Source organism: Blennius ocellaris (genome assembly GCF_963422515.1).
Source record: "Blennius ocellaris genome assembly, chromosome: 8".
NCBI lineage: Eukaryota > Metazoa > Chordata > Actinopteri > Blenniiformes > Blenniidae > Blennius > Blennius ocellaris.
The window spans coordinates 12,589,904-12,659,453 of NC_137657.1; the positions used below are offsets into that span (position 1 = coordinate 12,589,904).

Sequence of the window (69,550 nt, forward strand, 5' to 3'; positions counted from 1 at the left end):
TTTATTCAGGTTGATGCATGTATTTTTCTAGTCATAACATACTTTGTGAAAGGAAAAGATCCATCCCCTCATAGAGGAAACCAGTAGAAGTGGAGACATTTTATTGAAGTTTTGCTTCCTTATGTAAATTGAAGTAATTTGGGTTTTTTTTGAAGTTAAGTAATCTCCATCACACATTCACGTATTGGAAAATCAGTTTTAAATGCAGGCTAACCAACTAACACTTATTTCACAATCTATTGCTTAAGATGTAAATGAGATGTGTGGCTGGATTTTCTTTTTATAGGGTAGAAAAACTACTATAAAATGATACTAAAATAGTTTTACATGCACAGCACATGGGGTCAGACAGTACTAAAGAGCCAAGTTGGTGTGAAAGTTTAAAGTGGCAGAGTCATAAAGAGTCATCATTATCACAAGTTCTACATAATCTGCCGAAGCAAGACATACTCCAATGAATGACAGTGTATTTTTTTGGTGTTTTATTGTTATTGCCGTCATCTTACTATTGTTGAGTTGGAAGAAATGTGAGAAAAGTTACTTATTGTGGTCACACACCTGATAAAGGTGAACAACAAAACTTTTCCTCAGACTCCACTGTCACACTTAAATTCTTAAAACACCATCTGATTTTACACATTATATGTCGTATATGATAGAACATATTCTAGTTTATGGCATTAGAGGTTTCATTCTTGACGTTATTAGGGGCTTTGAGCGCAGCATGACTAGGGCTACAGAGGAAATTAGCTGAGAAAAAGCCGGATGGAACAGATATTTAGATTTATAGCCGATAATGGATGTCATATGGAGTGACAGTGATAGCTGCAAAAATCAGATACTGACACAAGAGACAGATTGATGGCCAGACTGTTGCATATAAAGAATTCATAGAGCCAAAAGAATGAAATGCATCCTTGTATTGAAGCCAAACACGGGGGTCATCGTGGCCTAGTATTTCTTGCGCCTGCCTCTTTCTCTGTCACCTGCCTACTTGTTAAGGTTTACTGACTTTAATTACCTTCGCAGTATTCAGAGTAATGATACTGGCTGGCTGGATACTAAATTATCACGTTTACACAGCAGGAAGCACTGACGAGCAACACTGGATCTACTCTATAATGTGTCATGAAGAGCAGTGAGCAAATGGAGAAGTCCAGTCGCTATCCAGTTGTTTTTCAATGCATTGCAAGTGGAAGGAGCCATGAAATAAGTCGGCAGACGGCTGAAATGCAGAGGGAAGTGCGCGCGAGGGAGGAGTAGCGCCGAGTTGAACAGGAGGTCAGTCGAGAGGGTATGCATTGCAGAGCTGACATGCCTCGCGCAATGCCATTTAACTAATAAACAAGTGGAGAGATTATCATGTGTTTACTATCTGGCATGCTTTCCTTAACCGTCCCGGTGGCTTCCTGGCCGTCTCGCCACCCGACTCGATCGCTCCCGGTCTCTGTCTTCCTCCTCCGCCGCCGTTTACCGTCCCTCTGAGCTGGGCCTTCCCCTCGCCGCCGGAGCAGCGTGAGCAGAGTGGCACGTCAATGTGTTCACACAGGATTGATAGTCTTTCTTGGCTACTCTGCTCCTCCATTTTGCTTACACTGCCGCCATCTGTCAAACTGTCAGCGGCCTCGCCCCGTCGACCTTGTTAGGGCCGCCCCACACGCACCCGCCCCAAGAGCCCACGTAGCCCCGATATGTCAAGGGGATGATGAGTGTCTCCCTCTTGAACGGGCCGGGCCCGCCATTGGGTGAGAGCCAGTGAGAGTTTTGTTGTTTGGATCAACATGGGTATGCGCAGCAATATTTATATTAGTCCGTGGAAGCCGAATGCAGGGTCAAGTTTCCATCCCAAAGCAGCCGTGACAGTCCCAATGAAGAGCTCGCTTTCAACTCAAAGAGCCTGCGAGACAAAAAGACAAGAAGTGCAGCCTCAATAAGCCCACTTTTTCATCTTTGCACAGATACTTGGAGATTTCAAAGCTCATCATAAAAAGGGTTGCAGACAGTATATGCCATATAATTAATTGAATATATAACAAATGAATGAGGCAAAAAACCTTCCTACTTCTGTAAATAAAACCTTAATTGCCTTTACCAGAAGTGTTAGACTAAGTTCCAGTTTTGCAAGTAATTGTGCCAAATCTATTTTGATATTATACCATAAATAGTCAGGAGACATCAAAGGTGAACGGGCTGGGCGACGACAGAGAGCACGTACCTGGGGTTTATCGAGGATCCGATGCCTTCCCAGGATCTGCATTCAGCAGTTTTTATTGAGAGAATATGAATGTAGCAATGGTGCAAAACTGGTCACAGACATAAACGAAGACATAAACACTTTTATAAATAATCACATGGCTGTGACAGGATCTCCTCCTTTATATCAGCGGATGCAGACGGGGTCTATCTTCTCTTCTTAAATGGGTGTTTGAGCCTTTTAGAAGAGAAGTGCACAGTTTGCAAAATGCAAACCGGCATTGCGAGATTTCTCTGCAGCATTAAATTACAACCTGAGCTACAGCATGCAGTTGAGGATTACATTGAATTAGATTAAAAATGTATCTATTGCAATTTACTGCACTCCAACATTCAATCAAATATACTCAGTGGAGGAGCATGGTGGCAACAATCTATTAGTGTTTCATTTTAAGACTTTTTTTTTTAAATAAACGAAGAAATGCTCAATCCTCTTTTGCTCAGATAGCAGGTGAAACCAACAAACAAACAAACACGTGATGTCCTAAAGGATTTGAATTGTCCTGGCTGTGAGAGACACATAAATACTTCTTTCTTTACTGCCTGGCCAAGTGAACATTTTCAGGTTCTGAAATAATGACATCGTTTGAACTCACATGAGACTTGAGTAAGTGCAAAGCAAAGCAAGGCCAGACCTTAATTCAACTCCACTGGTTTATGACCTCAGTATCTCCCGCTGATCCCCCCTAAACAGCAGGAGGCCGCGTGACAGCCAACCATGATCTCCTATGAAGCTCGCGCCACCTGCCGGTCGGTCAGGATGATGCAGTGTCCGAACCAGCTGGCAGTCAAATTGTCTTGCAAATATATTGGCCCAGTTCAGAAGTACTTATTTCAGCATATACGTTTACATGTTAACTTTGTACATAATAAATATGGGCAAAGGTAGTTCATTATACTCACTAACTGAATAGTATTTTGAAGTACTTTGCAATTTCACTCGCACTCATACAAATCCCACCTACTTGCATCTCAGTAGTATTTATTTCCTGCTTCACATCATTTGTTTGAGAAACAAATTGCTATAATGTAATGCTTTTTTTCCTTTTGATAAGGAATGAGCTTTGAACCTTACGTTGTACAATGTAATGAAATGTACTTAATGTGCAACTTTGGACAGTTTTCCATGAGAGTACTTTTACTTTAAAACAACATTAAAAAATGTAAAATTAGATATTAAACCAAAGCATTCTCTCATTTGAAAAGCATTTAGTTGCTGTCTGTACTGGCTGTGTTTAAAGGCATTCTATATATTTCTAGAGATTGTCATACCAGAGAACCATCACAAATGTGTTTGTGTGTATTATTATTATTATTATTATTATTATTATTATTATTATTATTATTATTATTATTATTATTATTGTTATTATTATTATTATTATTATTATTATTATTCAGGAGCGATTAAAGTGGTCACAGCAAATGATATGTGATTCAGGTTTTCTCGTTTTTGCAACCTTTCTGACACTTGGAGGGTGAAGCAAATACAGATTCACATAGAAAAAAGAAAAGCAAGGAAACTGTGATGAAAAGGAGAACATGAAGGAGGAGGAGGAGGAGGAGGAGGAGGAGGAGGAGGAGGAAGGTGGAGGAGACGGAAGGAGCGGAAAGAAGAGAGGACACAAGATTCATAAAACTAAAGCAGTTGTGGACGACAGCAAAAGTTGTGAGTACGAGTTAATTATGTTTCTTTTATACCTGATTTTCATACATCTCATTGGAAATCTCATTCACACATCTCACGAACATCTGCAGATGCAAGATAACTCATATCGAAAGACAGCAATGGAAGGACGTGTCCTAAAGACGAGCCATAAACATTAGATATGGGAGATTACATAGCTGGTTGATCGATTCACTTTTACCTGTAAAGCTGTGCGACGTGCGGTTGATCGTAGAAATCAGCAAGTACAAGCAGTGAAACACATTTGCACACTGACGAGCAAAACCTTCCAGCTGAATCAGGACAATGTAGAGTTTTTAAACCCAGTAATTGCAAACGTATGCTTCTGGGAATATCTCTGCAGAAAAACTTGTGACAAAAGACGCCATGCTTAGATTTGGCTGGTGATGATTGTACAGTTGGGAAGCAGTGATTTGTCCTCTGAAAAGAAAAGAGGGAAAGAATGTGCGACTGTAACAGAGGAGGGGTGGAGGGCTGCTCAGAAAAGGGCACAAAAAAACACATTCTTTGGAGAGAACTCACATCTTGGACTCCAAAGTTGCACTGACACATCACAAGAGGAATGATGCAGGGCGGGAGAGGAGGGAGGGAAGAGGGAGAGGAAGAGGAGGGAGGGAAGGGGGAGAGGAAGAGGAGGGGGGGGGGATCAAGGAGTCAGGCAAGGAAGAAAAACAAATGGTCAGAGGTGAGGTGTTTTCTTTAGTTGCTTCACTGCTACTTTATCTAGGTGTTTACAAGCAGTCCAATAAATACTAGAGTAAATAAATGTCGGAAAAATGACATCAGGCCCTCTTTTATAACGATGACAGCTCTCCAGGTCCACGCACTGCGCTGCACATGTGTGTTTTTAGCCGAAGCAAAACTGGAAGGAAAACATTACAGTGACCTGGAAGGTTGGGAGCATTTATATGCATGGGGATTAGAGGAAACATAAACAAGCATTAAAAAAATCATAGTGAGGATATTGAGCAGTTCCACTCTGTGAAATCATCCTGACTCTTTTCCTCTTCGGTTTCCTCCAGCTCGTAAAGCTTACCTCTTACAAGTTGAAGCAATGGGCAGCCTCCCAGTGGTCCTGCTCCTCTGCAGTTTCCACGGTAACGCTGCCAAACAGAACACACAAATCATCCTGTTTAATTACGGTTGAGTCGCCGTGTGTTTGTTTTTTATGCTGTGAAACACTCCCCTCATGTGGTTTCTGTTCCACAGCGCTCACAGCTGTAGCCCAAACCCAGCAGACTGGTAAAGCCTCTTCTCCTCATAAGTCACACTTTTTGATCAGGACGAGTGACATTTGTCAGTCCGTGAGTCACTGACACGGGTCAAAAAAAATGTCTCTCCAGTCACGATCGTGTTTTCTTTCCTTGTTTCCAGAGACCACTGTGCCACCTGGGGTCGCCTTACCAGCTGGTGAGTGACTGCAGATTGGAAATTGCTTTAAAAAAAAAAAAGCTTTGAAAGTTTGACATGTGCGTCTGGTTTGTGTAGACTGCAGGGAGGATATGTATCCTTGCACCAGGATGTACTCGGTTCACAGGCCCACGAAGAGATGCATTGGTGGTCTTTGTCTCTACAGGTGATCTCACAGAGGGTGGGGGGGGGGGGGGGGGGGGGGGGGTCAGAATCTGGCACTCTGCACTTACATAACAGGCAGAGCAGCTTCTTGATGAGCACAAAAATCGTCGGAGAAAAGAAAACTCAGAATCACTGTGTAAACAAAGCAAAATAGTAACACCCATCTTCTACACTGCATTGTCCAACAGGGGGGAGGAAGTTGTTGCCCTGATATGAGAAAAACAAAAAAAAGAAAGCCGGATAGACTTTTGAAAGGTCAATTCGCACACAAACAGAATCACAATATAACCACAAATGCACAATTTGAACTGTGGGAGGCGAGCGGAGTAGCCAAAGAGTGCCGACCCCTTCGCCACAGCGCCGCACGATTCGACCGACAAAAGTAAAACCGCGCATCGTGTGTCAGTGAACTTTTGCTTCAGTCCTTCTCAAGCCCCTGCAAAACTCAAAAACTTGGACGAAGCAGTTAAACCCACATCCCACTGGGCTTTTGACAAATTACAAACTCGGTTTATGAAGGAGTTTCCAAAATATCTGGAAACATTTACAAGAGTTTGCAATTTCCTTGCGTGAGTGGCAAGGCCTTTCAATAGTGTCACTTGAACTTCAAACTTGGGGGGGGGGGGGATAACAACTGGCCACATCTGTTAAATACTGACTTTGAGTGATTTAATCAGACCCCTTTTCCTATTTGTATAAAGTCAAGCACGTAGCAAGACATTTTGGACAATGCCAGGGTTCCAACTTCGTGGCAGCAGTTTTGGCGAAGGACTTATTTTTCATTCCAATGTGACAGTGCACCAGCACACAAAGGCTCAAAATCCCTTGTGGAAAACCTTCAAAGAAGGATGAAGATTGTTAAAGAGCTGCAAAAGGGGCTGGGTGGGGGGGAATAAAATCCATTTTAAAGATTATATATTTGAATACAGTAGAATACAACAGAAACTTTTCTCAATTTAATTTGCATGAATTAGGAAGTGATTGACAAAAACCTCCAGCGTGTCAGTGTGGTCTTCATCCAGCAGCTTCTTTCACAAGCTCTGTTTGGCTTTAGGAATGATTACAAAATTATTGTTTTACTAAGGAGCACAGACTCCACATTTACATGTTCAAGAACAAACCGTGTCCCCGTCTCACACCAAACATGTGTAATTTCCCTTCCAGACTAATTTACGTCAAATTTGTGCAACGTATGCAAGGTACCAGTTCAGTGTAATGCCATGTGAAAACTGTTAAATCACATTTTTGTGTTCTCCAACTAGTGACAAGTTGTCTCAGCCCCAGTGAGAAACAGGCTTTAATAGATGGATGATTCTCCACTCTCATGACAGCTCTTTTAATGTTGAAATATATCCTGTTGCTAATGCAGCCTCCTCCGTGTCTATGTGATCAACAATGAGATCTGTGTGAGGACTGTCTGCCAACAGGACGAGTATCTGAAAGGTGGGAAGGCCTGCGTTCGTGACAAGTCAGCCGTGGACGTGTTGCGTCGACGCACATTTGAAGGAAATCTTTGTCTTTGTGCACGTAACAGCCGAACAGTGCAGGGAGTTGTCCGGGTGGCCGAGACGCCTCGAGAGGTCAACGTATAGGAAACGCTGTCGCAGTCGCCGTGGTAACCCCACAACCTGGCAAAACAAGGCCTGATGTTGCCCGGTGCGACGACGTGACCACCTGTGAGGATGGTGCCCCCGAAGGGACGCAACCCGGGGGCGGCGTCATAAAAAACAAGCCCATAACGCCATAAATCCAGTGCTCTACACCTGGAGACACACACACACACACACACACACACACACACACACACACACACACACACACACACTAAAACACACACACACACACAGGGTGCTGAGTCATATCTATGTTTATGTATTAGTATTTTAATTGTGTGTGAATATCGAATGTTCGCTCATGTTATTGGACACAGATCATGACCTCCATGGTTTATGATCTGTTTAAGGTACTGTAGTAATAATGGGCCTATAGCAGCACTGAGTCATTTCATTGTAAAAGAAAGACAAGAAAGAACCACTCTGTTGTGGGTTGTAGAGAAGCCCCTGACAATCCAGTATTATGTGCACTATTGTATTCAATAAAATGAAACTGACTTTGTTTGTGGGGTTCATTTATTGTTTTTCTTGCATTTCGAGAGAGAGAGAGGGGGAAAAAAAGACGACAGCAAATGAAACTTCAAGTGTTTGATCATTTTCTTTGTATTTTTCTTTGCATATTTGCTTCCATACACATTTACAGTTTGAATAACGTGTAACATTTGGGAGAAATGTATATAATTTGGACAATGAACAAATACTGACAAATACTGTTAGGGGTTTACACTAAACACAGTCTTTGTGCGCTCCAGTCAAACCCCCCCCCCCCGTCAGGAAACGTCTTGTGAGTGCACATGTGCATTTGATACCAGCACAACGTCGTCCATCGCCCGGTACAAGACAATATCACAGCTAAACATTGCGTCAAACACAAGTTCCGCTCACGCCACGTCCGTCTGCGTCCAAACACCATGAATAACATCACATCAAGTTCACAGTAAAACTCAATCGTACAGTGCAACATGCTGTGTTTGATCACCGCTCTCACAAAGAATGAAGGAGATTACGCTTTTCTCCAGACTGACCGTACAATGGAGAAACACAGGCCTGTTCATTGAGGAGGAGGAAGATCGCGACCTTAATGACTCACCAGTCGCGGCTTTAACAGCTGCGTTGAGTGGAGATGACATAACGCGGGACTAAATCATCCGTTTTCCCTTGAGGCAAAGATAAAAGCACTTGCTGCCTCTTTTCCTCCCGCTCACACCCTCTCCATTGCAACATTCCTCCCTCCATGTGTCTTGACATACAGTCACAGCGATGCACACGGCTCCCGTGACCCGTCCCCGGCGGGATATGAGCTGGACAGCGGCGGAGTCACGGAGAGCGCCTCGGGTCTGAGAAACGATATATTTTTTTTCAAGTAAAAGCGTTCTGTGGTAAACTCTGCGATCCTTTGAATCTCATATTAAACAAGCCCCCCCCCCCCCCACACACACACACACAGACTTCAGTACTAACTACATTGACAGACTCGACTGTCAAGTCAGTGCATATAGTCAGTCCCACGTCTAGAGACTTTCAGAAAAATAAGCTACGGTACATAAAGATAACGACAACAATGACAATAATTACAAACCACTGACAATATATATGTGTACACATTTTAAATAAATATTCTCTGTACATAAACTTCATTCATTTATATATTACGATTAGATTTGACCTTTAGTTGTTGATTAGACCCCCCCCCCCCCCCGCGCCCTCTAACTTGTATATTCTAAGAGAAGAAATAAGCTCAACTAAAGAGGAAAAGGAGGAATTGAAATGTGACTGGACCAGAGAAGCATAGAGGAGGACAGGAATGCCAAGAAGGAAGAGATAACTTGTGTTTCTGAATGTGTCATTTTTTTTCAGACCGACGTTGAGGTAGGAACAAAAATCCGGGAGGAATTCAATGCGAGTAGAACTAAACACTGGGAGGGTCACCCTGCTTGGCAGGGAAAGATACCGGACCCGCGGGCGGGGGAAAAAAACAAAGTCGTAAGAAGAGCTGCATACATTTGTAGAGCGAAAGGAGGAATGAAAACGGAATGAACTTCTCCTTCACTTCGAGGAGACAGAATCGAAGTCACCCCACAGGTCCGGGCTGGCTGTGGAGGTGGAGGTGGAGGTGGAGGTGGAGGTGGAGGTGGGGTTGGATGGGGCCACTGAGTTGGAGTTGCTGGAGTCCAGGTCGAGTAAACATCCTGGAAGGTAGGAATCAAAATGAAGAGTATTTCAATTAAGAAACAAAAACAAATGAGGGAATATTTGTCTCTAACTCGTAAACAAATGACTGTCAATTCAACAGAAGGCCTAAATGTGACAGAAACATTTGATTCCCTTTGATTTTTCACTCTTTGTTATATTGTAGCCATTTGCAAAAATAATTTAAGTAAGAAAGAACACATTGACTTCTACCAAACACTGGCCCAAGGGTCTGGAAAGTTGTGACCATGTGATAGTTCTGTAATAAATCTGCCAAAAATGTCTACAATTCTGTCCATTTTTGGTGGCGTCAATACGTTCACGTGGAAAAAAGATGAAATGGTATATAAACAGGGTGAAACATTTAAGGGGATCCGAATACTTTCCACATCCACCGTACCTGAAAGTTTTGGCACCACTTTTAACATAGTGAAAATAAGAGAAGTGCATCTCTTCACAGATGAAAGCATCATAAAGGTAAAACTCAAAGCAGTGAGTCGGCCCAGAATAGTTTGTTTTTTTCTTCTTTACGCTGGCCAAACCACACACTGCCTTAACTGTTCTTTTTTTTTTTTTTTATGGTCAGAGCACAGTTTAAATAAAAATCTGTGAATTATACGAGAGAACATAATCCCCCAAACTTTATAGAATTTCAAATATATTTAAATTATTCGAAAGCCACCAACCGAAGTCTGTGCAGCTTCACCGTATTCGGGCGACTGCAGAACCTCCGGAGAGGAAACTCCCGAGCTTAAGCGGCGTGCGCGGCGACACCCCCCGCGGGGGGAACACGTCGCTCGCCGTGGCGCTTTATGGCCAGTAGGTCAACATAACACTGCACTCACCACTTCCACTATAAAAGCCTGTGGACGCAGGAGCTCTACAGGAAGCCGACCCCGACGGGGGACGAATGAATACAAACTTTCATGTGCTTCACGCGGCAGAACACTGACATCGAGGTTGTATTTCATTGCATCTCTATCAGTGAAACAGCTGAAAAAACCCACAGAAATAAAACTAAAGAACAAGATGTTCTTACAAAAAAACCCAACAACAAACCACCTTTGATAGTTATGTGTCGTGATTATGTGTTTGGCCTCTCCTGTAGGGTTACAATTACTCACCGGTGTCATTTCCTTCCGCCGATGGCTGTGTGTTGTGATTAGTAGATCGGGATGAAGGGGGCGGAGCCAACTTGCCTCCAGGGGGAGGCGGGAGAAGGCCGAGGCCTCCTGAACTCTGCGGACGAGACCTGTCCTTCTTTTTGGATTGCTGTGCACGTTGGAGAAAGAATACCGAGGGTAAGTCCATAGATGCGGCACACTGAAGAGAGAAGGCTGTGTTCACACTTTGCTTTGATCCAGACCAACATAAAATGCAACTGCGTGCTGCTCCCGCATGCAAAAATGTGCCATTTAGTGTTCAAACGAGTCTCTTAAGGCTGCATGTGACCACATCGATTCTTCTGACGTCTTGGAAGAGGCACACGAGATCACAATTAAGGTTTTATGGAGTTTCTGGGCTGCCTTTCAGTTATACTGAGTGTGTATTACAACTGAAAAACATGTCACGCATAGTGTTTATAGCCACAGTGGGATGACTTCATACACCAACTTCTCATTTTCTAAATTACTCAAATGAGATTAGCTCCAAGCTTGTTGCTGTGCCCACGATTTCTCTGCACATAGACAAATTATATATATCAAAACACAGGCCCTTTTGCTGAGATTCCCTCACTACGAGTGAGCTCAGTTTTCATTCAAATAATCGCCAAGTACTGAGCAACATTCATATTCGCAACGACAACAAGTCAATAGCGACAGTTGGCATGATTCCGTTTGTCCTTTTTAAAAAAAAAAAAATCTGTCCTATCGTCACTCCTCCTCTACTAAAGTGGTGAGAATCACTAAGGCAACTTGGCAGCTGATTTCTGAGTCCAGCGTCCTTCCAAGAAAACATGCCAGGCAAGCAAAAAAAAAAAAAAAAAGTCACTTTCTCTTCTCCAGCTGTGTATATATGACCCTATAGAAATGTCAGAATTCAACAACCATCAAAATCAACATGAAACGGACGACGACATCAAAAGGAAACAGCCACTGAATTCTGGGAGGAAGTTTGAACATCATGGAGAATAAACAAGACGAGTACCCCAATATTAAGTGTAATAGTCTGTCCTTCTTTGAAGCCCAGGTCCAGTTTGGGAGTGGTGTCAGGAGCCTGAGCCTGCTTTCTAAATTCATTTTCCTGCTTCACCCACCTGGCAACGGAGAGAGAAAATGATCATTTCACTGCATAATTGGCAACACTTCACGACACGATATGGGAAAGCTGCATACTTGAAATGGTCCTGAAGCGCCACATTGAAGTCAAAGGCGTCGCCTCGGTCTCCGAACCCAATGCCGATGAACGCGCTGCGGCCTGGAAGACAGTCGAACACGACGAGGAGAGAAGACGGACGTGTAAATTGCAGAATCATATCACAAATAATAGGATTTGCAAAAAAAAAAAAAAAAAAGGCTTAAACACCGTTGTCATCCTGAATGCGGAGCACGAAGTAACGGCTTGAGTCGCTCACTGTTTCCACCGTAATGCCAGGGTATTCGTCCACTGGTGCCTGGGCGAACAGCTCCCCTGGAGAGCAGGACAATAAACACGACTGATTATCCGTGCGGCCAAAATGATCTGAAGGCATTCTGGATCAGGGAGAGACACTTTGTTGAAATGTCCTTTCTAAATCTAAAAAAAAAAACCCTCAACAACACACAAATACCGACGATAACAAAAAATGAAGACAATTTAAAAGGTGGGGCTTTTCACAAACCCCAACCGCTACACTCTTGTAATGCACTGCAGTGAGAAAGCTCGTCTCACATCACCTCCAAACTCGAGTCTCTTTCTTGGTTTCAGAGAGGAGAGTTAAAGTCCTCAGTCTGGCTTGCAGAGTATTACACGGCCAAACGGCTGTTTTAATTGCAGGACCCCTGGAGCGCAGTCCAATAACTTTACATTGCCATCAGTGCAGTGCTGCTCCTCATGTTAAGACCCTGTCCAGCTGTAGTTTTTTTTATTTTTTTTTATTCTATGTACAGGGAAAGGGAATGGTTGAATCTGATTTCTTGGGTGGCTTTTGTCAGTGTTTTTAGCGTGCAATATCATTGTCGATCATGTACTGTGCTTTGTCTTCAATACTGTGAGACACTTCTTTATCTCTCTCTCTCTCTCTCTCTCTGAAGCAGCCTCTCGGGGGTCAGCATCAATCTGTTCTCCGGACTGCAGGCTGGGTCACCTTGGAAGAGATGAGTAACTGGAGAGCGGCGTGGCGGACATTAGACTACACAGTGAAATCATTGGCAGCCGCGGCGGTAAACAATATCGCCCACGACCCGTCTGGGTCGGTCCCTCACCAGAGATTTTGTCTTCCAGTTTTACGAAAGCCACTTTGCCCCGGGCCGTCACGCGCATGCGTCCCGTCCAGTCGGGAGCATCCAGCTTCCAATCAGCTGCCCTGTGTGACACACGAGGAGACAGGCGGCGTGATGCGGGGGGGGGGGGGGGGGGGGATTGGTGGCAGCGGTTTATCCTGAGTGATGCTGACAGAGGAGGACAATACGCGAGAGCTGGGAAAGTTACAGTTAGGATTCGTCCACTGACACACACACCCACACACACACACTTTCTACGTCAGCAAAACGTGACTCAGGTTTCAAAGTGGAATTTCACTACCACATTAGGTTGAAACATTACATCACCAACCTGACTGACTATACAGACGGTCACTGGTTGACCAATCATGTGTCTCATGGGACTCGGGCTACTGTTTGGTTGTGGTAATGTCCAGTCACAAGGAGCTGCAGCAGGACAGGCCAATGAAATGTGAGGTAAACAATCTAATGTCAACCTTGTTTAGAACCCTCCTCAATGGTGGATACTCATGGGCTGGACTGTGTGTGTGTGTGTGGTGGGGTGGGGTGTGAATCTTTCTACATGCAGAACGCTGCTTAAGTGTCCTTGAGCAAGACACTGCCTGCATCACAACTGCAGGACGTTTTCTGCTGCACGACGTGATGCTTAAAGGCCAAACAAGGACGGAGGGAGTGATAATCTCAAGGTGGATTTCCCCCCCGTGAGATCACGTTGACTTAGAAGCAGTGTGCGCATTGTTTACGCAGCGGAGGGGTTGTTGGATGCAAGCTGGACAAACCTGCAGCCCCCCCGCTGGTGCCGTTAACCGACGTTTCTACGTGACCTTGTAAACACACGGTAAAAAAAAAAAAAACAACCAGCTCACAAACCACGTCCTCTGCGCGAGCGGCGGGGAGATGAACACGGTGGCTCGGTCGCTCAGGCAACGGCTCCTCGCGGCTGCCGCTCCCGAAAGCTTGGTCGAAACCTCCCCCCCCCTGCCGCCTCCCCCCGGCCTGCCCCCCTCCACCGCCCCCCTCACCTGATTGCCCGGTTAGATGCTCTCGGAGGGATTCGGTAAACGTTGACTTCGGGTTTGACGCAGAGGATCGATTCGTACTCGAGCTGACCCTCAGTCGCCATCTTGACTTCTACACGGTCGGAGTAACGCCGGCGGAGGCGGCGGTGACAGTGTGTGTGTCCGTGAGACGGTATAACGGGCTGCGTCACCGTAATGCCCGGTGTGTGCGCGCACCGCCGGAGCAGGTTGCGTCGCCGTAATGCCCGGTGTGCGCGCGCACTGCCAAAGCAGCCGGCGCGCACAATGCGTGATAGTACACTGATCTTACAGGCAAAAACGACATTTATCAAAGATGTGCGATACATAATACTGATTTCCTCTCTGGTTATGGTACAGGACGGTAGGCGGTGTGCAGAAACCAATTCATCACTGACATTTTGTACTCAACAGCAACAACAACAACAACAACAACAAAAAAGACTAATGTAAGTTTTGTTTGAAACTCATAAGTTTGACACAAACATGACGGTCTTACTGGTTTGACCTGAACACCTAAACACATTATACCCTTTGGCATTATGGTCATAAGTGCCAATACAAGTGGTGTTCATATATATATTAGAGTCTTTAAACACGTCAGGCCTTATGGCTTAAATAATATGAAAAAAATTTAACTACGTGTAAATATTTATATTGTAACACGAGGAGTGATGGCAAAAAACAGAAATACAAGGTATTGGAAATATCCATATCTTAGGATTAATATGCACTACAATCCTTTATCAGGCCTGCAGGTTAAAACCAACCTGAATTATGACATTGCAATGTGTGAATATTACAAATAAAACAATAAATACTTGCTTTTTTGATCCATTCAAATTGGTTTACATTGTTTTTTTGTGAGTGTAGTAAACACACAACACTATGACTAAAGATACTATTAATGCTACAGTGCAAAGCTTGCTATTTTATTTCCGCAAAGGATGTTTTAAAAAATATGCTGATTGTGGCACAAATCCTGAGGCCGGTTTTTGTCAACATTAGCCTAACGAAGAAACACTGCAGCAGGATTTCAGATTTTTTTTAACAGATTTAGCAAATAAAGCTCAAAGTCCATACATCCATCCATCTATACATATTTGATTCCAGTTGACTATTGGCATATTCAGAGCAGTAGCGTGCGGTGGTGTTTCAGTCAGGGCCAGCAGTTAAAAATGCTCCACAACTCAAAGAACAGTACCTGGGCGGGAAGGGACTATTTCTTCTTCCACTTGCAATTGTAATTAAACTCCAGCCACAAAACTCGCCGAGTCAAAGGTTAAGATCCATGTTGAGGATGCAACATCACAAAAAAGTCACGTGCAAGAGCTTTTTTCAGATCTACATGTTATTTCATTGAAATTATTTGCAGCATTTTTTCATATTGGATCAGTGTACCTGCAGGTCACTTAAAAAAATATTACACCAGAGGGAGTGCTGTTGTACTGAATATCAGCACGGCTGTGATTTGGCTGCAAGCATGGGTTCTAATGCTGAATATAATTGAATGAGGACTTCAGTTGTGATTTATACAACATTTACATTCCTGCCACTAAACCACAAAGGGAAACTTCCTGTGCAATGTGTTTTTGTTACTGTGTTTCTACCAGACCGTGATCTGCTCCTTTGAATCCTATGGATTGATTTATTGGTGTCATTACCAACAGTTGAAACAGCTACAATTCGAAGTGATACAGCTGTGAAGTGTTGAATATGAATGCTCGTAAGATTCTTGAACTCGCTGTTCAAACAGTGGATATTATTCCAGCCCTGCTTTATTTTATTCTCCTGGTAAAATGAAGGAATGTGCCTGAATGTATATTTAAAACATAATCATTCCAGTTATAGAAACAGGATAGTAGGCATTGGAAATGCTCAAAAACTATAACAGATTTGAAGCAATTACTTTTACGGTTTCAGAAGGTTGTGTCACCTCATTTTTCTCACAGTGGTTTTGTCCAGTCATCTCCGACCAGCACAGCGCTCATTTCCACTGTGCAGAGAAATCCCTGATGATATCAAAATCATGTCTCGCCTTTTGCAAATAGATGCTTTGTAGAGATTTACCACAGTCTAGCACTTGTCCTTTGTAGCCTTCTATGGCTACAATAGAGAGTTTGTATAACTATCACAGCCACAACTTGGGTGTGATTACTTGAGTCCCACTGAGAAATGTAAATGAAAAATGCTATAGGAAATCTAGTATAAGAAAGAAATGAGAAAAAAATATATTTCTGGCTGTTTTGGATCATGATAGTCTGTATCAATTAGCAAAAGAAAATGTTTGTTTTGTTATGAGCCACGTCCCACACAAGGTTTTCATTGCTTTATTCATTGCATTATTATTCTTTTTGGAATAACTGCTAAAATGATTGACATCAGCAATACCAACAAATTGCAGGCTCACCTTGACATCTGTCAAAAGAACATGTTAAAAAAAAGAAAGAAAGAACAAAAAACAGTACTTTATTGTGTTTTTTTTTTTATTTTCTTTATTTTCTCCAGCCATATTTCAATGTTTGAATATAAAAAAGCAAGCAGAAGCTACATGAAGTTAAAAGCCTTGCCATGATGTGAAAAGCATGTTTTTTTTCTCAGTTTTGGTCATTCTCAGTTTAATAGTTGTAGTGATAGACCAACACAAGTATCTCTCTCTTCTTTTTTTTTCACTTTATCTAATCTGGTAGCACCTGATTAGATTACAAGTATATGTTTCACAGTCCAAGAAGCTTGAAGGCATCCCTTAAATCTTCTGTTTCGCAGGGCTGATAAAGAAAAGGGACAGGACAAGATCATGATTGTAAACACACACTTAAAGGATTAGTTTGTATTGGGAAGCACGTGTTTGTGTCAGAATGTACCTGGAGGATGCGTTTGAGTTTTCTGCTGAGGCGGATGGAATTTCGCTGCAGCTCATCCCAAGGCTTAAACCTGCTTTGATTACTTGCCACAAAGGTTTGCCAGCAATAGAAATAATCTGAAGAGAAAGGACAAACTAATCTTTGTTGATTAACAGACGACTGCAGGGAAACGATGGCTCTTAAGGTGGAATACAATATAAGTCCTAAGTTCCTGGCTTCAGCAACAAACACGCGTCTGCTTCATTTTTTTTATGCATCTCAACGACCACATGCACGCGGATTTGTCCTCTTACCTTTGTAGCTCATGACCGTGATGTGCACGCCAGCTTCTTTCAGCAGTCGGAGACCCTCTCTCTCGCGGCTGTCCTCCAGGTCGCAGAAGTACAGGCGGGAGACAAAGATTCTGAGTCGAATATTGGGTGTCCGGCTGAGGAACTGGGTCAGCCTGTGAGAGCAGTTGGCACAGGGAGACCAGGAGCAGAACCAGGTGATGGAGTAGCTTAACCTTTTTTCTCCAGGTCCTCCGTCACCCCACAGGCCGGGGCACAAAGTCCCCAGGTAGCGCAAGAACAGCAGCTACAGAGAAAATAACAGATTATATACAGTTGAATAGCATCCATCCTTCCTGAGTTTGTCGCCTTGATTTTGAAAATGAAAGCATTTCCAATATAATCACTTGTTTTTGTTGTTTTTATATTTTTTTACTTAAATTAAGTATAATAACCAAATACTATTACTTCATTTGATACATCAATGGGACAACTCTTACAAAATAATTAAATAGTTGTCAGGGGCACTCTACACCGGCACAATAGAGATGATCAGTCATTTATATTTGAGCATGGATGTTGAACAGGCCTTTCCCATGAGTTCCACCATCTGCTTCCACCTCACCTCTACATGGCAACCATTGCGATTTCGTAGATGTCCGAAGTCAAAGGACAAAGAGTCTGGGCCCACTCGTCTCTTCACCACAAAGCAGAGGTACGTCTCGTGCCGACCCTTCGCCCAGCGCATGTTCTTGTAATGGTAGATGAACTTTTTTCTCGGCAGAAGCATACTAGGACAAAAATGAGTCGACTGAATTTCTCAAGTTTAGAACAGAAACCACAAAACGACGTGCCGATCTCAGCTCATTTAGAGATATAAATGTATTTCCACAAAAAAATAACTTGAATTACTCTTAACACTTTGCATTTTTATTAAGAGTTATTCCAAAAGTTCTTTGTTTTCAGATAGTCCCAGTAATAACTAGCGCACATTTATTTCATGGCACAAAAGTACGCAAACACATTTGGCTTTGTTGAACTCTGAAAATGAATAAATCTTTCAAGCGAACATATTTCTATTCAGATGACTCACTCGTATTTTTAGGTCTATTAATACGTTGTTAAAAAAATGCATTTAAGACCTGTGGTTCGCCAACCATAAATGGACAGTCAGAAGATAATTAGCATCCACTTATTGCTCACTCTCAGTTTCACAACTTTTAGTGAAAGCAAGACTGTTTTCATCAGTTAATAATACTGAAACCTCGGTAGTATGCAGGAGTATCAGGTCATAATTATCCAGTTCATTTCCACTCAGGCTATTTTCAAAGTACAGTACAGTTAAAGCGTAAAATAAAAAAAACAACTGTAATGTTTTCGTTGTGTTTTTTTTATTAAATAGTTGACAAATGCAATGTGAAAGAAAATGAAAAGCGCAACCTTTACAGAGTAAATGCGTTCATTTTGCTCACCTGTCGAGCTTGGTAATCATTTCAAAAGACACTTCGCTGAGTCACTTGTCGAGTGTGGGTTTAATAAATGGAGGTAAATGAGATAGAGTGAAAGTGTGTGTGTGTGTGTGTGGGGGGGGGGGGGTATAGAAAGGGAACTGAAAAACATATACAGTACCTCTAAACATAAACATCCTGCATACAACAAAGGCTGATTGGACAGAAAGATTTTTCAAAGTCAGCTCAGAGGGGCGTGATCCAGAAGAGATGGTACTGTCTTCAGGCAAAACAGCTCAATCTAAAAATGGATTACTCATTGTCCAAATGTTTTTCTTTTAAATGCTTCATGGTTTTTGTGGATTTAGAGAGATGTGACATTTCTTCACATAACGATTGAAAAGAAGGCAGTGTTTTGGTCGAATGCAATAAAGGAATTTTCTTGAGGTGACACGCTACACAACACAGGTTTTGCTAAACAGTGTGTGTGGGTGTGTGTGTGTGTGTGTGTGTGTGTGTGTGTGTGTGTGTGTGTGTGTGTGTGTGTGTGTGTGTGTGTGTGTGTGTGTGTGACCACACGCGAGAGGAGTGTTTGACGTGATTTGTAACCTTTGGAGTTTTTATGCGGACGGCAGTAAACAGCACCAACAAGCTGGAACTTTCCAAACTTTTTAAGACCCACCCAGTCCCTTTGGTTTTTCCAGATTATTGGAAAAAACAAAACAAAACTTCAAGGTAACTTCTCACCTTGATTTACAAGCGGCCTCACCACTGCTGCTTCCTGCCATGTCCATTTTTACAATCAGCTGATGTCCCACCTTCTCAGGGGTGCCGATATTTGGTGGAGCCGTAGGTGTTCCCAGACCTCGGACGCCCCGACACTTTACTTTGTCGTCTGATCTGGGTTTTCCCAAACTGTGTCAGGCTGGGAGTAGGATTGTATCTGACCTCCTTCGCCAAATGTGTCTGCCGGACTTGCCGGTCAGCTGACCGACCACAGCTTGTGGATAAATCGCACTCATAAGCCCTTTGAACAATCATATGCCGTCATGCCTCCTGTCCCAAATCAGAATGTGTATTATTTTGCTCTCGTCTTTCCTTTGCGCTGTCTGTTTTAGCGGCGGCCCAGTCTGCTCACGCGGCGGCGGCGCAGGCAGGCATCCTGCTTTCCCATGCCTCCCCTCACCCTCTCATGCACTCTGTGGTTTGGGGAATTCACCGTTTCCCAGGGTGGCTGTTTTTGGAACTCATCTGTAAGTGTGTGCGTGCATGTGTGTGTGTGTGTGTGTGTGTGTGTGTGTGTGTGTATATGTGTGCCCCAGCCATCTGTATGAGCATGTCATTAACACAGTCTATATGTTATACTTCATCTGGAACTAATTTATCTAATTTATCTGATGATTGTGTGGTGCCCCAAAATTCAGAGTGATTCATGTGTGCGAGCGTCTGCATGCTCTGAACAACCTCACATCATATTGCATTACTCTGACAGTGCACTAAGCCTAATGTCTCTGCACATTTGATCTCATGTGCATGTGTCTTTTCTGGACTTCAAGAGGCTGAGCACATGCCAAACTATATGTAACCACTTCCCACCCAGCTCTCTGGGTTTGACCACAGTTGACCAAGGTCATCTCACAGTCACACACATGAACGTTCACATGCACGGCCAACCCTGTCGTGCACTCGGTGCAAGTGTGTGTGTATGTGTGTGTGTGTGTGTGTGTGTGTGTGTTGCCGTAGTACAGTATGGCCAGACATGTGCATTTAACCCGTAGTCAGGGGCAGAAACTGGGTGTAAGAAACGCCAAGTCATATTTTCCGAAACCCACCCGCCCACACCCTGCACATGGGTGCGCATGCACGCATACACACATGCACACACACGCCCTCACACACAGCCATACCGTGCAGACGCATATGACCACAGTCACAAACAGACTTTCTTTCCAGTGTGTGAACTCACATCTGTTTCCTGACAACAATAATAGCTACAGATACAGGCGGGCCGGAGCCCAGCTTACAGGTGTCTGCTGGTTTTGAAAGTGAGCAAACAACCCGATGATGACCGAGAAGTGTCACAAGAGAAAACACGGCTTTTACGAGGCAAAAACGGGCCTGACTACACGCATACACGTGCGTGTAACAACACTGCTGTGTTACTAGGTGTTTCAGCTTTTTCATTATAGTTAATTAAAAGGACAGTGATTTTCCACTACTTGCTTGGCTTGCATGATTTCGGCAGCACAGCACAAGCCCATCTTTGTCCTCCCATCAGCTGAGATACAGTAGGTCTCCTTCCCACACCCATTAATGATGTGCAAACTTCCTGTGGTGTTGTTCTGTGTCAGATTGATACCGATATAATCTGTGGTTAGCATAGGGTTGACTCACAAGGCGAGCGTGAAAGGCTAACCATACTCAGGTTGGCCTCAAAGCGGAAGGCTGCGAACATTTCCTCTCACTCAAACAGCCATTCACCTGCAAGCCACACAGACAAATGAAGGATGGATTGAAATAAGTAATTGTTAGTCAAGTCCATACTTCAGGATTTTGGGACAGCAACTGTCAATTGTATCATGAAATAATCAAGTTTTTTGTTACACAAATTTAAATGAGCAATTAATTCTGGTAGTATTTAAAGTAAAGCTATGAAGTTGCTTACAGTGAGAAGCACATCCTTGTTTTTTTTTTAAATGATGAAAGTAGTCAGTAAATAGTTATTCTAAAAACCGTTCAGCATTATATTCAAACAATAATTAATGCAGTGCAGATCACTAATGGTTACTGACGGTTTTTAAGTATAATAAAACCAAGCAAACAAGAAAGTAACTGAACATTCAAAAAACAGGGGAGGAGAAGGGGCTTGTCATGTTTTTTTTTTTGCAGACTCACAGGCTCACTAACTCCATGTGAAGGTGTGCAGACAGGTTATACAGTTTGTTAGACCACACACACGTCCCATACTGTAACCGTGCCGACTCCTACACCTCTGCATGGTTTCACAAACACAAAATGCATTCGCTCTCTCCCACGCACACTCTGGCACGTGCAAAAACACACATGTACTTAATGGCTTCAAAAAAAAAAAAAAAAAAAAAGGAAATAGTTGAGGAAAGACATTGGACGTTATATAAATATTTTACTTCATCAGAAATTGTGATAGTTGTTTTGAGATAATTAAATAATGAACAAAGGCTTAGATGATATAAAATGAATGCCATATGTGCAGTAATAACAACACGCAAAAAACTACTTGAATAAATAACACAAATAGTCCATAAATTATGAATTCAACCAAAAAAAACACAAGCGGTTCATAGTCTTCATAGGCAGTGGTTCATAGTCTATGTTGTTACAGGACCACGCCACGACCACTCAATCACAAGTCTTTGTAAAACACCTTGGTGAGCGGGTATCCCAAAAACCCTCTCTCTGGAGCCTCCAGGTCGATCTCATCACAGTCCTCTTCGTTATCCTGCTGCCCCAGCTGCAGGTAGCCCAGTTTCTTAAAGAAGGCCTCCCCCAGCTTGGAGGGGAATGGGACGTGTGCATACACTCTGTGTGCTCCGCTCTCTCGCTCCCTCTGCTCCAGACTCTGCACGAGCAGCCGGCCGAGGCCCTCCCTGCGGTACCAGCAGCTCGTCACCACCCTGCAGATTCTCCTGATTCCGGCTCGCGTCTCGCACTCCCGGAAGATGCAGCCCGGGATCTCTCCTTCGCAGTCCGCCAGCCAGACGTGGCCCGCTGCCTGCTCCCTTTCGGGGGTGATCGTTTCTGCCGACGCCTCTTTGTCTTTCGCGCCAATTCTCCGCCTTGGCTGAAGTACAGAATACGCATTATACGGCTGCGATGATCACTCACTCGAGTTGAGTAAAAATAGTTCAGAGTGTTAACAGCGTGCATCAAACCTTTTTGGTTACTGGAGTTTTTCCACTGATCTTGCAGTAGAGATTCTGCAGTGTTTCATCCTGCGTGCCTTTGTAGCTGCTGCCCACGTAGTCCCAGTATGGTTTACTGCTACCCAAAACCCCGGTCGACCGTGGCATGGTGATCTTGAGGAAGACAATCAGGAGGAAGACGGGGATAGCGAGGGCGAGGACAAAGGAGTGGACAAGGCAGCGCAGGACTGAGGAGAAAACAGCCAGGATGAAAAGGCAGAAGGGACGAGTGAGGATGTGGAGAATGAGGCGGTTTTCTGTGCCCTCGCAGCCCTCCTGGAAAGAGATGAATCCAAGTTCAAGATATATATATATATATATATATATACATATATATATATATATATACAGTGTTTACATGCACAGGATGCACAAAACCCATAAGAATACCACACTGTCAACTTGACCAAAGCTTTACATGAGTATGTTGTACCAACCTTAATGAGGGCCTTGACCACCTCAATGTCTTCCTCCTTCATCCTCCTTATCACCACCTGCTCCAGCTCCAGCTTCACCATGATCAGGCTTTGAGCTCAGATACTGTTTCTACTCCAGCATCAACGACTTACTCTTCACTGGAGGCAGGAGGAAAGTGCACTGTTATTCACAATACCCAACGCCAACACCTCAAAGGCCGTGGGCTTGATAGTAAACTCCAGGAAATGGAAGCACACTGAACATTCTGTTGCCACGATACAGTGAAGTTGTAGAGTCGGCAGAGAGCTTCAAATTACTCTCGGTGTCAGCGTCTCCACTGGCCACACCTGGACAACAATTATTTACAGCAGAGACTGTGAGGCAAGCTTAGCTCCTTCGCCTGTCCTGATTAATTTCTATTTCAACCACGAGGACCTCTCCTGACCTACTTCTGGACCAAAGAGAGCACGGAGGACCTGCAGCTGGTGGTGAGGGTGGCAGACTATAGACACACTATAGACAGACCACTGCCACCCCTCAGACCTACAGCAGCTAGTAACTGTGCAAAGTACCAGAGACATTCACTTCTCTGCCTCCAGAAATGACACAGATTTTTTAAAACTTCAACCAAACTATGCCACCCATAAACATTGATTCTCATTTTCAATCCTGCATTTGGTTCGAGTAGGGTGTAGATCACAATAATCAACTGACAGACTTAAAGTTGTGCTGCCCTCACCAGAGTTAAGCAGTGCGGCGTTCACATCATTGCGGTATCGGTTTGATTCCCAATGAGCCAGCAGTGTAACAACACACCCACGCGTCGCTCCAAACAACAGAGACAGATGGGGATTAGGTGGATTTGTTGCATGTGTGTGTGTGTACCCGTTATTCGTCGCTGTCACGTCGCATTTAGCTCAAGCTTCACGTTTAATATAGCGATAATCGAAGGTGCAACCCCTTTGGTTCAAATCCTTATATGGTTCTATTTCTACGTGCTGCGGTCTCGAGGCAGACATAAACCGACATAGTGCTCCTCTCAGCCCTCAGCTTACCTCCTGCAACAGTGCGGCTCAATTCAAGCAGAAAGACGGCAAATAAACCTTATTCTGTGTCTCCGTTTAAACGCCGTTTGCGTTCCGCACGTTTTGCGTGCAGGAACATGAGCAGACTTTTGGCGAGAGGAGCGAAATTCTCGATTCAAAGGTACTCTGCAACCGCGTCCCGTAAATACGTCTCGAATGTCAATCTACGCCATCTGCGTACGCAAAGTCCGCACTGCGCAAGCGTTGCGTGAATAGCAAAGCCAACGTAAAAGGCGCTTTCTGCGTGCGATGACCTGATTGTACACTGTAGAAATACGGATGACAGAATATATAATAAACGTCCAAAGCATTTCACAGAATGAATAAAAAAAAAAAAAAAAAAAAACGGAATTAAAAACAACGAAGTCTTGGGACTACGTGAAATGCTTTCATGCTTTTTTTTTTTTTTTAAATAATCTACTAACATAATTATTATAACTTGGAAATCACCTGCAACATCTTCCATGGTTATTGAGGTAATTATGCAATCACCATTTGAATACTAATCACTTTGAGACATCTACTAATTGAAAGATCGGTCCCATCCATTGATTCATCTTATATACTGGTCAAACAAACACGTACTCATTCACACTTGGAACCAAATAACATGAATTCTTCATTAGCCTCATGTACATATTTCGAACTATAGAAATAAGTAGATGCTAATTACACAGAGAAAGCCCCCCTTGGATGTTGTCTCCCTCAAAAAAGAAAAAAATGCAATTGAGGTAAATTGGGCCCTGTAAATTGACCAAGAATGTGTGTATTGTAAAATAAAGACAAGAGGTTAAAGTTATTAAGAGATTTATTAATAATTAATTACTATTTACTAATAGTGTTATGAAGAAAGTAGGCCATGTACAATATTTATTCACAAAACCATATATTTACTTAATAAACAAACTGCCAATGACAGTATCATTCAAACTAATATGAATATTCTGAGGTCCATGTACAGCCTATTTGAATGTATAACATTTCTAATAAGTGGCACCATGGCATTGCAACACAGTACTCCTCTAAATACATGTTCTCTCCTTGGTTCAGGAGAACCTGATGTACTAAAGTGCTAACAAACATCCTTCAAACAGTGGAGCGTTCACTCACACCAACACTCTCCCATGGACACGACACTCAGTTGGAGAACTGCAACTCTTTAGAGCTTGATATCGCTGCATTTCTTAGGGTGTCTTCAGTTGATGGTTGTACCTCTGTATTGTCTGCAGGGTTGTTTTCCTTTCCAGACTTGTCATTGGCTTCTGCTTGTACACTTTGATATTTCACCACGCTGGTTTGTGGGACCTCTCCATCGCCTCCTCGCTCCATTTGTTCCTCCCTCAAGCTGCTGGTGCTCACCTCAATAATGACAATTTCATCACCGTTTTCCAACTGAAATATGCCTTCCATGCTTCCCCCACCTTCAGTGACTGTGTCACTCACAGCATTGCAACCTACCCCTTGTTCTTCCATCATTCCCCCTTCGCCCTCTATCAGAGCTATCATTTGCATACCTTCAGCGGTTTCCTGCTCCATCTTGGCCTCACCCCCAAGTTCAAACACCACCTCCTGCCCATCAAGTGGTACTAGTGTTTGAGTGGGTGTGCAGGAAAGCTGCAGGCTGCTGTCCTGTCCTTGGCTGAAGGTAGACCCGGATGGACCACTTTCCTGCGTTTCGGTATGGAAGTGAAGGACATACGACTCTTCCTGGCCGCCCTCCCCTCCAGCCTGTGTCTCGCCCTGCTTCCCTCTACCCCATTCATGCAGAAGTGACATCATCCTCTCCTTATCCCCCCCATTTTCTCCTTCACCTTGCCCATCTGTTTTGAACTGCAACACGAGTGACTTTCTCTCTCCGCCCAGCCCTCCATCAGCCGTCTCCCCAGATGCATTCCCTTCAAACTGCAACACATACGACTCCCCGCCCTGCTCGAGATTCATCCCCTCCTTTGTCTGTCCCTCATCATCAAAACACAACACAAACTGTTTCCCAGTCATTCCTTCCCCTGTCCTAATTTGCTCCTCGGTGGTTTGAGGGTTCCTTTCCGGAGTCGCAGGATCCGCTCCTGTGGCTCCTGTGGTCGCTGGTGTAACCATGGCAACAGGTGTTGGGGGTCCTGAGCCGTCCACGGCGGGGGCAATGGCGAAGGAGGTTGAAAGGGTCGAGACAGCGCCGCACGATGTTGTCAGAGGGCAGTTGGAAACAATGGAGACGGAAGTCGTTGACTTTGTGGTGGCGCTGGCAGCGGTGGCTGTCAGGGAGCCGCTGGTCACGCTACAGTTTGTTTCTGGAACAACTCCACCTACAGCCTGACTGACGGGAGCTGTTGCAGATTTCTGGAGAGTGACTTTAGGCTTGCGACCCCGTCTGCCCCGTGCTGTCCGTGTGCTCTTCCCTAATATGGGCTTGGTGAATAGGGAGTTGGCTGAAAGGTTTTGTGGTGGTGTGGCAACAGGAGTGTTTGAATTGTTGTTATTGTTAGTTATTATGATCCTGGTTGGCTGCTGTTGCTGTGATACGCTTGGAAACTGAGCTATCTGAGTCTGTGTTTGGTTTAGGACCGGCTGGAATCCTTGGATAGTCTGAAGCACAGGGAGGGACTGAGGCTCCGGAGCCGGAGGAGCGTTATTTCCTGTGGGGACGAGAATTAAGCTGGACTGGCTGCCATTGTTAGATGGGCACTGCAGGAGGAGGAAGTTTTGCGTCTGGGACAGAGGTGGTGGTGGTGGTGGTGGTGGAGGAGGAGGTGGAGGTGGAGGAGTGGGCGTAGGCGACGACAAAGGGATGAGCTGCAGACCGCTGGCAGTCTGAATCATGAAATAGTTCTGCGAGGAGTTTAGGGGGATATTAAGTGCCGGCTGGGAAACGATCAGGCTGCCATTGTTGCCCGAGGCTTCCAAAGTGATGGGGTTGAGCAGAGTCGTGGTGGTCATCACCCCTCCAACGTTGGCCTTCACGGCCACGCCGTCTTTACCTCCGCCGTCAGGGCAGGATAGAGAAACGCCGCTGCCGTGCGTACGAATGTGCCTCTGCAAGTACGAGTGCATGACAAACTCCTTGGCGCAGTAAGGGCATTTGTAGTCCTTGCGAGAAGAGTGTGTGCGCAGGTGAAGCTGAAGGTTCGACGAGTGCGTGAAACTTTTGCTGCAGTGGGTGCACTGGAAGGGCCTCTCGCCAGAGTGCGTACGTTCGTGCTGCTCAAAGACAAACGACAAGAAAGGAAGGCAAACTTACAACGGTTCATGAAGTGGATATTTGAAAAGTAAACGAGCGAGAAACCTCCATGAGTTCCACCTTTGCGGGTCGCACTGACCTGCTTCAGATTCGACGTCTGGGAGAAAGACTTTGAGCAAACGGAGCAGATGTGAGGCCGCAGCCCAGAGTGCATCTGGCTGTGACGACGCAGGCAGCTGGTGTTCTTGAACGACTTGCCACACTCTTTACACACGTATGGCCTCTCGCCTGTGTGCTGACGCAAATGGTACTGGTAGTGGGAGCTCCATTTGAAAGTGAGAGGGCAGTGGGGGCACTGGAATGCTCTTACACCTGTATGTACCTGAGTGAGGCAGAGATACATACAATAAAAAAAAACTTCACTTTTTTTTTTTTTTTTTTTAAGATTTTGACCTACAGCTGGTGCCTGCCTTAGTGCTTGTGATCATTACAATGTGTGATTTCAGTGCAAAAAGTTACAAGTACACTTGGAACAATTACTTGTAAACATCAACATACAGTAGAGTCAGTTATGCGAAGACTGCTATACAATTATTGCATATTATGATCACAATGCTTGTTTGTTGACAATTTGCACCTGCAAAGTATGTTATTTGCGTGGAGCAGAGGGACTTGTGTGCCTTTCCGAATTGTCTGACGTAAAAACTAAGTAGTTCAAAGCTAAGATTTGTAAATTGAAGCAACGTCGACTTTTACAGCGACCTAAATCGTGAAATTGAGCTTCTGAATGGGGATCTTCTCATTTGGGCATTAAACCTAGAAGAATTGAGTCTTACCCTCTGATGGATGGAAAGTAGAGATGATCTCTTGAAGCTCTTGCCGCACTCGGTGCAGCGGTAGGGTCTCTCTCCAGTGTGATCCCTCATGTGGTACTTTAACCCTGAAGAGCCTTTGAAAGCTTTTCCGCACTCTGAACAGCGGTATGGCCTCTCTGAAAACGTGTGGATGGTGATTTGAGGAAAAATTGCATTTCAATGGTAAAACAGAACACAATAGTGGAACGCATGGATTACATTTCCCTCGCATTCTATTATGTGCACCTGATCCATACCTCCGGCAGGAGTGCTTTTGATGGATCCCGTCTTTTTCTGGGCTTTGGTCGGTTTGGTTGGCTGCTCATCTTGCTCCTCGCCAACGGTAATGATGCTGACGTGGATCTCCCTCTGGCCATCCTGCTGCTTGTCCGCCTGGCTCGGGGAGGAGGGCAGGGGGAGAGACAGGGAAAGGGATGGAGGGCACACTATCTCAGCCTCCGCCTCGGCCAGGAGACGCTGCTCGGGAGTGTGGGAGTGTTGGTGTGTGAGGAGCGACGAGAGAAGGGGGAACGAGCGGTCGCAGGCGGAGCAGCTGAACTGGGAGCGGGACTGCGATGAAAGAGAGTGCATCTGCAGAGACGAGAGAGGCGCAATCGGAGATAGCGTTCGGATTCGACATGAATGCATGTTAGTTCTGTTTAGCCAAGGCACATTTCTGACAAGAGATGTAATGCATTGGAAGGAGAAAAGTTAAAACTTTCTCTCTCACCAGTGACACATGTCTATTGAGGCCTCCACTGGTCTTAAAGGTCTTATTGCAGTAGCCACATGACAGCCCTGCCCATGTGGTTCTGGCCTCTGGCTGAACGGTCTCTGAGCTCTGAGTCACTTCAGTGAAGCTCTGCAACAGGTCAAACTGGGCCTGGGTGGTGCTGACATTCTGCGGACAAACCAAAGAAAGCAACGCATACCATAAAATGTATACCTTCACACTGAACTCATTCACCTCATTGTTGTATAAAAAAAAAAAAAACTGTAAACCAAATAAGGTGTAGCTAAAATGACAATGTTGACCCATGACACAGGTATAGACTATACAACTCAACATGGCCAGAGTGAATTATTATTTTTGTTTCACCCTGGGGATTACCAGTAGAGGCCCATTCCACGCACTAACACTATCCTCCATTGACCCAGAGGCAGAAACATCTGTCAAAGCTGACCAATGAAATATGTCAGGCTATAATTAAAATTATAAACAATTCGGATGCAGTTGTGATTTTTTTTTCCATTTGACTTCTCTGACTGACTCACAGTAAATGTGCACTCCATTGCCTGTTATGCAATCAATGGAATACACATGCATTGAGTACATCAGGTGTTGAAAGTTATATTAGCACCTCCAGGCTGTTTGTAGGAGTCTTTCCTCTGAGTAATAGATACCTGCAAAATCAGAGAATGGCGAGATTCACATGTGCATCTTCAAGGCAAACATTGATGTATGGAAATGGAAGTGATGACATTTTTCTGTGTTACATTGATGATTTTCTTTAGCTAATTAGTATTCAACAGCAGGTAAGCTGTCCCAAAGTCACTGTTTATTTACTAAACAGCAGCTCCGAGGCGTCGCATTACAACCTTCATGCGCCAGGAAATTAAACGCCTTATTACACAAGAACCATTCAGTAGAAACGTTGCTTGTGCACATGGCGACTTTTTGATGACAATGACCATAGAGAGTAATGCGAGAAATATTGAAAATGCTGTGGTTTGTGTGCTAAACCACTAGTTGGTGGTGTGTGTTGGTCAAGGAATCACATGTGCATATACGAGGAATCCAACATGTCTCCTTTTTGAAGCGACTCGCATCAGTAGCTACTGCAGCACAACCATGGTTGTCGCTGATGTCGGGGGGAGAAGTGGGACAATGACATCGTCGTCTTCTGCAAATGTGTCTAACCAATCCACACCTCAAAACCGTGTCGGCGTTTTTACAAATTGTCCCCACTCTGGAATCCGTTTTCAAAAAATGAATAAATCTGTTTTTCGGGATCCTAAAATGCTGGCTTGTTGGGATGATCGGCCAAAAACGACGCGGTCACATGAAACAGCGTTGTCGTGTGGACAGGCCCTCGGCCTCTTCCTGCACTGGGCAAGTCTGCCGATACATGGGCAACGTGAAGAAGTCCCAGTGCTCCTGGCTCTTAAGGGGACAGGCAGATGTTGCAACCATGACACCAGGCAGTACTTTGTGATATTCCACCATAACATTGCAAACATGAACTTCAATAGGCCCAGGTGCACTTTGACTATAGAGGATTATCGATTTGTGAGAAGGAAATGGCTGAATTGACCCTAAGTTGGACAAGGTAGTACAGCAGACGGACGGAGGAAGGGACATATATGATCATATCACTTACTGTATTGCTGCCATCTGGTCCCCCTGCTAATCCAAGGAGCACTTCTGTAGTGTGTCCGCTTTCAGCCACAGTGGTCGTTTCGACGACCTCCTCAAAGTCAGCCAGCAGGTGTCCAGCTCCCACCAGCCCATCCCCGACCTCCATTCCCGACGCATGCCCCGCCTCTCCGCCGGCTCCATGCTCCCCGGGAGCCATGTGAATAGCCTGGTGCTCCTCGAGCTCGGTCCGGGTGCCAAAAGTGTGGCTGCAGCTTCCGCAGCTGTACAGCAGCACGCTGGCCCCGGTGTCGGTGCTCAGGTGAACCTCCGTCCCGATGGCCCTGGACCGGCACACGTCCTCACCAGAGGAGGTGAGGGTGAGCTGGGGGAGAAGACTTGGGTTTTGGCCAGAGGAGGTGGTTGACAGGAATACTTCTTCCATCCCCACCCCGACTCCATCAGTTCCTTCCTGGCTCACAAAACCCACCATGTCTGTCAACATTGACGATGTCACTTCCTCGGTCCCGACCACCACCTCCACTACCTCATTTCCCTTCCCCCGGTCCTCTCGCCTCTTCCCCTCCTTGCCGGTGCCACTGGGGTTGGAGTGAGAGTTCTTGTGCAGGGCCAGGTTAGACGAATGCGTGAAGCTGCGGCCGCACTCCCCGCAGACGTAAGGCCTCTCGCCTGTATGTATCCGCATGTGCTGCCTCAGGTTGGTGGACTGAGTGAAGGATTTGTTGCACACGGTGCAGGTGTAAGGCTTCAGGCCTAAATGGACATTCTTGTGTCGCCGCAGACTGCTCGAGTTCTTGAAAGCTTTGGGGCAGGTGTCACACGGGTACGGGCACTCCCCAGTGTGCTGGCGCAGGTGGTACTGGTAGTGAGAGCTCCATTTAAAGGTGAGAGGGCAATAGGGGCACAAGAAGGTACGCACTCCAGTGTGGACACTCTGGTGGACCTGGAGACGTACACAGGCATTTCATTCAGCCTCACCTGACAGCATTTTTGCACACAGAAGCTTTGATTAGAGCACAACGGGTTTCGAGAATTCACCTGGAGCAGAGACGAGCGTTTGAAAGCTTTTCCACAGTCCTGACATTTATAGGGCTTCTCCCCCGAGTGAGACCTGCAAAAAATAAAAGTAACCATTCAGAAGGACAGAAGAATTCTTGTATGTAGCTACTAAATATTAAGAGAAACAATCAGAAAGCAGACAATAATCGTTTGCAATCCAGATATTCAAAACCAACGTGGTAGGGGATTTAGAACGTTTATAAATATAGGAGATCTATTTTTGTAAAATAACACGGCACAAAAAAAGAAGTTGGAAGTTGTTGCAAGACATTTTTGTGAGGAATGGCAAATGATGCAAAGGTGTATTTATAATGGTGGATTTTTTTCTTTCTTATTTTATGCATGCTAACTTTTAAACAAACCATCAGTGGATGTGTATAGTAGAACGATGATCGTTATGACGGTGTACCGATATTAATGCAGGTTTGGAATGTCCAGTGCATGAACCGTGTTCAGGCTTTATGATTTATTAATAACTGTTGTGTACAGTGATGTGATGGGAAAACTTTTTCAAAACAACAGAAATCTTTGTGAGTACCGCTGGTGGTAGAGCAGAGCAGATGAGCCCTTGAAGGCCTTGGGGCAGAGGTTGCAGCGGTAGGGTCTTTCATTGTTGTGGCTCCGCTGGTGGTGGGTCAGCCTGGACGACCACCTGAAGCTCTTGCCGCAGTCCAGACACTGGAATGGATGGTCCGACTGCTCGGGCTGCTGTGCTGGGCCCGCCACAGAGGAAGCCACCATATCTAGAACCACTTCATCTCCGCCCTCAACCACCCCCTTGTCCCCCTCCGCCAGCTCCCCTCTGTCATTGTCGTCTTCTCCATCTTCTCCTGACCCCAGGAGGGACGGGAAGGGAGAGAGGGAGGCCGTGGACTGAGGTGGTAGGAGTTCTGCCTGGACCACCAGGGCCACCGAGTTAGCCATAACAGGATCAGCACCCGGGTTGAAGGCAACTGAGCGGTTTCCTTGGACGCGGGTGTGGATCAGTTTCGGTGCGGTGTCATGATTTTGTCTTTGAGCCTCCCTTCATTCATACTTTCTCCTTGTGGCTTTGATGAATTCCTTCCCTGTCAGCCAATGGAAACACCAGCTGTCAGAGGGCGATTAGGACAGGTGTGGCACACAAAAGTGGAAAACAAACAATGTTAGGACTTGTCAACTCCTGGTCAAGAATGCCCCCTTTAAATCCCCTCCGCCCCTCCCACAGCCCGGTGTGCGAGCAGGTCCTCCCTTCCCCTGCTGTCTCCACTCCGGCCGTCAAACTGGAGACAGTCGAGGGTTTCTGTCCGTCCCCGCAGTGCGGTGCTGACTGGCAACACACACACACACACACACACACACACACACACACACACACACACACACACACACACACACACACACACACACACACACACACACACACACACACACACACACACACACACACACACACACACAGGCGCTACAAGCTAAGCTAAGTTGCATATTACAGTACTTTATAATGTAACTGGGCATCGCTGCGAGGCAGCAGGCAGCACGCGCAAAACACAATATTTTACAGTATCAACAGAAGCAGTTGGTGGCCTGCTTTTAAAGCTAATCGTGCTCTCTTCAATGCAGAATAGCCCCGTTAGAACTGCTCGATAAAGGATCGCGGAGGGCCGGAGCAGTACTCACCACGCATCTTTAAATCATCTTACGGGGTGACAGTTTTTTTTTTATATTATGAAAAAGAAACTGGGTACCGCAGTGCTAATCCACACAACCTTAACAATAAACACAGCGCAGACTAACAGCAGCTCTCCGCCCGATGCCGCCTCCCAAGAACCGCGACGCTGATTGGCCGCCGGGTACAATAGATGAGCGACTCTCATTGGTCGCGAGCTGAAACAGACAGATTGACATTTTTATAAAGCGGGATATAAATGATAGGGAGGAAATACAAATTTAGCACGACGTTTGCATCATTTGTATGTTGCGGCCGAAGGCTTTTATAGTAATTCATAAGATTGTATTCAAAATGTATATTTAAAAGTATATTTAAAGGCTAATACTGGCACAGAAACAGGTGCACATTTGTTTAAACAAAAAAAATAAATGCTCGTTGATACTTGTCGAACTTAAAGATTCTTTTTAAACTCTCTTATACTATTTCAGGAGGTATTAAATTATTAAATGGAAATGACCTGAAACTGGAGTGAAACCAAACCACATTTTGACAGTGAGTCCATTTTTCATCTTATTCTTTCCTTTTCTTTTTTTTAAAATCATAACTGATCACAACTAGATAAAGAAAATGTTAAAACAGTTGCAGTTTAGGCATGCATGAAAATATAGTCAAATGCATCGTGTGTATTTTGTAGTATTTATTTCACTAAGGCACATATTTCACATTGAGGCCAATCAGTGTGAGAAAAAGGAAATCTTGACGTTTCAACAATAATTTAATCATGATGTTATTAAAATAATAATGAAAAAGAATAAAAACTGTATAAAAGTAGAAAAAGATGGGAGACTTGCTCCACTGCAGCACAAAATAAATAGTTCCACCAAGTTACTTAAATAAATAATCAATACTGAGACACATACTATAATAGGAATGAATAGAAATTATAGCGATACAATTGGTAAGGTAATCTACATTACATTGTAGAAACAACATAAATACACAAAAGCACTGCATACAACATTTTACATTCTTGTACATTTATGTACACCTGTACAGAACATAGTGTCACAATACATAGTATTTTAAGGCTTTGGGTGTTTAACTAAAAACAACAAACTCTTTACCCAAAGCAAAGGTTCAAAATCAGCCCAAGACGCTAATCCTAACAAGTTTGTGCAAAGAATCTAATCAGGACCATCAGTGCTCAGCAACAGGGCACATTCATTCAACTCCACCACAATGTTAAATATGCCTCCTCAAGCAGAACATGAGAAACAGGCAATGAAAACAAAAACTAACTGTGGTGCAAAAGAAAGTATCCGGTTTTCTTTGGTTACTGACCTGACATTTACGGATGAATTAAATATATTTAGTAATCAATTGCAATGTTAATATGTGTCACGTTTTCAACTGTCAAAAATAACATCTTTTAAAATGTTTATATTAAGGGCACTGCGTGTTAAAGTGAGTAAAAAGAAACTTGGCTGTCCCAAGTGTATGCTACATCTACTGAAAGAAGTCTTGGCTGAAGAAGTACACAAATACAAAGTGAATTGTATTAAACAGAAGTCATTATCAGAGCTGTAGGTTCAGGAAGTGCTACTGTGAGTTTTTCTTTTTCTTTTTCTTTTTTTTTTATGATCAGTGAGACACAAGAGGAAATAAAAATACATAGACGTGGGCAAAAAAATTCACCCTCGTACAGAAATAAAGGTGATAGTGACATTTAACAACTTCAAATAAATAAAATAAATAAATTACTAACAGTCAATAAATAAATAAATACATAAATAACACGGTCATGAACAAGGCCTTTAGGAGAGAGTTTGGGTAATCGTGACATGATCGCTGGAGTGAAACTGGCAGGTATTTGGATGGCAGTAACTGGCTGCAGTATAGTGCATCCCCATTGGCTCTGATGGAAAGACACATTCTTCAACAAATGTCACTGGCTGACAGGCAGGCGTTCTCGAGGGACGCTATTCATTACAGTGCACACTGACATGGTCCTGTTTCCACTCGGGTGGACCTCCACGTGTCCTCGCTGGCTCCGAAGCCATCCAGGTTAGAGATCATCATTGAACTGCGGAAACTTTGGGCTTGAGGCTGATGAACGCTCTGTACGCCCAATCGCAGAAGAGCTTGAAATGTTGAAGGAGCTCGTGACTTGACTGCAGCACATCAAACTGGTACGGGAGGTGCGGGGGGAGGGAGGGGGTGGCGGGAGTCAGCCTTGGTGCTTCAACTCTTAGCATCTGTGGAGGAGGAGGTAACAAACATGTCAGATAAAAAAAAACAAAAAAACACTATTACGGACAAGCATACAAATTGTTTGCAAGTAACTGTGCTGCATTATCTGCCAAATCCCATATTTGACAATCTAAGATGAAACAATGACAACACCAAACATCAGATGGAAGGTTTATTACCTGACGGTGCAGCAGAGTGATGAGAGACTTCATTTCTTTGATCATCTCCACCAGCTTGGGCAGTGCAGGGTGGTGGTGCTTCTTTGAGACCCTGTTCAGCCACTCAAAGTGGTGCTCGTACAGCTTCAGGTCAGCATGGAGCTTAGAGAGTGTGGGCTTCAGCTGGAAACAACACAGACATACTTTTGAGAATGTGCATGGGTGTGGCAACATGTAACGGGTACAAACAGGCCACCCTTTCTCGTTTCACGTGCAGGGACATACACACAAATAGTTTATCGGAGCATTACCTCAAGATTGCTGAGGTCATTGGCTGATCTGTTGCTCATTTCTGGCAGGGATGTGAACCTGTGGGGCTCCACGTCTGAGTCAAATGCATGCTCCCTCTGAAAGAAAGAAAGAAAATAATAAAAAAACAAGGCACGGAACAGCCCGTTAGTAATTTGCATCAGCGCAATTTTACTCATCCCAAGACAAGTCACGGCAACACGAGGAAAGTATTACTCTAGCACCTTGATTGGGTGGCTGTTTTCTCTGCTTAGAGACAGAAGCTCTTACTGAGGGGAGTGTGGTTGATTGGGTCAGTGTGAGTTCACCCAAATTCAGCCTCCCTGAATGTCAACAATAAGAGCAAATGACCTGAACCCACAGGATGTTTTCTGCTGGGAGTGAGGATAACAACATATGCAGTGACTAAGAAAGCTCCAAGTGGGACAGACAACACAGGGCTGTAGGGAAACTCCAGGGTCACAGCTATAAAAAGACAGAATGACGCAGTCCTGCTGCCCAACTCGAGTTGTGTTGTAAACTTCGGCCACACAAAACGTGCAGTGCTCATTATGACCAGCAGAGGGGGATAAGTAACCTGATTGCAGGTCTGTGGCACTCTGATAGGTGCAGATGTGACCGTCCATAACACAATTTAATGATAAAGATGTGGACCCAAGTTGGTAATCAGTGGGAACAAATGTCGGCGAATGATGTGGAATGCGTCATTCCCAATCAGCAGAGCAACATAAGCAACATCAGGATGATGAATGCTGGCAGATTTTTGTATAAACAGGTCGATTGCGCCTAATGCTTCCATAACCTGTCCCGCTGTTTTTTCCCCTCACCGTGTTGTTTGTCTCCAGTTGTTTGTGTTGATGTTTTTAGAGATGACTGTACTGCATTGTTTCTGATGTCTCTCCAGCTGCCTTTCATAAGAGCTCACTTATGTTTATCGGCCAATGTTTTGTCTTCTGCGCTTTTGTGCCCCTTTATCCTTTACTGCCTCCCCATCTCCTCTCCTCCATGCCCTCTCCCCCCCTCCCCTCCGGTCTCATACCAGGTGCACAAGCACATGCAACATCACATGCACATGTGCATGCATGCACACACATATACCACTGGCTTGTCATCTAGTTTGCTCTCTGATCTCTTCATCTCTTGTGGTTTTCACTCCATCTTTGTCAGCCTTTAATTCTCCTCTCTTATCCTCCTTTTTCTTGCTCCCTCCATCGCAGACCATGACCTCACTGAACAGAAGTTAACATTGAGCCATTTTCTTCCTGAATGCAAATACTGGAATGTGATAAATCTTTTTTTTTCTTTCTGATTTTTATCAAGTCGCTTGGCTGTGGTGACCAAAAGCAAAACACTAAACACCACACCTATACTACCATGGCAATTCTATTTACAGAACTATCAATGCACCGACTCACACCCACTGCCATAAAAATGCATGTGTAGAAATGCATGACAACGTACAATGGTAGCCAAAACTGTATGCATGCAAAACAGACATGGACTCACACACACACACATATACATCGTCGTGCTGGAAATCACAGGCAGACGTTTCTCTTTAAAGCATCAATTTCATTGCCTGTTCACAGGGACTTTCCATGGATTCCCATTCTATATATCTTTCCCAAGGTTGCCCTCTCTTTAGAGGAAATCCTCACAAAAATGACAAAAATGAAATGAAAATAAATCCTCCATGTTTCTGAACACTGTATGTTGCCGTTTCCGACGGCCTTTGATAATCATGGCTCGTTCACATCTGGTTTCCAGGTTATATTGCTACTACACAGCGTGGTGAACCAACACACACACACACACACACACACACACACACACACACACACACACACACACACACACACACACACACACACACACACACACACGCGCGTGCGTTATCTCCTTACCAAGACTAGAGAGAGTATGTGGCCAATTTTGATTTTATCCGATGAACAAAAGAGTTCAAGGATTTGCATGAAGCAAAAATAGAACATCAGTCATGTGTAACCAAAGATCCAGAGATATGATCCCACTTCATTTTCACCTGTTAAAACACGGTGTTGATGTACAATCTCAAGCTGGATCCATATCTTGGCTGAATCTGATTTTCCTACCCACTTGACTGTCAACAAAATAGCATATGAAGGTAGATGTGTCGGCAAATAAACATGTTATTCACGTTTCATTTTCAAAAGACTCCTCCAGCTCACTCAACGCACTTCCTCTGTCTCACCGCAGAACACAAACATGTTTCTATGTAAACAGCTATATGATACACTTTGCTTTCATTTCACAGACGGCATGTTTTGCAGCTCGATCTTGGATCGGAAGACTATTTGTTTCATTACACCTTCACTGACGCCTTCATTGCAACTTCACTGACCAGGAAACACCTGCAACCACCACCAGCAAGGTGACAAGGCACATCAGGAGGTTGCTGAGTCAGTCATCCTCCCCCTGGTGTATTTCAGTGTGGATTAAAAGTGAGATCACACAGTCAGATCTCCCCGGAGGTGTTTGCAGCCCTGATCTAAGCATGTATATGGACCCCAGCCAGCCTTCAGTCATCAACGAAAGCAGCTTAAACCAAGCCTCCAGAGCCCTGACAATACCTACTCGTTCAGCCAAATGGTATTTCAGCAACACAGAATAGAGAATAAAGTAGTTAAGAAGTAAGCCTGAAAGTCAAAGATCAATATCTGTTGCAAAGACCATCACCCTCTTCCACCCAAACACTAACAATTCAATTAGTAAAGGATGCTCAGGGTGTCATCAGCCTCGCTTCCAATCAATGGCTAACTGGCAATGATGGTGGCGACACCGTCACTTACCAACAGTTCTTGGGTGAGCTTCATTAGATTTTTGGTCTGATTGGACAGTTTATCCATGTCACTGGGCCTCCGTTGTGGCACCGGGGAGGCAGACGTGAAGACCGGCAGCTGAGCCAATAGCAGCGAGAAGAGGAGCGACGAGGAGGAGTCCAGCAGCACTGCAGGGGGAGAACCAAACGGAAGCAATTAGTGGAGAGGCGCTGTCATCTCGCCATAATGATAATGACCTCAGGCCACGACTGTCAGCTCCAAGGGAAGATATCGCACCATAATATAAACAATGGCTCCAGACTTGGCAAGAGGAATCCTGAAGAGCCTCACAGCCAGCAGTCATGTTTTCACTGGCTGAATGCAAATCAGCAAATCATTAAAAGCCCTGCTTTGACACAGAATATCTCCCATCACTTCTTTACCACAAGCAAGGCAATGAATGCTGCTGATTGTCACACCTGCAACTGGATAGGTACGTGATTTTGGTGGTATAAATTATATAGACCAAGCCAAGTGAACTCTGTAACAGTAAGCTCATTCATTCTTTTCCTTTCAAGATCAAATACAAGGTAGACTAAGTATTAAAAGGGAACCACAGTGGTGTCGAAATGATGAATGCTTGATAATTACAGGTGAACCACAAGAATTACAGCCAAAATAACACTGCAGGAGCATCTGAGCTCCCTGTCCAAGCGCAACAGTGTGGGATTCACCCAGAGGGAAAGTTTCATATGTACATCTTTTGATATGAAATTTACTTCAGAAAATAATGGTTAGACGATAAAGTGACTTCACATAGTTTAAAAAAAAAAAAAAAGCAAAATGTTAATGTCACAGCAAAAGAATAATTAAAAACAACATAAATCAAAATAACCTGCAGTCATAAAATGACTTACATTTCATATTGGATCCAAGCGACAGGTAAACCAGCGGCAAAATAAATAAATAAATAAATAAATATAAAAATTAATAAATAGATAGAATTCCGGAAATTGTCACGTGCGCCGGTTTCTTCTTCTTCTGCTTCTCCTTTTTCTTCTTCTTCTTCTTCTTCTTGTTCGCACTCTTCAGTCAGAGTGAGGAGGAAAGTTGTCAGGTCGGGATGAATGAGAGAGCAGCAGAGGGATGAGTGCAGCAACTCAGCACACAGAGTCAGAAAATACAAGGCAAAAGTCAATGTCGTCAAACTTTTCTGTCTTTGGTAAAGTTTGAGAGGAGCCCCTGCAGTCTTTATAGAGCGCTGAAGGCAGAGAGGCACTTAAACAGTTTGGAGAGAGAGAGACAGGGAGAGAGAGAGAGGCAACAGAAATGCAGAGAGAGAGAGGGAGAGAGAGAGAGAGAGAGGGATGCGAGTGTGGTAAGTCCAAATTTTGCGCGCAGTGAAGTGTTTAGGCTTGTTTAAAACTTCCTTTATAAAGACGTAGGGCCTATGACACATCGGCAGTGACTCACTTCATTCATAAAAACACACACAGACACACGCTCCCTCTCTCTCTCTCTCTCTCCCTGCCTCTCTTTCCTCCTCCCCTCCCTGTTGCCTGTCTCCCTTTGCGAAACTTAAAAAAAAAATGTTCCGTTGTTTTCTCTCTCTCTCTCTCTCTCTCCCCCCCCCTCTATCACTTTCTCCCGTCCTGTCCTGCCGCTATCTCCAGCACTTCCTCCGTCGCATCCCGCTACCTGCGCCAATCAGTCCCCATCTTCCTCCTTCTATCTCTCCATCTCCAAATCTCTTCCCCCCCTCCCATTCTCTCTATCACTGCAGACATTTAAAAAAGCCCATTGTTTTCATTTGTATCAGCACATCTCCAGTAACCACGTGTCTTCCATACCACTTGTTTTACCTGCGCTTGCAGCTGTTTTTTTTTTTTGCATTGAAGGAGCGAGAGCGTCAACAGCATTGCGCATGCGCGGAACTACACATGTCACAGTAACTAAAATGCTCAGCAAACACCTTGTCTCTCTCCAAAATTTCTCTCCCTCCTTTTCTCACCCCTCCTGAGACAGCGGCCTGTTATTTCCACTGCCCCCCCCCACCTCCTTCTCTCTCTCTCTCTCTCTCTCTCTCTCTCTCTCTCTCTCTCTCTCTCTCTCTTTTTTTTTTTTTTAACTTCTCCTCTCCCTCTCCAGGGTGAAGGAAAGAGTGAGGAGTGAGAGACGGATAGGAGCAGGGGAGAGGTGTTGTCCAGACCAGAAGGGGCCTCTGAAAGTGTTGCATAGAAACAGTGAGCGCACACACACACACACACACACACACACACACACACACACACACACACACACACACACACACACACACACACACACACACACACACACACACACACACACAGCATGGGTTAGTGGGGTCAACGTGTACATGGGTGCACTGACATGCAAAAAAACCCAAAAAACAAAACAAAAAAACCCCACACACATCTTATAAACCAAAACGTGCCCAAATAGATCATTTGAGAAACACACTAGCGTATATGTTGTTATGCACAGGCTTCAATGTTTGTCTGTCTTTTACACAAACACACACATGCAACAGCCAGGCGGTTCAGAGACAGTCAGGTGCGGTAAAGCATGACCTTCTGTTGCAAAGGGCAAAAAAAAAAAAAAGAAGGAGTTTCCAGCCAGCATCGTCGGATAGTTACCGCATCATACAGTACACAAACTGTATAGTATTCAAGAAGGGAGTGTAATGTACACATACACAAAGGGAGGGAGCGGATGACGGCGCAGGGAAAGGAAGAAAGAGTTTTTTGAGTCTGGGTGTGAGATTAGGAGACCCTCATTCACAGACATACACTCATGGTGTGGTTAGAAAATAATTAGTGGTGGGCTTTGTATGCACACACTCGCACACTCATGCACGTATACACACAGAGTTGCCAGTCCAGCGGTGGGCCTACACAGACAAACAAACACCGTCCAAACGATGAGGGCCTGGTGGCAACGAGTGGGTGGCGGAGTTGTTGTGGTAAAAAAAAAAAAAAAAAGGGTCATGCGCTGTTTTCTTGGGTCAACGGTGGAGAAGAAAAGCAGAGAGAGGAGGAGAGCGGGAGAAGAAGGAGAGGAAATAGATGAGTGCGGTTGGACGTAGGGAGATATTGACACACTCGCTCTTTTTAATTTCCCACATCAAAGGGACGTTTGAAGACACAGCTGGGGAGAGAAGAAAAGAAAGAGTGAAGTTAGTCACTCTCCCTCATTCCCTCGCAGGGCTGCCTCTCATGATGGGGGTCTCCTGGGTGGTTCTGAGGCACACAGCCTCTGTTAGGCCGTCCGCCAGCAGCGATCGCTCACACACTATGACACAGGGTGGGTGCCCTTTAAGTGTGTGTCAGGCCTGTGGCGGTGCATGCGCGCGTGCACAGACACTGATGTGCAAAAAATGAATGGTTATGTATCCTTGTTGAGAATTTTGTTTGTTTGTGTGTGCGTGTGTGTGTGTGTGTGTGTGTGTGTGTGTGTGTGTGTGTGTGTGTGTGTGTGTGTGTGTGTGTGTGTGTGTGTGTGTGTGTGAGAGAGAGAGAGAGAGCAAGCACACAGTAGTGCTTGCCTGCTGGAAAAGGGGGAATCCGGGGTTTGTGTAAATGGGTGTGCGTACAGTATACGTGTGTAATTATGGGCATGTGGTGGTATAAGTGCGGTGTCTGTGCGATGTGCATGAGCATCAGTGTTTGCGTGTGCGTCTGTGTGTGTGTGTGTGTATGTGTGTGAGAGAGTGTGTTTGTGTGTGGCCTTCATATGCTACCCATTACATCACCAATCTGTGTAAACCACCATAGGAGGAGAAACAGAGTGAGACACTCAGACTGCGACCTCAAAGACATCAGAGAGGAAGGGGAACCTGTGACAGGGCCTGCCAGCCTGCCTCATTGCCAGACAAACTTTACTCACACAAGCTTCACTCAATTCGCTCATGCTCTACACTGGGCTTCCTGTGCGCCATGGCATGTATTCACACATTATTACGCAGCTTCAAAATCACTTGAATGCCTCGCTCTCTTCATGCACCTTTTACTCGGCTGTTAATCCACACAGTTGCTCAATTCATTCGTCATTTGCCAAAGTCAAGTTGAAAAAAAAAAATAAAAATAACTGCGACTCTGATTTACGCAAATTCGAGAATATGTTTGTCCAACAAAATATATTTAAACTAACCAGGAAGTACTTGACCAAGAACTGATTTTGTTGTGTTGGGAATTTTCATTCAGTGTTTACTTAACTGTGATTATGGTTGTCGTCTTATTGTGGGAACCGAATCGGTTCATTCTGGTAATATTGGCTTTCCCATAAATGTTTATTGCCTTGGGTTAATTTCCACGTCCAGGTGGATGATAAAGAAGTCTTGTGGATTTTAGTGTTAAGTCTCATGTTCTTGCCGACCTCACAGTGTGATATGTAAACAGTGAAAATGTTGGCCGTGACGCAACACTGCCCTGATGGTAAAAAACGATTACGGGGAGAAACAATTGTAATAAATTCATCATTTTCATGTCGCAAACTCATTTCCTCCAGGGAATTCCAGCACGGCCTGAGTAAACAAACTCACAGATTACGTTCACAGGGATAACCAAAGCTCCGACCTATTACAGTTAATATTTACTCTCCTGTAACAGTAAACGTTCAAGTTTCCTTATGACCTCCTCACATCTTCCTCCCTCCTCCGTCACACTGTGTCCGATTCATTCTCTCCATCTCGCTCCAGGAGGGTATCCTATCTTGAGAATTGCCGTAGTAATAGTAATCTTTCCCTCTATCACTGGACCCCCCCCCCCCCCCACTCCCTCCGGCTGCCTCCTTCCCGAACCGTTCGATCCCCTATACCTCTACCTACGTCAGAGAGTGAGTGAGTGTGTTAATAAGTCCAGTCGGGGTGGGGGTGGAGAAATAATGACACACAGGAGGAGGCTGCAGTCATTGGGTAATAAAGTGACGTCTCTAACTCTCACTCTATTCGCCTCTGTCAAAGATAAGTCCTAATATGCCCTTGTCGTCTTTCAGACGGATGTATAACAGAAGGGCCTCCCTTTAACCGTCCTCTTCATCTTCACTCCTCTGGAGAGTCAATAGTTGGGAAAAAGTCCCCTTGGACGTGATTTACAAATTGTCCGTGTCAATTGCTCTCTTCCTCTTCCATGCGAGGGGCCCACTCTAGACAGATATGGCTGCTGTGCATCTGTTGCTTTGGCTTTTTATTAGACCATTAAAGACGGACATTAACCGGCATCATTATTGCAAGGTTTCCACCGCTGGCTGGGCTCACAGAGCCGTGCAAAAGGCAGTATACAGGGGATGAAAGAGAGAGTATGAGGCAAATGTCTCTCCCGGCTCAAACTGGGAGAGCAAAAAAAATTTTTTTTTAAATCAGCTCTCTATTAAACACACATTTACAAGGCTCATTTTGCTTGGAAACCAAACTCTATGGTATGTGACAAAACACAGTGCATGTGTGTGTGTGTGGGCATGCATTTGTAACAGTGAGCGCAGGCTGAAACTCTCTCTCCCTCTCTGACTCTGTGTTGCTCACCTGCTCACGTTTTTCTCTCCCTCACTCTCACTGCTTCCAAGCAGCTTTACGTCTGCCAGCGAGGAAATCTCTAAATGAACTATTTGAAGCAATAGGTCACAGACGGAGTGTGAGAAGGAGAAGTGGAGGGAGAGCGGGTATGGGGGGGGGGGGTTCAAGCGGGGAAGTAAGCAACCCACGCAAAAGGAACTTTTTACTGTGCAAACACTCTTTCCATCTACCCTGCTTGCTCCCTCCATCTCAGACGGGTGTTAATACACTGGAGAGCCCAAGCCTGTCTCAGAGCTCCCACTTTCTCCTCCGGTTCTCCCTCCCGCTCCTCTCACTGCCATTCTCAGTCGCCCTAAACATTCTTTCCTCCCCTGTCATTGCGTGTCCTGTCTGCATCCCTCTCTCGCTCTTCTCATCTCTTCCTCATTTCAGAGTGCTTCCCCTCAGCTCCTGCTCACTTTCTCTGTCACACGCCGTTTTTTTGCTGCCCTTCTGATCTTCTTGTTTTCCCTGATGCATTCTGGCACACAGGAGGATCAATGGAGCACAAACAGTACCCAACGTGTGTCTGTCGAAGCATGCATGGAAACCGTCATTCATGGTCATCGTCTGGCTTGAATATCTGTGCCGCGGTGACCGTGAACAGGCTTTTTTTTTTTTGAAAACATAAAGGAATGTAAAGGAATATAGAGAGAAGCGTGAAAGTGAGGGTTCTATTTTCGGTACATTCCTCAGTGCGCAGCGGAGTTACCCCAGAGATATTACTTGTGCGTTCTGTCTCTCTTTTGTCAGCCCTGCACCCTCGCTGTGGTTCCCCGTGAGCGATGTACACTGTATCAGAGCTGACCACCACTTGCCGACGCGCCATGCGTCTGCGTCAGCCGCACATTGAGCCCGTTGTCGTGTTATTCTACGGAAGCTGGGAGCTGCTGACAAACACCGGGGGGAAGCAGAGGGGGGGGGGGGGGGTGAGACGATGGGGGAAAGAGTGAGGGGAGCGGGAAGACAAAAGGAAGAGGACTTGCGTGACGTCATGGCTTGCCCTACGGAGTAACTCTGTCAACGTGACATGACCTCAGTCACGTGGGGGGCTGGGACGATGCCCTTTAGCAGACAGATGGTCACCCACATACACACAAACACACTTGCACAAATACACATATGCTTACGTCTGTTAGACCGTTCACCCCCGAGTATTTAAAACAATTTATAACCCACTACCTCCTTTAAGCTGACATGGTCTGGCTGTTTCTGTAAATGCTGACGCACTTCAGGCCCCTTCATCACAGGCCATTCATTAAATTAACGCTCATTACACATTGACAGTCATAAATCAGCCTCCTACAACAATGATAGCAGATAACACAACTTATAACACAGCGCAGGGGCAGGTCGTTCCACCGACGACTTCCTGTGCGTCAGCCATACAGTGTGTAAATTTCATCATAACAAAGAGCAAACATAGGAAAGGGAATCTCATATCCGCATGTTGCCAATGTTTATGTTTTGAAAAAGCATATGGACAGTTATCTGGAGCTCAGCAGAGGCAGAAAGCATTTGAAAATGTTTGGAAATCAAAAAAAAAAGTCTTTTCTCCACATTCAGGAGGCTGCGCTTTGACCGCACAGGGAGGGGAGGTGGACCTCAAGTTCACTGAAATGTCAACTTTGGTTTGAAGTGACTTTGACTTAAAGCCACGCAAACACAGCACAGAAGATTCACTGTCTTCCTTTTTTGGATTAAAATTGCTGTAGTTGTTGCTGTGCATTGCTTTCATTTTATTCTTTAGTTAGACCTTTAAAAAAAAAACATTTACTGTAAATACACATCCTTGGGACATCTTATCTTATCTTTAGAACACTGTGAGGAAGATACAGAAGTAATGTGTTTGTGAGCATTTTTTCCTAACCGCCATTGTCATTATCTCCAGCCAACATGTCTGACAGCCATCTTTTACTTGTAGATCTGCACATCTTTTCACAGTCCAAACGTCTCCTGAGTTTTATTTTCTTGACCTTTGTTCATTGTGGGGAAGTACAAAAGCCCTGTTCAGAAAGCAGTTAAAGAACCACCTTTATCCTTGGAGTGCTGTGACTAAGAGGAATGACATGAAGGTTATTCTAATCTCTCTATTCTTGTTCATAATGTTTATGTGCACTATGACCCCCTACTGTTCCCAATTAGCTGTAAACCACTCTGTTGAGAGACATTTGAATGCCTTGCATGTCTTCTTTTATCAATAACATTCTTTGAGTCAAAGACTTAGCAATGAAAGCTATCCAACATTTTCTATTTTTGGCACAGAGTTCACACACACATCCCATTACGCCCCCACAGTTTCTTTCTTTTTATGTCTACCGTTTTTTTTCCTCTTGGTTCCTCATCCAATGTCTGTTCATCAATCATACTGTCCAGGCTTGTAGGAAGGTCACTGTGGGATGTATGATGGTACTTGCTTGTCACATCACCTACCATGTATTACAGACACCCTACTATCTGGCAGGACCCCCTGTGGGGCCGGAAAGCAAGTCAGGAATCCAAAGAATGGCCCAGTTAGCGATAAGAAGGAAATTCCCTGCAACAAACTTCACAAAAAGCCCAGAAACAACAAGACCTTGCACATTACTGATTGAGAAATGAAAGGGCTGATGACAAAGGGTGGGATGGAACAGGAAGTCTGGACAGATGACACAATAAACACAGCAACAGTAGCTGTCTAAGGAACCTGATGCAACTAGAAAGAACTGTGAACCAAATGAGTTGGAATGACCGGGTAGACGTAAGTTACACAGAACTTCAACAGGGGTGGATCATAAAATAACAAAGTGATGCTATGGGAGAGAATGCTTCAGAAAAGATAGTGTAGAGACAAGAACAAGAGACAACTGTAGAACAGGAAGAAGGTGTAGAGATAAAGGTATGTCACACTCACAGGAAAGGTGAATCTTTTTAATCAGTCTCTGTCTGGGTGACAGTAAGCGGGAACAAGCAGGACACACACTTAACAGGCAGATTTGTGGCCTGTGAATCCTTGAGTTTGACTGACAGCATCTCTTTGTGACTCATGAACTTGGCTTTTCTATGGTCTCCCACACAGTATGCCATCTGCACAGGCTTTTAAGCTCAATTCGAAGAGTGAACACCTCATTGCGATACCCTGATCCAGATTACCTTCCTCTGGGTAGTGACCCACTAAAGCAGATTTTACATCACCGTCTGCTAACAAGCCTATGTCTTTTCTGTCTGGCTAATGTTGCTCATTTTCAGGCGGCTAGTAGGTAATTGCCTTGAGTTGCCAAATTGCAACAGGAGGGATTGGATTACCTACCACTGAGGTAGCCCCCTTAACTCCCACGCTCATTGTTTCTGTTTCCCCGGGATTACATCAGAGCAAAGGCTCATTCATCTGTGAGTGAGCACATACCTCACAGTCACATGGGAGGCCAGAAACATGTCCAGTATGTTAAAACAGAAAGGTGATAATCGGATCTATGGAGGAGGACAGGAAGTGTCAACAGTCCTTTCTGTGCATGGAATTTGCTTTTCACCTTCAGTGGAACGATAAGAGATGTAGAAGATCATGAGGCTTTCTGAGTTTGGGTCAATGTGTGTGTGTGTGTGTGTGTGTGTGTGTGTGTGTGTGTGTGTGTGTGTGTGTGCGTGTGTGCGTGTGCGCGTGTGCGTGTGCGTGCCTGCATGTTTAGATTGATAAACAAGATCCTAAAGTCCCTCAAAAGTTATGTACCTAGTTTTTTATCTACAAAAGAAAGAACGATTCTTGAGCTGACGAAGTAGGTCATGTAAGTCAGAAATCAAAGAATACTTTTTGAGGCCAAGTCAATGTTTTAAAAAAAATAAAGAAATAGATACAGGAACTCCTGAGCAATGATTCAAGGACCTATGCGTGAGACTTCCTTTGGGCTTAATGATGTGGTTGTACGGAAGAAACTGAATTTGATCCAGTGAACGTGAATATTTCTGCTTCTTTCTTGTATGCTTAGGTCAGACATTCATATAATGACTTGGTGTGGTTCCCTGGCTTTTTGACCCATGTGAAACAGCTGACACAAGGCAGATAAGTGGGTGTGTGAGTTTTGAGGTGAGGCAGTGAAAGGCCCAAGCAGAAAAGAAGGAGTTTTTTTGGTTAACTCCATTAAAAAGAACCCCTGGGAAGTTTGGACTACTGACAGCTGAGGTGGAACCTGGGGCAGCCAAGCAGGAGGGAGAATGTTTTTATGTGTTTATATGTGTGTTTTCCTTCACTACAGGGACTTATATATATGGCTGCGAGGCTGTCTCACGGGCCCTGAACCGAGTGTAACAGAGGTTCACTCGGGGTATAGGAACAGGCCTTTGGGGACAACATGTGGAACACCCTCACTATTCCCTTGGTAGCAATGCTTTTGAGGTGCAGTCCCCCTCCACCCTTCACCTCCAATATGCCGAATCAGTGGAAGGTAGAAACCCAGAGAGTATCCCTGACACTAATATGGAAAAAAGCCTGTTTGGAGTGAATATAAGGGCAAATATTATTCTTCCTGAGCGTAACCACGGCGAGCACCTCTGACCTGGCAGTGAAAGTGCTGAAACAAAAAGCCCAAAGACTTTTTCTGCTCCATCAAAGGGGAGCTACATAAAATAAACATGGCCATCAGATTACCACGCTGAACACGGGGCTGCGTTACCCTGCGCTGGGCCGCCCTGCTGCCCTGCCGCCCAACCCCATAGCTCTATGGGAGTTAAGTGTGGGGTCCGCTCAGTCAACACCATGACGCAAAATGGAACAAGCCTCTGACAGAAGCCCCAGGCTGATGGAATAAGGCCCCTACCCACAGGCCCACAGGCCCCCTGGCCCGGGAGAAACATACCGGGTAAAAATGAGAGAGAGAAAAGCAAGAAAACAAGAGAGGAAGAAGAGGAAAGGGAGAAAAAGGTAGATGAGGACATATTGGAAAAGAGAAAGAGACCACCCGTTCCAAATTCGTGCCATTGGCGCGAGCCCAAATTGAACAGCGCACGCATTAACGCTCTGCTGCCTCAGAGAACCAGAAGCAGCAGGCCAGGACAGACAGCCGCCAGTGGAGAGAAGGTCGGGGCAGGGCAGGGTAAGGTACAGTGGTTGGTGGTGGTGGATGTAGCTGCCAGTGAGACTGCGAGGCTTAGTTGGCTAGCCCTACTAACAGTGGACAGCCTCAGCTCGGTGGATCTGACCTCACAGGGGTTCTTTTATATCTCTGCGGGTGCCTGTGTACATTTGTGTGTAGGTGCATGGATCTGTGTACCCAAAAAAAGAGAAAACTTTGTGTGTTTATGTGTGCATTTCACATTTGGGTGACGTAATATGGAGAAAACAGATCTATCCCTTGAGGAAGACCAAGGCTTGTCTTTTGGCCTGCTCGTTACCTCAGTGAGGCTCTGCTGTCCATTTCATCCACGGATGTCTTGATCTCCAACCCCAGCTAACCTCAGTCGTCTGCCTGAGTCAAACAGTTTTCCCCAAGCACCTATGACCTTCTTTTCAGTCATTTCAAACCTCATGCAGATTCCTACACCCCCTGTCTGGCTTTTTGTGCGTCTGACCTGACAAAGATTCCTCTGCTTCTTTTTTTGCTTCCGGTCTTAACACAGGACTCCGCCTGGGGCCAAGCACATTATTCCTCCCGAACTTTGTTTCAGTCTGGAGTGGACTCACTGACTCCCCCGTGACTATGGCTCATACAGCCAGGCTTTGAAATATTTCGAGTATTAGAACAAAAATGAAAAACCACACTACGACTACTGCTTTGGAAGTAAGCCCTCACACTCTGTCCTCTCACACAACTGTCAGAATTTGTGTCACAACCTTCACCGACACTGGAGTCACCAAAAAGTGCTCTTTTGGCCTGACATACAGCCTGAGAAACCTTCTTATGCTGCAGCATTTAGGATGACGCAGGGTGCAGGTAAAGTGTTACCAGATCACAAATAGATACTGAGGCCGTGCCAGGTTGTAACTGTTAGTGTTAAGTGTGGGAGCCACGGGCTTTTGCTGGTTCCTGAAAATGACTCCTGTGTGCACAACAATGAACACAATCACTGTGGTCCACTGGGCCTCACACCAGCAGCATTGCATTACCAGGCTTGCCTCCCTACTGTTCTCCTTTTCTTTTCATCCTTCCCTCTCTTCTCCTCTGACTCAGCTGTTTTGTAGGAAACTCCGTCTCTTTGAAGAAGGGAAGAATCTTTCATTACTCGACAGCAGGGAGAAAGAAGGAGATGATAGGGACAGAATAACTGCCCCATTGTTTTCACCCCTCCCTCCATCCACCTATGATAATTGTGTCAAGCTAATTACAGAGAGCTGCAACAACAGGTGTGAGACTCCTGCACCTGGGTAAAGAAGTCTTCTTAGTTCATGTAAGTGTGTGTGAGGCCGAAAAAAAAGGTTTATGAGTGCGTGCGTGCGTGCGTGCGTGCGTGCGTGCGTGCGCGTGTGTTTTGTGCGAGTGACTGTAATTCTGGGTGAAAGTGTGTATGACATTTTGTATGTCCATGATTAAGCTCACAGAAAACTGTGTGTGTGTCACATGCTTACTAAACTTTTCACGTTACTTAATAGCACTCATGCATTGGTCACCATATTGTATTACAGCTACTGTAACGTCACACAATCAACTTGGACCGATACCAGTCTGAGGCCCATCTGTGTTTAATTATAAAGCTACAGACTACATCTGTATGGCATTACTGGAAAGTTGAAATTAGCACACAAACAGTCTCACTCTCACTCATACACCACATTGAATTTCAAATGAGAGTGATTACAATCACCTAATTGATAAATCTGACCACAGGGGGCCTCCTCTCGTGATTCATAATCTATAACTGGTCTTTCTCAATGGCATGTTTTTTTGATGTCAGAAATCGGGGAGACAGGATCAGAGGCAACAGTGATGATGTAAGCAGGGGTCTCTCACGGGACAGATTTTTTTTTTTGGGAGCTTTTTACCGTAAAGGAATTCATCTGGGAAGCTGACCGGAAGAAAGGAAGCTGTTTGGCTGACCGCCAGAGGAGGAACACGATAACTGGAGTTTTCTGAGACGTCATAGAGCTTCCCTATCAAAACAAAGAAAGTGGTGATCTTTTCTAAATAAGCCTGCCTGACTAGACGGCGAAATTGACTGGATATTACGAAGTTGTCCAGAAGAAACTTCAAGTTAGTCACTCCGACTGGTGATATCACCTGTCTGCCGTCTGCTCACGACAGCTACTCACTACTCTATGGCTAATAAGCTGGTCATTTTTTTATGGGACCAGTGGCTTGCACCACATGAATGAAAGTGGAAATCCTACCAATCAGTGTGTCACATCAATCAAAGGGGAAATTAAATGCTGCCTGCTTCTAAGTCAGCCCCTTTGGCCTTTACGACGGCTTACCTTGGTGAAGGTAGCCTTTGTGTGTGGTCGTCACGGTCTCATTTGGCCTACTGAGTCATGACCCTGCGTAGAATGCTACCAATTATTACAGGAAATGAGAATGCCTTTAGAGCAGACAATAATGTAGTCGTATGATCACCTCCTTAGTCAAGCAATTCTACCTGCAGACTCATCATTTAACGTCAAAGGTGGAGTGAATCCTGCATCGCCACCTTGTGGAATGCTTCTCTGTAAAAGCAGAGGGGAGTGCCAAGCCCCAGGGGCCCTGCTGTGGGAAACAAGCTTGTCAAAGACCAAACGGAAACTGTAAGTCTTTTAGACTAGAATTCAACATTTTATTAAAAACAAGTAGTTTGAAAACATACATGGCAGCCAAGTGAAACAGTCATGTAAAGCATAACACTGCATAACCCAACGGTCACAGGGTTTTTCTGCCTGATTAAAAAAAAAAAAAAAAAAAAAACTATAAAGGTATACCAAAGTACTTCTTTTTTTCAACTAGAACATGTCTAATGGAATAAATGAAATGATACAAAGATGCCATGAACAGCCAGGCAATGAAAGAAGTAAATGTGTCTGGCTTGTATCTTCTTGTTTATTTCATGTGATCTTTTTAAAAAAAAACTTCTATTCGACATTAACAGTGAGACAAATATGGGCTTCCTCAAAGCCGGGTCCTCTGGTTTGCAGGGAGCTCATCTTGGTCAAGTCCCCACAAGAAGGTGCGGAGACGTGTAACTTCCTTCTGGAGCTCAGGGCTTGGGATTGGCTTTGAGAGGTCAAGGCGTGGAGTCTCATTCGGCAGAATTAAAGGAGGGTGGTCCAGAAAGCTCTCAAATATATCTTGGGGATAAGGGGAAGAAAACACACATACAATTTCAGTCACATTTACTTCGCTGAATATTGGGATAATGATCCCGCTTTGTTTTATTCGTTACCTCCACTCAGCTCAGTGCCAGGCGGAGGAGCCCATGAACCTGGTGGGGCTCTGGTTGGTCCGAGCTTGTAGTGGGTGAGCAAGTGGTGCAGCTGGGAAGGACTTAACAGGGCATGGTCCTCCTGGAGGCTGATCCAGGATGACTGGAAAAAGCAGGAGTTAATGAGGGAAATGTTCGCTTTTTAACAAGGGGGTGAAATGATGAAACGCACATGTAGGCAAGTTACCTGAATGAGTCGAGTTTTGGGAATACACAAGAAGTTGACTGTGATTGACAGTTTCTTCATAAACTCAGAGGCTATATCTCCTAAGCCTGCCCCCTGTAGCCAGTCCAGAACCAGGTCCAGGTTTGTGCGGATCTGGACTGCTCTGGACCATGAAAACAGCCCATCTATAAGAGGCACACGTTGGAGAAAACACAGAGACACTATTCAGCATTGTCATATTAAAATCCAGCCCATATTTTCATTCATAATTTGAAACAATTAAATAAAACTTTGAGTTTTTTGTGTTTGAAATTCAGTAAACATTTGATTTGACACTGAACTTAGACACTTTTGAGTTCAAACTTATGTTAAAAATGTGATTTGTATGTAACCTATCTTCCATCACAGATTTGAGGAGTTGCTGGAAGCTCTTGGCCTTTATTGACATGGCAATGCTTAAGATGCTCTGCTCTATCTGGTCGAAATCTCGGAACTGGGGAAGTCATTGAAGTGCGTTGTTATGTTCAGGAAATTAGTCTGAGATCATTTGAGCTGTGTAACGTAGAAATCTTCCTGAAAGTAGCAGGTAATGGGTACACCGTAGTCATGACGGGATTAATTAAAGCATTAATTCATTTGGTAGTTGTGGCTTATCTGATTCTCAGTTCATAGTAAAGGGACACAAACTGAGTCAGGAAACTATCCCGTACAACATTACACCACCAGGGCAAGGCAGGACGGATCAATGCTGTCATGTTGTTTATGTCATATTTGACTGTGCCATCTGGACAGCAGATTTCTGAGATAGCAGAAATTGAGTCATCAGACCAGATGATGTTGTTTCACGCTTCTATCGTTGTATTTTGGTGAGCCTGAACGTGAATTGTTGTTTTGTTTCCTGATCGCCGCTGCTTTAACCCATCTGCTTCAAGGGTCGGTATTTTTTTGCTTTCAGAAATTGTCTTCTGCACATCTTGGCTGAAACAACTTATTTGAGTTTTTGTTGTTTTTCTAACCAGCCTGGCTAATCTGTTCTGATCTCCGGCATCAGGAAGGCGTCTCCGCCAAGAAAAGTGCTGCTCACTGGATTTTTTGTTTTCTAAACCCCAGATATGGTTATGTGAGAAAGTCCCAGCTGATCATTTGTTTTTGGAATACTCAGACATTGTACCAACAAATGTTCAAAGTCACATAAATCACCTTTCTTCTTTGAACTCCCTCAGATAGTACTGACTGTGTCTACATGTCTAAATCCTTGTGGTTATCTCACTATTTACTTTTATTATTCCCAAGCAATGTATATTCAAAAAGAAGATGTTTATCACAGAATTAATCTGATTGTTTCATATGAAAAATGTAAATAACTTGAGCATTTTAAATATTTCTTCTTAAATGAAAATTCTAATTTGGTGTTCATACTTTAAAAAAAGTTGTGGGACTAGAACACTTTAACCCTTGATCTCTCACCTCGCTCCAGCAGAGTATTAAGCAAGGAGGTGTTGGTAAAGAAGAAGAGGTAGCCGAAGGTTTGGGAGGTGAGGGGTGGAGAAAGACAAGCCTCCCGCGACAGCATCAGGGAACAGCGATAGACTTCCACCAAACCAGCAACCTTGGGTGGTAAGGTAGACACGTCGTCCACCTCTCCTTCTCCCTTTCTTTTCTCCTCCTCCTCTGCACCCAGAGCTCCATCCTTCTCTTTCTCTTTCTCCTCCCTGGAGAAGGGGTTGGTGTCCAGGAGAGCTGGAAGAAGTGAGTAGAGGGTCTATGTGGACACAAAGGGGCAGAAATTCAATGTCATTTGTTTATGAACTGAAAACAACAACAACAACAACACAAAATAAGGGAAGCTTCCTTGGAGGGGGAAAAAAAAAAGTTTCATCTGGGAAATATTAAAATGACATAGAGGAAGATGGAAAGATGTTATACAATGTTTAGGCACACTTGATTCAGATGGCAATGTCTTAAAATGATTACGATTACAACATGAGGAGCCTGTACAGGATTAGTGTGTTGGAAAGGTTTAGCGGAGGGTTTTCGTCTTGTTTTCGTTTTACCTTGGTGAGGTGATACACACACTGCTGGAACGTGTGCATGATCACGTCATCCAGCTGAGCCAGAGCCTCTGAACAGGTGTCCATGTCAGCTGTCAAAACGGGATCCCCGGGGGCTTCGAAGAAGCAATCATCATGATCAATTAGTGACTGTCAGCTTCCGGCATCCATTCCTTGGTCTATCATTGCTAAACCCATGAGCTAATCTTTAATTGTCGGGCCTTATAAAGGCGTCTTTTTTTTTTCCGGACTCGTTGATTCCTTCGTTTTCAGACTCACTCTCACCTTCAAACTCCCACTCTTTCTCCATTGTTTCAACTTTGACCTGGAAGAAATTCAGGAGCTCTGTGGCATTCGACATCCAGAACATGAGGGGTCGGAGGTCACTCGATAGCTTCTGGACATTGGGTGTGCTTATTTCTCCTTCTTGCTCTGTCGAACTGAACACAATATTTATGGAAGGTCGTTGTGAGCATCAGTAATTTTCATATACAGTTAAAGTGAAATACTTCTTACTATTAGTCAAAATAGACCACATTTATTGTCATCCATCTACAGACTGGATTATAACACTTTCATCATACCACAAAAATGCTCCAAAGACATAACAGGGCAAGGACAAATGTATCATGAATCACTCGGCAGGGGACTTCTAAACAGAGGAAACATTACGTCGAACAAAAATGTTCTTACTTTTGCGTGGGATGCTTATCCCCAAATTCCTTAATGTTATCCTGTACAGAGAGTTGGAGACAGAAGAGAGGAGACACATCTTAGTGTGGAGGTGGGGTGAGGGAGTTAGGCGGGTGGAGGGGGGGGGGGGGGGGGGACAGAGTCTCGCCCCGCAGCCAGGATAATTACAGCACATTTTCCAGCAGGAGGGAAGTGACTTCAGCTCATCCTTGCTCCTGTTTGAAAACCAGCAGGCCACAATGAAGGGCAAATGTCTCTCTGTTGGTTTTTATGTCTGACTGAAAGTGGCAGTGTCAATCTGTCCACCTGATGTTTTTCTGCCAAGTCTGTGTAACTGTGGCAGGAATGTCCCTTTCAAGCAACATCATCCCAGAAAATGATCAATGTGTTTCATGTTTGCCATGATAAATGTATATATGTTGTCATTATTATTTTCTTTTGTTGCATTTTGTCATTCTTTCTCGAGCAACATGGCTCTTTATCTGTGTATTAGTTTGTTCATAACTTTGGGCCAAGGCTATGCAACTGTAATATGAATTGCATTTTGTGGCATTTTGTGATGATGATTCATAATATCACTGAGTTTGATTCTTGGGTTCGGGGTTTTGAATGATGATCATTGAGCTATAGGTCAGTTGATCATGCTTTTTGGCCAGTATGGCATTGAGGACCCTGATTCTGGGGCTTGCGAAGATCGTATGGTCTTTCTGAGGATTCATGTCTTTTTTTTTTCAGGTACTCCAGGTTTTCTACCCCCAGTCAACAGACATGCAGACAATTGGTGTCTTTCAATCGAGTGCATTCATGCATGTGTGTTGATGATGGGTGGGTGGTTTACTCATGTCTGTATGGTTTTACTGATCCAAGGATTATGTTTATCAAATGTGTATAGGCCTGAAGGATGATGGATTGCTCTTCTGCACCTTAGATGTTGTTGCTCGTTAAAGTAGTTTTTGTTTGTTTGTTTTTACTTACCCACACAATTTCTTTGATGAGATTGGCTGACTTTAGTAAAATCTGTGGCGTAAGAGCAGGATCCAGATGTTTTGAGGCATGATCTATCATGATTGACAGGAGATAAGCAGGAGCTAAAGGCCCACCACCAGAGTCTGGAGAGGAATTTTGGGAGATTATCTCCTAGGAGGAAAGTAAACAATAAACAGAACGCATGTCATCAAGTCCATTTTTCAGCTAAATGGCTGTAAGCAGATAGTAAAAGTTTATGTTAGTCCACCGTCTGCCTGTCTCACCTGTAACAAGGCGTCGGCATGACGTGGGTGGAATTTCAAAACTGCCTCAGTAGATCCCAGATACTGCCTGAGCGCTTCCTGTCTGTCCACCAACCCTGAAGGGCAGCAGGTGGTGGAGGCATCAGCCTGCCATGGGAGGGTCAATGCCAATGGTGGAGCCGGGGTCACGCGAGGGTCACGGTACAGGAATAGGAAGTGATTCCCTAGACCGATCACATCCCCAGGCTTCAGGACGGCCTCCCTGTACAAGGCCACTCCGTTGTGTGTGACTGCACCACCTCTGAAAGGTCGCATCAGAGCTGGGGGAAATTCATGTTAATGTGCATATGTATTAGGGAGCTCAGCAATAATGATTTTATCTTCCACTTGCTGTTGGTACACAAACCGTGGACAGCTGAAGTTACCTTGTCCAGTGGGCATCTCTGGGACGACAGAGTCTCTCCTGATCAATAAATGTCTCGCCAAGAGGTCAGGAGCGGACAGGAATGTGTCCACCTTCAGAGGCCTCTTCCCCTTCCTCTCTCGCTCTCTATCCTTCTCCCTCTCCCTCAATGTGGGTTTCCTTCCAAACATATGCGTATGTCCCGCCATAATGTACAAAACAAAATCCTAAACAAAACACACAGGAGAGAGTCAGGGAGGTCTGTTATCTTTGAAGTGGCATGGTTTATATCAATCGTCTATCAGATGGTGGGCGAGGTAGAAGGTCTTTGATAAGGAATGAAGTGTGTCACAGTTTGCTACAATGGGGACCTGAGTGAGGTCATTGTGTGAGATGAAGTGATGTATACAGAGGGGTTCTGTGTGTTTGTGGGGGATAAATTGTTGAGCCATTGTGCTGCTCTGAAGTTGTTTTGTGCAGGTGGGTGAATGGGAGACGCTCAGAGAGTTATGGAAACCTTGATGGTATGTGGCGATTACAGACATGCAGGTATGATGTCATGCACAGGGTGTGAGCGCACATCTTGCATAGCGCAGCCTCACCACAGTGCGCCTGTCCTTTTGCATACGTGCGCATCTGAGCGCATGCACCTTGCCAAATGAGCGTAGGTGCACACTGGGGTAGTGTGCCAGTATGTGTTTCATTTGTTTACACAATGTGTGTGGGTGTTGTCTGTGAGCATTGGTGTGGGTGATATAATCTGTCAGCATGTCTCGCCTTGCTCTGGTCATAACCCTGCAGCAAGAGAAAGTAGGGCCGGTCTGTTGGTGGAAGGATCAGGCTTTGTGACATCACTTCCAGGTCACAGCTGGAGTAGTCCTTGTCGTCCTCCTCCGGTTGGTTCATCCACCCAACCTTTGCCTCAGCTCTTGATGCTCGGACCTATAGAAGATTTTTACCACATGTTTAGAAAACTAAGTGCCTGGTTACCTCAGCTTTGTTTTCGCCACACCATCCTCTCACCTCTCCTGGCTGTGGGCTGATCATGCTCACAATGTTTTTCCTGTCCTGCACCCCTCCGCTGTTGTTCGGCCGGCTTCCAAGGCCACGCGGCTCATTGCTGACGTGGTTGCCCTGGCGACGACGCAGACTCAAGTTCATGTCACTGATGCTCCGTCGGAGCTCTGAGTTCCTAGCACGGTGACCACGCTCGCCTTCCTCCAGTCCTCCGCCTGACGAAATTCTGTTCCGCCGCCAGCGTACACCTGCTTCCCAGACAAGCACAGCATTGATCAACTGTTATGCTTCGGGACCCTTGCATGGTACCACACCTGTCTTTTGGGTCTTACGCATACCTTGGTAGTTCTCTCCCTCCCTCTCACGCTCCTTCTCCCTCTCCCTCTCCTCCCTCTCATAGTCTTCCTTCCTCTGGATTTCAAAGCGGCGCTCAAATCCTTCCTTAGGCCGCCACATGTCCACTAACAACAAAGGACATTCCCATGGGGCAACACTTCTCCGGCACTCTGTCTCCCATTTGATAGCTCCATCTGGCTGCTGGATGGGCTTTCCAATGACATCACACAACAGGAAGTCCTCAGGGCTGTGTTTCTGGAGAACTAGAAGGTAATGGAGGAACGAAGGAGAAGGAAGAGAGGGAGGGTAATTATTTTTCCATAACAGTGGGTTTATGTTTAGATTAAGTCATTCCCCATTGGTTAAAAAAATTTTTTGAGCAAACAATTCCCACTAATGGATCGCAGCAGAGAAAATAAGAGAGATTTTCCCTCATTCGTACCTGCGTCATCTGTCTCCTCCCTCTCTCTTTCGGTGTAGCGAGTGATGACCTGAGCGATGAGTTGCCTCGCTGTCGAGTGAATGTTGGCCAGCAGGGAGCGATAGTTGGCTCCACTGGAGAGAGCATCCCCATAGATCTTGATCAGGCCTGGGGCAGAAGAAGAGGAAGGGGGCAGGTAGTGGTGCGTGGAGGGGGCAGCTGAATGAGCCCACACCTCTCTTTCCCTCTCTCCCACAGCCCGGTCCCGGTCACTGTTAGAACGCCCCCGGAGGAAAAGATGGGAAAGGCGTTTCGTACGGGACTGGGGACCGGCAGCCCGCGGCCTCAAGAAGGCCGGCGAAGGGGACGGGGACGGGGCTGGGGAAGCCAGCGATGGGGTGGAGTTAGAAAGGGAAGAGGATGGTGCAGAAGGGGCCTCGTGGAGGGAGGTTGCGTCAGAGCTGGTAGTCGACCTGGGAACAACAGAGGAGGGGTAGACAGATGGAGGAGAGGGGAAGGAGAAAGGAAGGGACCAGTCAGCTGTGAATTATGACTAACAAACAACAAGGACTAAAATAAAACAGGGAAAGGTTACAAGGTTGAAAGGATACTAATGACGGTGGAAATAAGATAAGAAGACATCTAAAGACAAACTGTTTACTTAAAAAATACTTATCAGGCATCCAATTCTAACTGTGTGATCAGTGACCATAAAGACTTGTATAAACATCCATGACGGAAGAAAAGAAGATAAAAATGTGAGTTACAAAAAAATGACTGACTTGACCGACACGGCACTGGGCCATCGACCTCCGAGCTTGGCAAAGTGTTTCCTGGGGGAGTTTATCCACAAACCCACAGGGAAATGGAGCTTTCTGAAGCGAGGACTGCCAGACCCCTCCATCTGACAGAGAAGAAGCCACATATCAATCCACATTATTTCAAAATTAATATGTTTATCGCTTTTGAATTATCAACTCTATTAACATACGTTACAGTCATGTTTCCGCAAACCTACAGTCAGACTTTACCGCAAAATAGCTGTCAGCTGTGTTATGATCTAAACAATATAACAATAGAATGATGTCACCATCAAAATTGTCAACAGGATACCTACAGCAGATTGTCAACATGGTGAAAACAAACAAAAAGAAATGACCCCCCCCCCCCCCCTTGCAATTCCGCGAGTGTATTTCCTTCTCAAACAGGAAGCTTGTTTTGCAGGACGCAGGTCCAGCTGTCGCAGTGACAGGGAAAAACCCACTCCAAAGGTCACCTTTTAATTTCTCCATGAGACACGTTTTAAATAAATTACCATCAAAATTTAAAGTCGATTTAAATAATTTGCTTATTTTAACCGTCACTGAAGTGTCATCCTTACTGCCATTGGGCAAATTGTGATAGAGCATTTCAACAATAAGGACATATTGGAAATATGGTTACAAATTTTCCAATGAAGAATGTTCTGTCTGTAAAACAAGTTTATTAAATCAACATCCATTCATCCATCCATTCATCCTGACTACTTCCAAAAGAAGAGCACGCAGGTCGTCTGTTCACCTGTACAAACATACACACAATCCCCAATTAACCTTAAATGCATGTTCTTGGACTGTAGGATGAAACTCGTGCATCTGGAGACACACATGCACAGGGAGAACATGATGACTCCACACAGAAAGGCCTTCAAGCCCAACCCAGGCTCGACACCACGATAGCTTCGCTTCATGAGGCGTGAGTGTTTCCGCGCCGCTTCACGACTGCGTGATTGATATTTTCACTATAACATTTAGTCTAACGTAATTTTTGAGTATTGACATTTCACATTTCATTAAAATGTGGTTCAGTCTTCTTTCTCTTCATCGCCATTTCTTTTAAAACATGTCGAATGCCACGCAGAATTAGGACGGGGGCTGCAAGAGGCCTGCACACCTTCTGTTGACCATGTCTGCTTTATATTCATCCTTTATCCTTTATCATACATTGAAAACTCAAAAGTAAGAACTCACTGTTTGTACTATTTGTAAACACTCGTCTGCACTGAAGCACAATCTCTGTCACGCTATCTCTGTCACCAACATTCACACATAAGGCCCCATTGTCAATTTAAGCAGTAATGTTTTAGTGAGTGTCTTTTTATTTATACACAAGAATACTTTCCAAGCTTCAGAAATGCCAAAACAAATTTGACATACATTCGTTTTAGACAGACTTACCCACGGCGACTTCTGATCTTTCGAGTGTATAACGGTTGTCCTTCTCCAGAATAATGCAAATGCGTAGCTCAGAGCAGCCGAATGACCGTGTGCCTTTCTTTCCTCTTGATACAAAAATCCATTTTCGATCGGCCACAACTACTCACATGTATGTAGGCATATCTAATTTTATTTATCCATTTGTTTTGTCTTGTTTTTAAATGAAAAACAACCTTTCCTTTCGCTTATTTCTCCAAACTGGTTGCGATATGCCGCCTCACTCTCTCTGGCTCCCAGGCGCTCTCAGTCTATAGATAGAGAAACGGGCCCATTGTTCCAAGTGACAGAATTTCCTTCCTTTGCTTTGGACAACACCTATATCCTGACTGAGTGAGCGAGAGAGAGAGAGAGAGAGAGAGAGAGAAGGAGACATTGGTAGAAAGTGAGTCAAGGGTAAATTCACATACATGGATGAATGTTTGAAACCTTCTTGGTGCAACTATGTACTCACAAAGGAATTTAGCTATCTGAATCAGAAAAAAGAATTGTCCGGACACAGTTTTATCTGAGCAACTATTTGTTACATCGTATACGGTGTTTTTTGCCTCATGAGACTTGCAAGGATTGTGGCTATTTTACTCCTCTGATTAAATACGAGAGAGAAGATCCCACAACTAAAAAAAAAAAAAAAACTACAAGTCTGAAGTTTTTCTGGAAAGAGGATGAAGGAAGCACCCGCAGAGAGACAGGAAGTTAGAAGGAGACACCTGTGATCTTTGACCTGGTCCTCAACAGGAGGATGTCAGTGGAAAGAGAAAGCAGGTTGTCACTGATGTCCCAGTTCAGGGGCTCGAACGCAATATTGCTAAAACAAACCAAATAGAAAAAGAACGTAATAAATCAAGTGGAACTACATGTTCAGAAACTTCAAAAGGAGGTAGTTGTCAGTTATCGCTGTCCCAAGGACAACTTGCAACTAAATACACTCTAAAATGCTTAAAAAAAAAGAAAAAGCCCAAAGGAACAAAAATGCTCCCTCCCACAGTTAACAACTCACCTGGGAGGTTAATGGATGACCTTAAATCGTCCACATAGGCATGAATGTAAGTGTACGGTTGCCTGTCTCTCTGTGTTTCCCCTGTGATAGTTAGTTTAAACATTTCTATTTAGTTTAATTAACAAATTATAATTGCAAACCTTTTTTTACACTTATTGATGAATGCAACATACAGTTTTCTATCTATTCCATCTAAAGTGTGGAGGGAGGACATAAATAAAGAACATAAATTAGTCCATATTCAGGTATTGTATCTCCAGTAATTATATACACAAAACTGAAATGTTTATGTCCAATAAGAGATCATTGACTGTACTTGACAGGTGTTAACTTTCCTATTGACACAATGCAACCACTGAATTCTAACTGACCACATTGAGACACAGAGTCCAAAACAACTACAAAGAAACGACCACAACATATAAACAGAGAACAAAAACAACAGAGAAATCAATAATATCCACAAAATGACCGTGGAGTCACACGATACAACCCATAAGAAACAAAATGAAAGAGGATTTAATGCCAACAAAGAAGAAAAGACTTTAAAAAAGGCACACAATGGACTCGAAAGGATGTAAAACTTACTTCAGGAAATATAAAACAAACATAAAGAGACACGTTAACACACAATCTGAAAGACATAAAACATCAAACAGATACAAAATGGACAACAAGGGGCAGAAATCAATCGCAAACCAAAATGAACATAAAGAGACATAATTATCACAAAGACATTTAGAAAAAGAATTATCCTAAAAAGAGACAATACAAAGTTTTTTTGTTTTTTTTTAATCAGGGTCAGAACAGGGGATGACCAAGGTGTGTGCTGTCCTTAGAAAATTAAATTAACTATGTCATAAGGACATAAGGAGACCATTTTAAATTTGTTTAAGGAAGTGAAAGAAGCAATCCATGCCTCTTCTATGTGGACAACAGTGGCTCGGCTGGCAGAGCTGACTGTCTTTGAATTGCACATCCTGAAAAAAGTGGATCTCCATATGTCAGAGTGCTCCCAATTGTGTGTGTGTGTGTGTGTGTGTGTGTGTGTGTGTGTGTGTGTGTGTGTGTGTGTGTGTGTGTGTGTGTGTGTGTGTGTGTGTGTTACAGAAGCAGAATCATATCAATAAACACTTGACCAAGTTCTTAATCAGGTTCTGTCACAACACATAACAGTCTTCCACAAGCTATTTACAATATTTACAATGAGGTGCTCAGCACCGTTATGCTTATGATTTATTACAAAATATGATTTCAAACTATTTTTAAAACTCGCGTTTCGCGCTGTTTATTTCTACCCGCCCCATTTCCCATCAGCCCTTGCGCGGCGGACCGGAAGCAGACTCGTCTGAGAGGACGCAACAAGGTTAGCCGAGGCTGTTTGTGACATGTGTTGTTTATATCCACATTAATATCACCTGATACCTTTACTTTGGGGGTTCTGGAACACCCCGGCAGTACCTCGGCGTCCCCAAGCGCTGGTTAATGAACTAATCTCGACATATAAACTGTTTAGCAGCGAGCTAGCCGCCTCACGCTACGTCAACTATGCTAACTTGTTTGAAGAAACTTATTTCCTGTTTATTGTATAAAAAAAAATACTCCAAAGTTATTTTCTTAGTGTAAAGGTTTTATATCGTGGTGACAATAAACATTACTGTTAACTGAAAAAGTTAAGTAACCGGTCCGTGTGGTCTTGCGCTAATTTGACACGCTAACCTCGTTTAACCTCAGGAACGTTTATTTTATTTTTTATTTTTTTACTCCATCTGACATTTCTATTCACTCCGTAAAGTCTTGCCCGACTCTCCTCCGTTTCAGTGTTTGTTTGGACGTCTAAGTGAACCACACAAACATGTCTGAGACTATTGGAGAGAAGATAAAGAACTATAGGACGGCCCCCTTCGACGCCCGGTTCCCCAACACCAACCAGACGCGGAACTGTTTCCAGAACTACCTGGGTGAGTGTTTTTAATCACACTATGTAATCTGAGTGTTCTAATCACACAGTGACCACAGTCAAAGCTCATACACTGCTGATGCAATCCATTTAATCTAATAGTTCTGGCCTGTTGTCAATTTAAATTACCAATCACATTCTGGTCACCATAAGTTTGCATCTCCACACTTAAGAGATGAAGAGCTCAACTTTGTAAAGGAAATCGAATTGTGCTTCAGATTGTAGATTTAAGTTATACAGGCCTAAGTATTGTAGTTCTTGCTCGTTTTTTTTTCTTTTCGTCTAATGTACTTTGTTCAACCTTTCCACAAAGGAGAAAGTTTTTCTATTAAAGAGCATTTTGGGCAGCATTGCATATGTATCAGAAAGACACTGCAGATCAAGTGTTTGCTTTTCAAATTCCTCATTACGGTCTTCACCATCAATTTCAACATGGTCTGTAGTCAATTAATTCATATTCAGAGTTTGTTTGCATCTACATATTTGCAGCTGGCCTTGTGTACCAAGACCTACAACCGATTATTAATTAAAAAAATAACCATTTAAGTTTGTCTTCATGTTCAAATGCTCTGATCCCTGCTTTATTAACGACAATACACCTTTTTATTGTCAATTGCTGGATGGCATAAAAATGAAACCGCATAAGCTGAATGTTAATTATGCAATAATTCTTGCATTTGAAACTTCAGTGAAGCGATAGTTGCTTTGATTATCAAAATGATCAGATGCAGCCTTGTTCATCATGCTCTAGAAAGTTGAAAGTCTTTCACCAGGATTCTAACCATGGAATCTTTATTTAGTTACTTAAAAGTAAATAAAAGCCAGACAAACTGCACTGCCTTGACTGGACGTCATCATGCTGGTACTTTTTGCCTTTTGTACGGTCCATGTGAGTCTTGCATTCTAAAAGTGCAATGTTGTGTTGTAGACTTCCACAGGTGCAACAAGGCACTGTCCGCCAAAGGCCAGGATGTGGCCCCTTGCGACTGGTACCAAAGGGTTTACAAGAGCCTCTGCCCGATGAGCTGGGTGAGTGTTATTTTGACTGCAGGGGAAGTTCTTCCTTGTTTACAGTAAATCCTGCTGGTGGAAAATCTGTTGTAGGATATAAAGGACTGATTAACTAAGTCATTTGAGCTTCTTTAAGACATTAACTTGCATGTCTTTTCGACTTTTGTTTTCCTTTACTATCAGTTATTATTGTTGTCACATCACTCACATCATAGTGTTTAGATTATCACTGCTCGGTGTCACACAGGCTTAACTTTTCCTCTCACGTCTCCTGCAGGTTTCTAAATGGGACGATCAGATGGAGGATGGAAGTTTCCCGGGAAAAATCTGAAAGGGCCAACCAGGCAGGACTGCAGGACCTTTATGTTATTTGCACCTTTACCTATAGTGTGCCTAAGGACATCTTCAAAAACATCTCCTACTTCATCATCATTCATCTTACTATCATAAAGTAAAAATTAAAAATACGCACAACTCTTTTGTGTTGAGAATGAAATTGTTGCACTCATCCTTTGTAAGTTCGTTTTTTGGAAATGTTGAGTCAATAAATACAGTCCAGTGATTTTCTGAAGGTTTTTGCACGTTGTTTCAATTGAATGAGGTTACCAGCCAGTACACATTTACACTCAACAGAATTAAGAATAATGTTTCTGGCCTTGTTTTATGAAAAAAAAATCTTCACTGTCAAATGTTTCAATACTGTGGAACTTCTTCATGTCATCAAAGACTTCAGATGCAGTCAGTTTTCCCCTTTTCCAAAAAATATTCCTGGCATTAAACTCTCCCTCATGAACTCGATGACCTGCTGGCTGTATGGGGTGAAGTAGTTCTTTCTTCCAGAGTGTGGCAGTAGTGATAAAAGAAGCGATTGGTATTGATGTAATCCCCTCATTAACCACACGATGGCGCACTTGGATCAGGCGCTCACTTCAAACCAGTGTCTGAGCTCTTCAAGTTACTCTGCTGCTGCTCTCAGGAAGTTGATAGTGGAGACATGATGCGTTGTGGTGATGAGGAGCAGCCTTTAACCACATTTGACATATTTAAGTCTTGAAGCCGTGTGTGTCCGCGCCCATGGTTTAAATGAATTCCTTTGCAGCACAAGAAGAATGTGGATTCTTAAATTTCATCCCGAACCTGAACTGACTTAAGTGGGTAGATATTACAAAGAGCATTTCGAAACCACAACATTTCTGAAAGATGAGACGCCTCATTCGGTTACAAACAATGAATATGACTTTAAAATCTTCCGTCCGTGTTTCATATCGGGCTTTTTTTTTTTCCATCAATGTGAAATTGGGCAAGTGATTGTAACTTTCAGCCGCGTCCAGTAACTTTTAAAACAAGCCTTTGTTCAGTGTTATCGGCAAGGAACGGAATATATATTACACCACACAAAACATTATCTTCCACAAATTGCAAATACAAACTTCTTATCTGGTCCACACAGCTGCAGGCTGCTGACCTGAGGAGGAGTAGGAGTCCTTCACTGTTTCATTGAAGGTCGTATCGGCCGCTCACAGTGCACAAGATACCAGAAGTACAGAAGTGATATCAACAGGATAATACTAATCAAATGATGACCACGAGGGTCTGGTGCCACAGTGCATTCCATCACTGCTCTTATGCAGACAGAGAACATCGTAAATAGCAGTGATCCCGAGAGGTTGGAACACCTGTCGGAATTAGGAGCACCAACTGTCAAGGATTCACCACCCTCTGTTGCTGTGGTACAGTTGTTCACCCATTTCTTGGTCTCTGGGAAATAAAAAAACAAAAAAACCCTGTATTTTTGTAAAATTCTGAGACGTACAATATTCTTCACTTTTGAGCAACTTTGCAGTTCACCTTTGACCATTGTACCATTTCAAGCTACTCATTGGACTTGAAATGCAATGAATAACTGGAAAGATTAACCAGGGTGTTGGAGAAGTTGTTACTAAAGTTAGATATATTATCAAAGTCAAATTTGTGTAACAAACGCCAGCGGATCCAGCAAGGTGCCAAAATATCTTAAACGCTTCGTAACACTTGAAGGCCTCAGAGGTCATTACATGATTTTCTGTGTGTGAGTGTGTTGAATCAAATATTTTATCAGCAACCCTGATTTTAATACATATCGGTAATGCTGCAATAGGAGGTAGTGGTTATCTGTCCAGTTGGAGGATCTTTCTGTGTGAAGGTTGCAGGTTCTCCCTGTGCACCTTGTTTTTTTTTTTTTTTTTAAACAGTAAATAAGTGAATTTTGTTTTTTCAATGATTAGAATTAGCTCCCTACAACTTTAATCACAGTCAAAATTTAAGGGGTCAGGGTAAAGAAATAATTGGAAGTCTCTGGTGATGTATTTGGATGTCAAAAAATTAGTCGTTGCTTCTTTTCTTTTTTTCTCTCTCTCTGTTACTTTGTGTTTCTGCATCTGTTTGATCTGCAGATGTCTCCTAATCAGATTTTTTCTTTTTCTTTTCACCCGGACCAGGTCACCGCAGGAAGTGCTGCAGCTCTGGTTTCCCTGGCAACGGTCATTAGCGTCCAGATGGGGAGCTGGGATGGAGAGCTTGAACCAAACGAAGAGATTCACTAGATTCTCTGAGCCTAAACTTCTGCACGTAACTGTCTCTTGTAGTTCCCCTTTTTCTTGACTCTGGGGTTTTTTCTTTATTTCAAGATATAGTGAAACATTTTTTGACAAGCTGGCCACAAGTCTGACGTCAGCTGACGAGCAGCATCAGGTCACGTCGAAGATGGTTTCCAGGAACTATTTTAGCAAACTGTTGTGTGAGTCACTGAACTAAATCTCGCCATATTAGCCATTGTTAGCATTATTACCAGCATATAAATAACTGGGAAAACACAGCGTGATGTTGTTTTTATTGACTTCTCATCACTGTCATGGACACTTTTGTTAATGCCGACATAACTGCGATGCATTTGGTGACACATTGATGCTGAACTGGAGTGAACAGTGCTATGTTGGCAGGGTGTACTCGTGACGTAATTTCCTGCTGTTGAGTCGCTCGGTTTGGCAGTATTTCAAAGTTGTGGCTCACAGTAAGAAGATTTTGGGTCAGATTTGGATTCAGGATCTTGTTCTGTCTAGTTTAATGTTCTGCTTGTGACTTTTTTGGGGGGTCAAAACATTGCTTGTCAAGTTACCTGTGAAGGCTGCGTGCTGGTCTTGACCCTTTCCCTTAACTCATTATTTTTGCTCGACATGACGTTCTTTTTTTTTTTTTTTAATTGAAATCTATTCTAATAATCAGGCCTCCCTCTGACCCTGGTATTTTTATTTTTCTTCTGCTGGTGGGCCACCTAATGTTGCCTGGAGCTGTCCATCACAAAAACCTGACGTAAATTGTAAATTGTTGGTTCTCGGATATAATTAAATAAATTCTAGCTTCCAACATGTGAGGTAGATACAATTAACATTTAAATTTAAATGTTTACATTTATTTGTAGTATTTAAAAGTTTGATTGAAGACAATCACATGTGTTCAGTGGGGGTCCAATTTAAACAAACTAGATGTTCTTCTATGTTATTAACCTTCTGGGGCCTTTTTTTAAAGTTGTTTATTCCTAATGGGGTGTAAGAAGAAATGCTGCACGTTGGAATAGAAACGATTAAGTGAATTGCATTCATGCTTTGAGCAATTAGTTTTTTTTCCCCCAGAGCCATAATGACATTTGAATGCACTTGTAGCTCCTGATAAAAACAGATGAACACGTAAAAATTAAATAAGTTGGTCCCACTCAAACCACCAAATGCTCTCGCATAGTTCTGGAGAATTTGCCAAATTCCACAGTGAGACTTAGGTGGGCAGCCAAGATTAGAGTTGATGAAAGAATTAGGAGGTCTCCCCGGTTTGTTTACCACCCACTGAGCCGGTCCCATGATTTGTGCATGACCAGGCTTTGTGCGCTGAACTGGGGCCACGTCGCCTTTTGTTCTCGCGCCCCCGGTGGCCGGCCGGCCGGCAGCAGCAGCACAGAGCCCCCTTTCACCGGGCACCCTCTTCCCCGCCCCGGCCCGGCCGAGCTGAAACGCCTCCGCGGCCACATTACGACTCTTTCCGAGGAAACACGGATTTAGCCGAACGGAGTTTCACACACGCCGGCGTGCCTCCATCCAACCGGTGTCAAGCCAGTGCACCCATACACCAGGCATTACTGTACGAGCGGACTCAAAGGGATTTCAAAATAAAAGGGACGTTCCAGTGAATGAGCTGTCACCGTCATTGCAACACAATTACAAGACAACTTAATTCTGCTGGTAATAATAACTCATAACGACATATACAATAAATGAATGAATGCATCATTAATACAACCTATTAACAATGAGTGATAATAAAACTTACTGTCTGCAGAAGTTAAAACGAAAAACACATCAGTGTTGTATTCATATTTCTATAATACCATAAATATCAACCCATCGTAATCACTTCTTTCAAATTGAAAGTCCAACAAAACAGCATATCTTGGCAAAATCCTGATATATTGTATTGTATTGTATTATATTATATTATATTATATTATATTATATTCTATTCTATTCTATTCTATTCTATTCTATTCTATTCTATTCTATTCTATTCTATTCTATTCTATTATATTCCGCTGTTGTCACTCATTCTATGTCAGACTGATATGAGGCAAT

At 44.1% G+C, this 69,550-nt stretch overlaps 8 protein-coding genes across 9 annotated transcripts; 2 read left to right on the top strand and 6 right to left on the bottom strand.

The window, feature by feature from the left end:
- The first annotated feature begins 3,833 nt into the window (after window positions 1-3,833).
- mfap5 (microfibril associated protein 5) lies at window positions 3,834-7,630 on the top strand. Its single transcript, XM_080501128.1, has 7 exons — window positions 3,834-3,922; window positions 4,963-5,037; window positions 5,150-5,182; window positions 5,315-5,350; window positions 5,429-5,516; window positions 6,885-6,958; window positions 7,050-7,630. Exons 2-7 carry the CDS (start codon window positions 4,995-4,997, stop codon window positions 7,160-7,162), a joined length of 387 nt encoding a protein of 128 aa, XP_080357254.1. The 5' UTR covers window positions 3,834-3,922; window positions 4,963-4,994; the 3' UTR covers window positions 7,163-7,630.
- Window positions 7,631-8,853: 1,223 nt separating this feature from the next.
- Window positions 8,854-13,872, bottom strand: LOC308133760 (adaptin ear-binding coat-associated protein 1-like). Its single transcript, XM_080501271.1, has 7 exons — window positions 13,763-13,872; window positions 12,723-12,823; window positions 11,845-11,949; window positions 11,655-11,736; window positions 11,467-11,575; window positions 10,443-10,590; window positions 8,854-9,317 (listed from the first exon to the last, which is right to left on the bottom strand). Exons 1-7 carry the CDS (start codon window positions 13,861-13,863, stop codon window positions 9,175-9,177), a joined length of 789 nt encoding a protein of 262 aa, XP_080357397.1. The 5' UTR covers window positions 13,864-13,872; the 3' UTR covers window positions 8,854-9,174.
- Window positions 13,873-16,494: 2,622 nt separating this feature from the next.
- Window positions 16,495-18,402, bottom strand: aicda (activation-induced cytidine deaminase; the record flags this gene model as incomplete). The annotated part of the gene is made up of 5 exons (XM_080500330.1): window positions 16,495-16,545; window positions 16,642-16,757; window positions 16,935-17,217; window positions 17,536-17,701; window positions 18,383-18,402. 5 exons carry the CDS (start codon window positions 18,400-18,402, stop codon window positions 16,495-16,497), a joined length of 636 nt encoding a protein of 211 aa, XP_080356456.1.
- Window positions 18,403-21,740: 3,338 nt separating this feature from the next.
- nat14 (N-acetyltransferase 14 (GCN5-related, putative)) lies at window positions 21,741-22,817 on the bottom strand (the record flags this gene model as incomplete). The annotated part of the gene is made up of 3 exons (XM_080500479.1): window positions 21,741-22,178; window positions 22,270-22,487; window positions 22,718-22,817. 3 exons carry the CDS (start codon window positions 22,815-22,817, stop codon window positions 21,741-21,743), a joined length of 756 nt encoding a protein of 251 aa, XP_080356605.1.
- znf628 (zinc finger protein 628) lies at window positions 22,441-31,195 on the bottom strand (the record flags this gene model as incomplete). Its single annotated transcript, XM_080500480.1, has 9 exons — window positions 22,441-22,575; window positions 22,737-22,874; window positions 25,316-26,996; window positions 27,116-27,358; window positions 27,813-27,967; window positions 28,088-28,421; window positions 28,561-28,731; window positions 30,212-31,008; window positions 31,186-31,195. 8 exons carry the CDS (start codon window positions 31,193-31,195, stop codon window positions 22,846-22,848), a joined length of 3,420 nt encoding a protein of 1,139 aa, XP_080356606.1. The 3' UTR covers window positions 22,441-22,575; window positions 22,737-22,845.
- Window positions 31,196-34,992: 3,797 nt separating this feature from the next.
- Window positions 34,993-39,377, bottom strand: il11a (interleukin 11a; the record flags this gene model as incomplete). The annotated part of the gene is made up of 5 exons (XM_080500481.1): window positions 39,350-39,377; window positions 38,463-38,620; window positions 35,637-35,732; window positions 35,347-35,508; window positions 34,993-35,172 (listed from the first exon to the last, which is right to left on the bottom strand). The coding sequence occupies exons 1-5, from the start codon at window positions 39,354-39,356 to the stop codon at window positions 34,993-34,995; spliced, it is 603 nt and encodes a 200-aa protein (XP_080356607.1). The 5' UTR covers window positions 39,357-39,377.
- Window positions 39,378-51,684: 12,307 nt separating this feature from the next.
- Window positions 51,685-61,144, bottom strand: rasip1 (Ras interacting protein 1). 2 transcript variants are annotated; one of them, XM_080501093.1, is made up of 16 exons: window positions 60,889-61,144; window positions 59,455-59,576; window positions 58,694-59,145; window positions 58,254-58,514; window positions 57,922-58,163; window positions 57,676-57,840; window positions 56,921-57,125; window positions 56,517-56,815; window positions 56,242-56,403; window positions 55,267-55,307; window positions 54,859-55,013; window positions 54,577-54,689; window positions 53,990-54,284; window positions 52,544-52,707; window positions 52,318-52,459; window positions 51,685-52,222 (listed from the first exon to the last, which is right to left on the bottom strand). In XM_080501093.1, the coding sequence occupies exons 2-16, from the start codon at window positions 59,574-59,576 to the stop codon at window positions 52,044-52,046; spliced, it is 2,997 nt and encodes a 998-aa protein (XP_080357219.1). In that variant the 5' UTR covers window positions 60,889-61,144; the 3' UTR covers window positions 51,685-52,043. The 2 variants fall into 2 exon arrangements, with proteins under 2 accessions (XP_080357219.1, XP_080357218.1); XM_080501092.1 differs by having other exon boundaries at window positions 57,922-58,166.
- A 2,097-nt stretch (window positions 61,145-63,241) lies between these two features.
- Window positions 63,242-65,466, top strand: cox6b2 (cytochrome c oxidase subunit 6B2). Its single transcript, XM_080500310.1, has 4 exons — window positions 63,242-63,290; window positions 63,746-63,885; window positions 64,813-64,913; window positions 65,173-65,466. The coding sequence occupies exons 2-4, from the start codon at window positions 63,780-63,782 to the stop codon at window positions 65,224-65,226; spliced, it is 261 nt and encodes an 86-aa protein (XP_080356436.1). The 5' UTR covers window positions 63,242-63,290; window positions 63,746-63,779; the 3' UTR covers window positions 65,227-65,466.
- Window positions 65,467-69,550: the final 4,084 nt, after the last annotated feature.

Excerpts from the sequence above, each read along its gene's own strand:
- mfap5 (XM_080501128.1), top strand. The coding sequence starts at position 4,995 with ATGGGCAGCCTCCCAGTGGTCCTGCTCCTCTGCAGTTTCCACG. Across the intron at positions 5,183-5,314 it reads AGCCCAAACCCAGCAGACTG|AGACCACTGTGCCACCTGGG; the intron begins GTAAAGCCTCTT and ends CCTTGTTTCCAG. Across the intron at positions 5,517-6,884 it reads GGTGGTCTTTGTCTCTACAG|CCTCCTCCGTGTCTATGTGA; the intron begins GTGATCTCACAG and ends TTGCTAATGCAG.
- LOC308133760 (XM_080501271.1), bottom strand. The coding sequence starts at position 13,863 with ATGGCGACTGAGGGTCAGCTCGAGTACGAATCGATCCTCTGCGTCAAA. Across the intron at positions 12,824-13,762 it reads GCATCTAACCGGGCAATCAG|GGCAGCTGATTGGAAGCTGG; the intron begins GTGAGGGGGGCG and ends TGTGTCACACAG. Across the intron at positions 11,737-11,844 it reads CCGCATTCAGGATGACAACG|GCCGCAGCGCGTTCATCGGC; the intron begins GTGTTTAAGCCT and ends ACTGTCTTCCAG.
- rasip1 (XM_080501092.1), bottom strand. The coding sequence starts at position 59,576 with ATGGAGGGGTCTGGCAGTCCTCGCTTCAGAAAGCTCCATTTCCCTGTG. Across the intron at positions 58,515-58,693 it reads GGAGGAGACAGATGACGCAG|TTCTCCAGAAACACAGCCCT; the intron begins GTACGAATGAGG and ends ATTACCTTCTAG. Across the intron at positions 58,167-58,253 it reads GGAGGGAGAGAACTACCAAG|CAGGTGTACGCTGGCGGCGG; the intron begins GTATGCGTAAGA and ends TTGTCTGGGAAG.
- cox6b2 (XM_080500310.1), top strand. The coding sequence starts at position 63,780 with ATGTCTGAGACTATTGGAGAGAAGATAAAGAACTATAGGACGGCCCCC. Across the intron at positions 63,886-64,812 it reads CTGTTTCCAGAACTACCTGG|ACTTCCACAGGTGCAACAAG; the intron begins GTGAGTGTTTTT and ends GTTGTGTTGTAG. Across the intron at positions 64,914-65,172 it reads GCCTCTGCCCGATGAGCTGG|GTTTCTAAATGGGACGATCA; the intron begins GTGAGTGTTATT and ends CGTCTCCTGCAG.